Source organism: Struthio camelus, chromosome 26 (genome assembly GCF_040807025.1).
Source record: "Struthio camelus isolate bStrCam1 chromosome 26, bStrCam1.hap1, whole genome shotgun sequence".
Classification (NCBI taxonomy): domain Eukaryota; kingdom Metazoa; phylum Chordata; class Aves; order Struthioniformes; family Struthionidae; genus Struthio; species Struthio camelus.
The window spans coordinates 914,242-979,498 of record NC_090967.1 but is presented as its reverse complement, the minus strand read 5'-3'; the positions used below and the strand labels follow the sequence as shown (position 1 = coordinate 979,498).

The following is a 65,257-nucleotide window of genomic DNA, read 5'->3' as shown; positions in this document are numbered from 1 at the left end:
CCTCCACCTTATGTCACACAGTTCCCTGAGAACAAAAAACCAAGGTTCCTGCATATACTTGAGATTCTCTTCTTCTGGGGATGTGGGCACTGACTTCTACCTCAACAGGGAAGTGCCCAGGCCCCTTTCTGCTCTGCCCCATGAGCGTAAACATCTCTACCAAACCCTGGTCCCAGCAAGAATCCCTGTCACAAAAAGCCAAATCCTTAGTGCAACAGCTATGGCACTAAAACACTTGCCTGGAAAGCAAGAGTGCTGTGATCTAGGCTCTTTACAATACGAAGTAGATTGAATTCTGAGCAGTGCTGGCTGGGGCCAGTGTCCTTCCACACTCATTGAGGGCTGCAAGTGTCAGGAGCAACACAGAGGAGCTGCTCTAGGAAGGGGACTCCCTCTCCCTCACACACCTTCCAGTGTCCTCAATTCCCTGTCTCCATCTTCTTCCCTTCCACAAGTCCTTGGCACTAAAGGAGCCAGGCTATCACTCCTGGCCACCCATCACCTTAGCATTTCCTTGTCTGTACCATGATGGTCAGGACTGTGGTCAACCAAAGAGTCACGGGAACAGGCTCTGAGACACCTAGTACACCCCAAAGAGAGACTGTTGCAGGTAGATTTGACCTGATGGAGCTTCACTTATTGTCTGAGGTCCCTGATCAGAAAGGGCACGGGTGCAAGGGGCTGCAGAGTTGGACACCTTTCTCACCCCACAGCCAGCCTGCCAGCACTACCTCCCTAATCCCAAAACAAGCACAGCGTGACCCAGGGCAAGCCAGTAACTGATTTCAGTGTGCGTTCCCAGCCCCAACACCTTTTTCATACTGATATCTATTAAATAACATCCCACTTGGTTGGTAGGATCCTACAGGATCCACCAATCAGGGCTGAGCTATCTGAACTATTTTTGCTTTGCCATACCTGCACTGTCAGCAGCTTTGGACACCCCTTTTTTTTAAATTGAACTTTGTGAGCAATCTCCAACAGAAATAGAGAAAGAGAGCTAAGAGAGAAACAGAGCTGGAACAAGTCTTACTGAACTAACACTGGTGCTGGCCTTGCTGGGGTAGCCAGCAAGGTGACCCCGGGCACCAAAATCCCCCTGTCATCCAACTGTTCCTCTGATTCCCCTGGCCAGAGAACAGCTGTCTTTGGGGCTTTTCTGACAGACCAGATATTCCAAAGCTACTTTGTCTTTACAGGGCTCAGGGACTTTTTTGGAACCTGAAGAAACTTTCTGTGGAAAAGAGACTCCAGAGACCCCCCCCAGACTCACAGCCCCAAGAATCACTGGGCCCAGTACTGTTGTTGGCTGTGGAATTGCAGTTGTGCAGCGTCCCAGGAGCAAGAGATTATAAGCCTGCAGAAAAGGGTCTGTGGGTTGCAGAGCGTAACAGACCTTTATGTGCACACACCATGCACAAATGCTCTAATATCTGGCTGAGAGAGAAAAGTAAATATCCCTCTGTAGTTGAAATGGGGCTCTGGTGAGATGCGTGTGTACCATGGAAGAGCTGGAGACAGGCCAGCTGGCAAGGAGGTTAACCTTAGGATGGGGATGGGCTCAGCCTACCCTGTCAGCCATGCCCCAGAATCAAGGCTTATCCAGCCCAGCCAGCATCCCAAGAGAGCACAGCAAACAGAGGCAGCAAACAGACGCAGCAGTTTGCACAGCCATGTCTGGGCTCTGCTTGGGCCTTTTGTGGGCCTTGCTGGAAAGTTGTGGAGGCTTTCTGGGGACCCCGTGAGGAACTAGACAGTGCTTGCTGCTAACAGGAAGGGAGAGCTAGGCAAGGACAACTGCAGGAGGCCTTGACTTAACTTCTCCTGAGAAGTTCTAGCTAGGTGGGGCTGCTGCTAACGAGCTCTCTAACGAGCTCTCTGGGTTGCCCTGGTCAGAGGGAGTTGGAGCTTTTGATTCAGGTGGCTCCTGATTGGGTGGGTCAAGCACCCTTGTGAGTCACTGCTAGGCAGAGGCCTATATAAGAGCCAGGCCTAGAGCACAGCTCCCAGAGCACAGCAAACAGAGGCAGTGCCAGGCAAAGAAGGCACCTTCATTTTCCATAGTGGTGTGTCCTTCCCTGGGGCATGGTCATGACATGCTGCAGAGCATGCTCCCTAGTGGCTGTTGGAGCTGCTGCATCAGCTGTGTCTGAGGCTTCAACCCAGACAGACCCTCTGACAGCAGATGCAGCCCTGCAGGTGTCAGGCTGCAGGGAGTGCCTAGGGCCTCTCTCTGAGGCCTGGGCTGACAAGTCAGCTCTCCTGCAGAAGGTGTGCTGTGGATGATGAGTTGCTTTGTCAGGCAAAGGAGTTACGGGAGGAAGTCAATAGGCTACGTACCATCCGAGAAGATGAGCAAGAGATAGACAGGGTCTTCTCGGACACCATACAGCTCCAGGAGTCCCCACCCCCCACTGCAGCGGAGTTGCTGGAGGACTCTGTGCTGTGTGTAACAGTATGTCATAACACTATTGAAGAAGACTGGAAACTGGTGACCTGTTGTAGGAGGAGAAAGGCTCTTGCTCCTCCTCAAGATTTGCCTCTGAAGAACAAGTTTATCACCCTCCAGGCTGAGGAGGAGCTGGGCATGGCTCCAACGGAAGCAATGTGCCTGACAGACCCTGTGCAATGGAGGAACACCCGGAAGAAGCAGCGAGTGATTGTTGTGGGTGACTGCCTGCTGCAGGGGACAGAGGCACCTCTCTGCCGACCTGACCTCTTGTCCAGAGAGGTTTGCTGCCTGCCAGGGGCTCGAAGAAGAGATGTCATGGAAAGACTGCCAAGGCTTGTCCATGCATCGGACTATTACCCTCTGCTGCTCTTCCCTGTGGGCTCTAATGATACCAAGGGCAAACTGGATACCATCAAAACAGGATTTCAGAGCTCTGGGGATGGTGGGCAAGGGTCTGGGAGCCCAGGTCGTTTCCTCCTCAATCCTGCCTGTGAGGGGGAAGGATGGGAGGAGGAGTGGACGCATTTTCCAAGTTAACAGCTGGCTGCGCCGCTGGTGTTGGCAGCAAGGCTTTGGTTTCTATGACCATGGGACCCTCTCTGAAGATCCCCAACTGATGGGGAGAGATGGGATCCACCTCACTAAGTGGGACACACGTGTCTTTGCCAACAGGTTGGCCAGCCTGGTAAGGAGGGCTTTAAACTAGGCAAGATGGGGGAAGGGGAGAGTTATAGAGACAGGGTAGTCAGCAAAACGCCGCTCAAGTCAGGATGCCTCCAGCAGGTGCACGCAGCTGGGGAAGTGCGCATGGCACATGGCTATGGAGGATCCTCTTGCACCTCTCCTGGGAAGCCTGCGTGCCCCATTTGGCTCTCTGAAATGCCTGTGCACCAATGCACGCAGCATGGGGAATAAGCAGGAAGAATTAAAGATCTGTGTGAGGTCGCAGGGCCGTGATCTCGTCGCAGTTACAGAGACATGGTGGGATAGCTCACGTGACTGGAATGCTGTCAGGGATGGCTACGTGCTTTTTAGGAAAGACAGGCCAGGAAGGTGAGGTGGTGGAGCTGCCCTTTACGTGAGGGAGCAACTAGAATGTGTGGAGCTCTGCCTCGGGGTGGATGAAGAGCGGGTTGAGAGTCTATGAGTAAGGATCAAAGGGCAGGCTAACGTGGGTGACGCGGTGGTGGGGGTTTACTACGGGCCACCTGATCAGGAAGAGGAAGTCGATGAGGCCTTCTACAGACACCTGGAAGTAGCCTCACGATCACAGGCCCTGGTTCTCCTGGGAGACTTCAACCACCCTGACATCTGTTGGGAAGACAGCACAGCTAGGCACAAACAGTTGAGGAGGTTCCTGCAGAACACTGAGGATAACTTTTTGGCCCAGGTGGTGGAGACGCCAACAAGGAGAGGTGCGCTGCTAGACCCTGTACTAACAAACAAAGAAAGTCTGGTTGGAGATGTGAAGGTTGGGGGCAGCCTTGGCTGCAGTGACCATGAGATGGTGGAGGTCAGGATCCCACGAGGAGGAAGCAGGGCAATAAGTAAGAGCGCAACCCTGGACTTCCGGAGAGCTAACTGTGGCCTCTTCGGGGACCTGCTTGGAGGAATCCCATGGGGGAGGGCCCTGGAAGGAAGGGTGATCCAGGAGAGCTGGTTAATATTCAAGCGTCACTTCCTCCAGGCTCAGGATCAGTGCATCCCTCTGAGGAAGAAGTCCAGCAAAGGGGGCAGGAGACCTGCCTGGATGAGCAAGGAACTCCTGACAAAACTCCAGCAGAAGAAGGAAGTGTACAGAATGTGGCAAAGAGGACAGGCCACTTGGGAGGAATATAAGGACGTTGTCAGAGTGTGCAGGGATGCGAGGAGGAAGGCTAAGGCCCAGTTGGAATTCATCTGGCAAGGGATGTCAAGGACAACACGAAGGGCTTCCTCAAATACATCAGTAGCAAAAGGAAGACTAGGGAAAATGTGGGCCCGCTGCTGAATGGGGCAGGTGCCCTGCTAACGAAGCATACAGAGAAGGCAGAGTTGCTGAATGCCTTCTTTACCTCAGTCTTTACTGCTAAGGCCAGCCCTCAGGCATTCCAGACCCTGGGGGCAAGAGAGGAAGGCTGGAGAAAGGAAGACTCTCCCTTGGTGGAGGACGATCGGGTTAGAGATCGTTTGGCCAAACTTGACATCCACAAATCCATGGGCCCCGATGGGGTGCACCCACGAGTGCTGAGGGAGCTGGCAGATGTTATCGCTAGGCCACTCTCCATCACCTTGGAAAGGTCCTGGAGATCAGGAGAGGTGCCTGAGGCCTGGAAGAAAGCCAGCGTCACCCCAGCCTTCCAAAAGGGCAAGAAGGAGGGAACGACAGGCCTGTCAGCCTCCCCTCCTTCCCTGGAAAGCTGATGGAACAGCTCATCCTGGAGGTCATGTCTACGCATGTGGAGGTCAAGAAGGTGATCAGGAGTAGTCAGTGTGGAATCACCAAAGGGAAATCATGCTGGACCTGGAGAGACAAAGTCAGCACTTTGGAGACAATGAAACCACTAATGAGAATAGCTGCTCTGGGCACCCTGAAACATCCAGACAATGGCAAGAAGAATCACAAAGTCAGGTAACAAATTTAAACAGTGGGAGCCGGAACCACTGGGCTCTTATGGTGGTCACACAGGCTTCTCTGGAGCATTCTGTGAAGATGAATAAAGGAAAAACATCCAAGAGAACAGCAGACTGGGCTTCCCCAGAGGAGATCACACCACTGACTAAGTCCTCAGTAAAAATCTTGGAGCTTCATTGACTTTCATGAGTCAGAAACTTGGCGTAATGTCTCAGTTAGTGGAAACATCTAGAAGGAAACCTTGCCATGACCCAGCAAGAGGAAGCTGCAGCCACTGCTTTCAATTGATTTGGTCATGGAAAATCTGTAATTTACAGGGCAAACTGATTGTTCATCTCCAGTGTGATTTTGACCTTAATATATAGCATGAAGGCTGGAAACCCATCAAAGGTGCAAATGGACATCAGAGAATTGCTTAAAACAAAGAACCAAGGAAAATATGAACGGTATAAATCTACCTCAAGCACTGATGCGTTGCAAAGGCCAGGAATTTATTATCTGCAGATATCCAGAAGAAAAAAGGAAATCTCTGGGCAACAGAATGAAGTTGGAGAAGCTGCCAGGGCAGCCTTTACAGTGGAGCCAAAGGGCATCACATAAAGAGAAGTGCACATGAGCTATCCTCTAGCAGGCACTGCTTGGAGAGAGAAACCTCTGGTATGTAGGGTGTGAAGAGCAGCCCAGAGTAGACATAGAAAGCAGAGCCCTACTCAAGCCTCAAGTGATCTTTGACAGCATAGACATGACTCTCATTTGTGGACTGTCTTCAGGAATGGATCCTCCTCCTCCATCTTCCTCTTTAGAGTGACAAAAGAGAAGCCTGGGGGCTTGGGTTTGATTTGGGTGAAGAGAGGTTAAAGAGAGGCTCCATTGCTTGGCCTCTTCTTCTTGGAGAGCATAAGCGATTCTTGTCTTCTGAGGAAGCTGTGAAAGGTTCAAGGGGAGTATGACCATAGAAAGAGGGCTTGGAATTGGTGGTGATTCTTACAGAAATGCCAAGCAGGGAGAGCAGGTGTCCAAAAGAAATGATTTGAGCAATGGAGTGCAGCACAGCCAGACTGGTTGCCTGGTCCCATCTCTACTTCACTGCAGCAATATCACCTCCCGGTCCAGGGGAGGCTGAGGAGTAGGTGGAAGAGGAGCTCTCATCCTATGGGCAGGCTCATGGACCACCACTGCCCCAGGGTAGTGCAGTCCTTGCTATTACAGGGTGTGTAACCGGAGATCAACAAGGAACAGGATCACCCTGGAACAGGTAGGGGAAGCTGGTAGGAGTCAGGGCAAACCACCTTGCCCATGGCAGCCAGCCCATCACCACCTCTGACTCAGCGATAGGATATGCTCTGACACATCAGGGTTGTGGAGGCCTGCAAGGCCCAAGACCCAAAGCATGGCAGGGTCTGTAACAAGGCGGTGCAGGAACAGCACAAGAGAGGCTGTTTATTACAGCCGTGGCCACTTAACCGGCTTAAATGAGTATTTAGGAGATATTACTGTGAATCATGTGTCTTGTCTGAACACACAGGAGCCTTTGGAGGCAGGATAAGAACTAGCTGACAGAGATAAATGGGGAAAGATTAGAATCTGGAGTTGATCAATAATAATATTTTTCAGTTGTTAGAGGTGATATGAACAGAAAGACAGGAGTTATTCAAAGTGCTCATGGCTGATTGTCCCACCAACCAGCATGAGGCTGAGAGCTCTCCAGTTCTCAAAGCCCCTGCAAACATTGGGTATTCACCTTCAAGATAGATCAGACTAAACAGTGGATATCAGTCAGTATTGAAAGATTTGTGTTGCAGAGGGGGTCCAGGGATCCAGGTAAGTCACTGAACTGACAAACAGTGCCCTGCTAATCACTTCCTTTTGTTTCAGGATTTCTGAGTTTCTCGTGAGCAAGATTTGAGCTGAGATGGTTACACCCATGCCACAGAGAAGGAGCATTCCAGATCTGATCTAGCAGTGATCTGAACTAGCATCCAATCAGCACAGCATCTCCAGAGCCATCCTGAGAAGTACTGGATCCTGAACAAGCCATTGCTTTCAGCAGATGAGATGTATTGACATCAACAGTAATCACAAAGTTACAACACCGGGAAGAATGGGATGATCAGAGAATGAATATTCATAGTGGAATCACATAGCCCAGGACCACAGAGCAAAGTCTTGTGGGAATGACTTGTTTTCCTTTCATAATAAAACTTTAACTCATTTCTTGAGAAAGTTTTGTTCTTGGAATCTCATGCTTTTCTCCAAGAGAAAGTAGCCATGAATGGAAAGCTGTTGTTATACTGATGCTGACAGTTGATACCAAGGACATCTGGAGGCAAGTGGAATTGCTCAGCACCTGAAAGCCCAATCACGTCCATCAAATCTCACACCTAAATTTTGGGGCCAGCCTCAAGTCCCAGAATGGGATTGCGGTTCTAGAACAATGGCCTCACTTCTGGTGACTGGGTGCTGGGGAGAAAGAGCATCCCATGACCAATGTGGCAGCATTGCTTTGTTCACTGTGTCTGTACAACTTCTTCAGCCCTCTCACTCATGCAGAGCCCCAAAGGAGGAATCATATCTCCAGGCTCACACCTCTTGAGCTCTGAACTGAAAGCAATTTCTGAATGTGGCTATCACAAAGTCCAACTTGGCCATTCATCAGCACCAGTAATTCCAAACCGACGCAGCTTCCTGATTAACTAGGCATCCTCTTGTCTATCATGCTGGCTGCTCATTGCGGGCTGGATTTCTCAGAGGCCACAAAGAGACATTTATCATTCTGACACCAGGGAGATGATCTAAAATGCTTCCATTCATCGCAGAGGAGTCAGACACTGACATCCCCACTGTGCAGGGGACTCAGAGGATGAGACCAGCCTTCACTCCCAGCTTTGTCCCCTCTGCACTTGCCAAACATGATGCTGCCATGCGGTGCAGAGAGCAGCCTGTCATGCTGGAAGCAATGCAGAGCTACACGGTGGAATGAGCCTGCCACAGCCAGTCAAGCACCAAGCAGCTAAGGTGCTCTGGCTAACTGTCGCTTCTTTCTCACCTCATTGCTACCAAGGGAGCTCTCAGTTACCATGCTGGCATGAGAACAAACAGGCATATACGCAGTTGAACCTCCCAGAGCCAGATTATGAACTGATAGTGTGACATCAAGCTCTCTGGCTGCACATCAGCCTGTCACCTAAGAAGGGCTACAAGGCTCATGCTCTACTTGAAGACAAGAGTTCATACCTGTGAAACAGTAGTGAAACATAGTGAAACAGTAACAGGAAGAAAAGTGGAAGAGCATCCAGGGCTCCGTGCTCTGGTCAAGCAGCCTGGGAAAGGCACCAAGTCCAGTCCTCCAGACACAGTTTCCCTGTCGCTCTGCCCGGAGTCTCTCTAACCAGCTCTAAACTTTCTACTGGATCCCTGGCTCTGCTGGGGTGCTGCTTTGAGAGACAGCAGCTAGCTGTGCCCACATACAGAGGAGGTGTCGTGGATTCACTGCAGGGAAAATGCTCTGTCTCAGCTTTCAGACTGTGAGCTTTCCCATTTTTCCCTTCTCCTCTATGGGCAAGATGGCTCCAACTGTTCTAGTCCACTTATAGCAAAAAATCTCAGGAGATCTCCACAAGAAGCATCGCTGCCTGGCACTGTGGCAGTGGGGCTCTGTCCTCATGACAGTAAATGCAGCTGATCCAATCTTCAAAGCGTTTTTCTTGGTTCCTCCACCCAAGAAGGCAGAGGATGTGTAAGAGCCACATCAGGAATAGAGATGGTACTGGGCTGCTTACATACTCCCAAACAAATTTGCTGCTTCAGCCTTAGCTTTTAGCTAAACCCATACGATGCTGGGCTCCAAGTCTCCTCTTGCTTCCCTGAACACATATAACAGGAGGAAATGTCAGCATAGGTAGCCTTTTCTTAAGAACACATTTCGCCTATCTGCCTCTCACCAGTGCCAGACACCCATCTCTGCATGTGGCCATGAGCACAGGAGAGTAGGAGGCTGTGGCTCAAGGCTAAGGAGGAGGGGGAGTGACCACCTCCTCAGGACTCCAACAGCAGGACCAGGACTCCTCCATGTCCACTGTAAGGGGGCTGTGTCCCTGCTCCTTGCCTTGGCTTCATGTGTCTCCAAAGCATCCACCTTCCAGTGCTGAAAAGGGCACTGCCAAAAATGTCCAAGGCCTGTCACAGTGTGGCTTTGGGCATGGTTATAACATGCATGTCAGCTGCTGCCCAGCAGAGAGACAAGCAGTGCTTAGACCCCAGGTATGCCTCTGACTTTTCAGAAGACCTGCTATCTGTGTTCAGGACAAGAAGGGAGTAGTGAACAGTCCTGGGTACTGCAAAAGCCACTGTCAGTGCAAGACCTGATCTGAGCAGGAGGCTGGCACCCACGTGAGCACTATGAGTGCTACAAGCAGATGCTGGGAGCCTGCTTGGCAACCAGGAGATGCTGCAAGTTTGCCTGGCCTTCAGCACGCCACCAAGACTATCACAGCTCGCATGCTCCATTCCCTCTATATGCATTTTTCATCCTTATTTGTATCATGCATGCTGGTCTGCTACAATCTATCTTCATTTGCCCTTGACACATTTCACTGCGGAACATGGCTTGTTCCTCAGTGATCAGAGAAAAGCCTGCACCAGACACATTTCAGCCTGTTGTCACTGCAGGCACTAGCACATCATGTGGAAGTGCCAAGTAGAGGAGCAAGGAGCCCATGAGCTCCGCCTTCCCACCATGGTCAGCTGCCAGGACTGCATGTTCACAAGAGAGCATTTCTGTGCCTGAGCACAGGATGATGGCACAGACCTAGAAAACCACTCACACAAGTCTGCTCAAGAAACAGGTGAAGTCCATCCCTGTCCCCTTGCCGCTTATATTTCAGGAAAGTGTATTCAGGTACCCTGTTTTGAGCATCTGTGGTCTGAACAAATCTCCTGTTGTTTCCGCCTGTATCTATGTCTCTGGATATGTCCTATGAGGACAGCACTGGCTTTCATACTGCTCACTCAAAACCTTAATCATCAGCAGGAAAATTGGCATAATCATCGTTACACAGAAAATCATTTGTATAAAAAAAGTGTCATTTCTTCTTCAAAAAAAGCTCATCCACAGAACGAGACGAAGCTGACGAGAAGAAGCTGAGGAAAATTAATTTGTTCTGCTGAGAGGACAAGGTAAAAGGGAGACTATTGCTGTTTTCACTTACCTAATGGGAGGATGTAGAGAAGACAGAGCTAGACTATTCGCTAAGAAGAGGGTCCTCTCTCCTGCACAGGGAAAGGACAAGGGGCAATGGTACAAGCTGGAACAAGGGAAATTCTGCTTAGAACTGAAGGAAAATATTTTCCACTATGAGGGTGGTCAAACACTGGCATAGGGACAAGAAAGGCTGTCAAATCTCCAACCTTGTAGATATATAAGCCTCAACTGGATACTGCCCTGAACAACCCAGGACCTGCTTTGAGCAAGAGGTTGGACCAGAGATGCCCAGATGTCCCTTCTAACCTGTTAGATTCTGAACATCTGTGACCAACTACCTGCCAGGACATTTAAAGTTAGGTTGCTGACCAGTGTTGGCAGTTCCCACCTAGAAACCCAACTGTAGGATATTATCCCTTATATTCATTGCCAAGTAGACCCTTTTGACTGTTGCCCCTACTAACACAAACCAGACATAAGAAAGCAGTAAACCTTACTCTCCTGTTTCCCTGCCACCTGCACCAGCTATGCCAGCAGGGGATGTTTTCCATCTGCTCTTTGGCTGGATGGGACACAAGGGCACAGCTCAGGAAGTGGTACCAAAGTGTTCAGCTGTAAAATATGTTGTGACTATACAAATGTTTCCTTAGGATGGAGCTACCACTGGCTCAGATAAGATGCACAAGCCCATTTATTTATGCTCTCACCTCATTCTTTCACTGAATATCCACATAGCAGGCTCGTGCAACCAGGTTCCTGCAATCCCAACTGTCCCTTCATCCCACTCCTGGAGCAGCTACCCAGATGTACTCATTTGACAACTGGTAGGAGAATTCCCCTGGCCTCTCACAGTTAATCCAACCATTCCCTCCAAGGGAGTAGGAGTTAACCTTGCAACCAAAGCCTTTGCAGCATCCCTGCGTTGCAGGAGGGTCTGTGGAATTGGGGCCATCACAGCAAAGTCACCACTGAGTTCCCATCTAGCCCTGGAAAGAAAGCTTGGGCTGTCCTGGACTGATTTTTATGCAGGCTAGATGTTGCTCATTTCTCCCATGCCCACTGGGACTCCCCAAGTTTCTGAACAGTCTTGGCTGAAAGAGGTGGGCAGAGGCCAGATCGCCTTCACTTTTTCTGCAGGGAATTTTACCTCTGCATCTCACAGCACTGAAGGACATACTGTTGGAGGAGAGAAAAATGAACCTGTGTGGTGTAGTCTTCTCCCCTCAAATTCAGCCACCTGAGGCATTTCCTGTTGCAAACTTGGTTAAAGACTGCAGCCCTCCCCACCCCCAGCCAGCACATACCAACAGCATGAACAATGTAGGATACCATGGCTGAGCATGGCTTCTCTGTCAGCCTGCCCTGGGGGCCCTCCATCACACTAGCCAAGCTGAAACACATGCTTTGAGAGTAGTGGCATGGGCTGTCCATGATACACAAAACTCTGCATTTCTGATAAACCACCATTTGCACAGCTGAGACCCAGATGTCTTCTGAGGGCTTTCCAAGCCTCACATTCCCCTCTGCATGTGCAAAGCCTGACAGTGCTCTCCTACTCAAACACCCTGCACCCATGTCTGCAGAGGTAGTTGGATGTGGGACCTGCCCCCCCCCCCATACTTGTCCCCAGCACCTGTGACTGCAGAGAAGGGTTCAGTGTAACCAGCAGGGCTGAGTGGGTAGTGAGGCTGCGGCTCTGTTCAAGGAACGGACATCACAAGCCTCAATATTGCCTTCTAAAACCTGTGTTCTGCATTTCCTACCACTAAATCCAAGCCTTGTTACGGGATCCACAAGCCAAGAGAAGCACAAGGCAGAAGATGGGCAGCAGAGGAGAAGGAGAGGCTGCCAATTCCCCCTACCCAGAATTCCAACTATGGCACTGTTTCTCTCAGACACAGCCTGCAAGAGGAAAAGCCATTTGTCAGCCTTTCCCCCTCATGGCATGGCCCAGGGAGTGATGTGGTTGCAGCAAGGTAGCTCTCTTGCCAAGAGAATGCTGGATTTGGAGCTCATCAAACTCCTCAGTGAGGTCGCACAGTCCCAGTGTCAGCTCCAGCCCTGGGCAGTGGCCCCAGCAGTGGTATTCAGTGCTCATTCCCTGTCTGGTCTCAGGCACAGCCACACACAGAAAAGTACCTGCAGTCACCAAGAGGGAAAGCTGCCCTGAGAGTTCCCTTCTGGGAGAGGAGCTGGAGAGAGGTTACCACAAGGAGCATTTTGCACAAATGGCTGTCAGACTGTCTCACAAAGAGCAAATCAACTTTTACTAGTCCCACAAATCAATCTGTCCAAGCTATCTATTTAGACAGGTGACTGGCTACTTCCACACATCAGAGGCCACCAACAGGGTCTTGCTAGGTAGCGACAAGTCTTATTGTATAGAGGCTGGCTGTGCATCCAAGCAGGAGAGGTGGTACTGTAGGATGTGGCTTCACTCCATTCCCTACTCACATTGGCACCTCTCCTACCACTTTCAAAGAAGAGACAATCAGTTTGGATTTGGACCAAGCATGCAGGAGACCCTGGGCGTGCCTGCACACCAGCAGACCTCTGTAATGACCCCAACCTTCTTGATCATATGAGCATTAAAAACATCTCAAAGCAATTCTGTGCTCCATTGGAGGGTAAATCATGCGTGTCCCAGCCAGGGGATTGGACCATCAGCCACCCCATATTCATTATCTGCCCTAGCCTGTCTTCTTCCCCTGCACACAACCCATGGGAGAGAAGGTATCTCGTGTTCCTTTGGGGGTTTAACACTAGCAGCACCTGCTCGCTGGGGACTACGAGTGATAGACAGCACATCCCACCCTTGCTGAAGGGCTGCTCTCCTTGCATCCATTCCAGCATTCCAATAGACAGAGAGATCTAGGGAGAGAACATTTTAGGAAGGGACAGAAAAATAGAGGTCTAAGTAAATTAATATCATCTCCTGAAATTCCTATTCAGCTTGAAATCCTTCAAATTTTTTCTTTGGAAAATCAAAATGAGAATGTTTCTTAGGAAAATATAATCGTATTTCCCACATTTGGACAAATATATTTACGCAGGAAAGTAGGGTTTCTTTTCCACAAAAGATTGAGATTTTCCACTGCAAATATCCATAACAAATGTTACTACTTCCAGCAAAGATGTACATGAAAAGCTAATTCTGACCAGCTGCACTGTATTTGTTTCTTTACAATATCTAAGTAGAGCCTCTGCCTATAAAATTATTTAATTTCTTCAGAATAATGAGCCTTCTTTTGAGAACTTTTGCAAATCCTGGAAATAAATCAGGCAAAGCCTCTGGCTGGTGCAGAGACAGAATGTGTAGTCCAATATCTCTCAGTTGCGGGATGCCATCGCCCATGGCTGATGAAGCAAGCAGACCAGCATCAAGTCACCCATCTGCTTGCTTGGGAGGGAGAAAGCATTTACCTGCCCTCATGCACTGCTTCATTGCCAGCAGCTTGGCACTGCCATGTCCTTAGCCATCAACCTCTCCCTTTAATGATATTAGCAGGAATTTGCAGAGACATGTTTAATATGCCTGAAAGGCTGCTTAATCTTCCCTCATAAATCACTGTTACAAATGTGTAGCTGTAAACACAGCAATGTGAGGCTTATTTTCACATGCTGCTCAGAGTAATGAGACTTGAAAACAGTGCACTGGGGGCCTGTGGCACCCTCCCCAGTGCATGGCCAAATAGATCCAGTCTGCTCACCTGTCGCATCAGCATTAGGTCCCCTATAGTTGCATTGCCCTTGGCTCTCCAGGGAGGTAAGTCATTCCTCTTACACCTAGCTGCATCTGCAGCTCAGAGGCTGCTGGGGAAAGCCCAAGGTGATTGAAGCACAAGATGTCAGTGACTGATGGCAATGGAAGCCTAGTACAACAGAGATTGATGGCAATGGAGGCCAAGGCCTTGTCACAGAAGGAAGCTGAGCTGTCATCCTCCTGGCTTCCTGAAGGATGCCATCTCCATCTCCTAGTGTGATGATCTAGCCACTTACCATGCCTCAGGCCTTGGAGTTGACTGCACCTTGTCAGCCTGGCTTGGGCACTGTTCACTAGTTAGGAATAGGGAGCACTCGTGAACTCCCTTGAGCCTTCAAGGATACTCTGGACTTGCTCCAGGGAGCCCAGGGACCCTAGGGCTGGGGTATCACCCAACAGGTACCCATGCATGCTCAGAGCTGAGGGGATCTAGTCTCTTCAACAGGAAAACAGCCTAGGTATGAGTCTTCTACAGCCAAGAAACAACTGACAGTAAGTGTCCCCATCTCATCCTGCGACCATGTTGATGGGGAAGGATCTGCCTAAGCCTCCTGTTCTTAAACAGAGGTCACCATTGCAAGGCCTGAAGGACAGGGAGATCTAGCCAGAGCCAAGTAAGGACCCAGCTGTCTTCAGGGCTGCAGATTCCTCTTGGTGCATGGAAACAAGCCTTGGACAGATACATGTTGTTATGGCCAGGTATGTACAGGGTGTTCATGCACTGGTCTCCACCTGCTCCTGGTCCATTACTGCATGAGCATCACTGCTCTACACTGCCTGCACATCACTCTGCAGTCACTAGGCTTCAGCCACCATAGTCAGGACACTGAACTTAGCAGCACAGCCACACTGGGAAGGATGGATCCAACAGTGCAGGCGTGGGTAGGCGTTGGGCAGCTTAGAGCAGAGATCTTTCTTCCTCTTACCAGCTCTGAGATCGTGCAGGATCCTTGCAAGAATAGGTACAGTGATTGGGGGTGCCAGCTTTATGAGGAGCACCCAAAGCCTGGGAGGTCTGCAGGAATCAGTGGAGCAGGGAAAATGGGTGGGAAGAGGGGGTGCAGAGGTATGGGGTGCACCAAGACATTGAGGCTTGCAAGAAATGGGGGATGGAGGAACATGGGGGAGCACCAAGAGCCTAGTGGCTGCAGGGATTGAGGAATACCAAGGTTGGAGGGTGCTGTGGTTGGGAGGTGGTGGGCTGAGGGGCACACTAACAGACTAGGGCTGTGGGGACTGGCTGAAGGGAAGCTGAGGGCCAGAGGTGTGAGGAATATAGGAAGGTAGGATAAGGGGACACACTGAATGAGGTGACCTGGCAGGCTGCTGGGGCAGGACAGTAGGAGTCAGCTGGGAGACGGCAGGTGTGTGCCCTGCCACACGGATGATGAGTGGACTGGATGAATCACTCCTGGTGATTTTGAGGGTTGACTGGGCACAAGAGAGAGTGTGCTGAGCAGAATGGGACATGTCAGCGCCGGGCCTTCCTCAGGAAGGGAGGGCATATGCTTCCTGCCCCAGCAAGGAAAGGTGCCTCCAACAGCAGATCTGAAGGGAATGGAGAAGGGCATGGAGATGGTACCTGTTGGGGAACTACATCTCCTCCACTACTTCTGGGCTAAATCCCTGCTTTGCGACCAGGGCTCTCCCACTGGGGGATGGGGGCCTTTGCTGGGGGAGTTCAGCTAGAGTGTCAAACAGCCCGATGGGGCCCTTGCACACTGAGTGTCCTGTGTTGCAGACCCTTTTCCCCTTCCTCGCACTCAGGCCCCACTAAAAGTCACTCAGGATAAATGCAAAAGCCTATTTATACTGCATGAGTAATTGGGTAACGCTTCATCACCCAGGGTAATTGCCGCTCCCCTTACCATGACCTCGGCACGGCCTCACGTCCTTCAGCACACAGCTTCTCTAAGCTTGTTAAGCACCACAATACAGTGCCTCAAGCGATGGCCACTAATTGGCTATGCCCCAAAGTCCTCCACTTTAGTGGGATTCAGGCCTTAATTATAGCAAATTTTCCATCATTAAGTATTAATTAAATTAATGAAATGCAAATCTACCTGAGCAAATGGTCCCCCAAAACTGGACACAGGGGTTGTAGTGGTTGAAGCCTGCTTTCAGATATCTGTTCATGCCAGCTCTGGAGGGAACAGTGGCTGGTGTCCCAAGTTGCTGGTGTAACTCAGCCATGATACCAGGCTGTCGGGATCTGCAGTGCCTCAGGAGCATGACCAAGGATGGAAGGATGCCAGGACAGTTTGTGCCCTTGGATATTGGTCCACCTGGGACTGGGAATGACAAGGGAGAGGCAGGGCTTGCAGTCTCCCATGCTCCAGGCTGTGCTTATCATATTCTGGGCCCTATTCATAGTATTTTCTGTCATTATTCCTCCCATCCTCGGGAATTAGACATGGCTGGTGTTTGCTGAGGGTCCCTAAGCTGCACTGGTTGGGTTCAGCTGGCCCCTCTGCTGCAGGCAAGGGCAGCCACAGCAGTTGGAGCACTGCAGAGAGCAGTGTGGGACCCCCCCCCAGCTGTCCCATCGTCTTGCAGCTATGCCTCACCTTCCCCTGTGCATCCTGGGATTGGAGTGCCCAGGGATGGCAGTGGAGGCTGGGAGGAATGAGGGAGGTTCAGGGAGTTGCAAAGGGGTAGAGGCTTTCACTGCCCCAACTGCCCCAACAGATCTTGACAGCCAGATGGAGCTATGCCAGGCCTGGGAAGCTGGGCTGCCTCCCCAGTGCTGCCAAGGTAAATGTAGAAAGTACCCTGCTCCATGAACAGAGCAGTCCACCCCATCCTCTAAGGATGCCACCTACAGGCCCTTCTGCTCACAGCTTTGGCCTCTCAAGTCTCTCTTCTGCTTCCTAGTTTGGGCTTTTTCCTCTTAAAGTCAGCCCATTGTTCTTTCTGACCACGTCATCTTCGACATTGTCCTTGCCTGGGATGTGGGCCAAGGTTTGGGAACCGTGGGCTGCACAACTCTATAAGACAACTCCAACTGTGAAAGCAAATAGGCTTTTTATTTATGGGTGCATTGGCTGCAACAGGAATGGGTGTCCCAAGGCTATATACTGCCTACAGGTGGGTTCCCCGTTTCATGGCACTGTCTTCCTAGAGGGCAAACCCATCCCCTGGGAAACAGGCTATCTCAGGCTGGCAGAAGCGCTTAGCCATGGTATGCTGACAGCTGGTAGCACCATGAGCTCTGACAACCCTCTGCCTTCCTCTTCTCAAGAAGGGTCTTACTGGCCCCCAAAATGCACCGCTCTCTCTCTCTCACCACCCCTGTTGAGCCCTGGCCCACAGCTCTTTCAGCTGGCCCGGCTCAGAGACCCCTGCAACATTGCAGTGCCTCCACAAAATCCCATTCCCCCAGTTCTCATAAGAAGAACATGAGCAAGGTGCTCAACAGATGAATGGGGATTTTGCAGGGTCATCACTCTTTTTGCTGGGGCCAGAGAAGATGCCTGGCCTCCTTGGATCCTCCCAACACTGGCTGTGGGGCTGGATGCCAGTTAAACAGGCACCACACCACCATCCTCAGCACCAGCAGCAACCCAAGCCCCAGGGAAATGATGGGAATGAGTCTGCTGGACATCCTACTCCAGGGCACTCACCCCTTCCAAAATGCACCCACCTCCCTTTCCTCACTCACCCTGGGAGATGCCCATCTCCATTAGCACTCAACTTACCACTATCTGGGGTGGCACAGAGCCATTGAGGGTGTTTTCTCTGTCCTCAAAGCAGAGCCAGGGAGTGGGGGGGTGGAGGTGGGGGAAGCTGAACAGAGGCCACTGGGAACTGTTTGACCAAAGCCAGAGACTGCAGTTACAGCAGCAGGGAACTGCCCTCATGTGCCCATAGTTCTGCCCCTCTGGGATAAACTGCCTCTGGATTTCCATGAACAGCACTGACAGCAGCAGTTGCATTGCAGTCCCATTCTGCATGTGTGGCACAGGGGACAGGGTTAGGCACAAGGCAGGATAGCTAGCCCCAGGGCCCGGGAGGTTTATGGAGGACAGTGATGGGAGAAGTTGGGGTCTGGAACACTGAGGACTGCATGAGGCTCCCAAGATGGGCAGTGCCAGGCCTTCAGTGCCAGGGTCAGGTGCTCAGGGTTGGCACCTGCCCCAGTTTCACCATTTGGCTGTTGAGAATGCCCAATTCAGGGTAGCTGTACTGTCCTCCTCACCATGAGTGCCCCAAGCCCTGCACTTCTGGGACCATGTTCCAGTGCATTTGCCTTTAATAATGGATCATAAATGTGTGTCATTAAAGCAACATGAATCCACATCTCCCTGATCCTAATTTCTGCTCCCACTGTGTGAGGAGGAAATGACTCCCAGCTCTCTTTGCCATGAGGTAAGGAAATGCCCAGGCCTCGTATAGGTCCCCAGACCAAGGTTGACAGCTCTTGCCCAGGGCAGAGTCTGCTCCCTGCCCCACAGCTCACTCAAAGCATCCAAGCATCCTCAGCCACTCCTGAGCCTCCTCTCTGCCCCCATGCCACAGAATGGGAATGAGCTGACATGCAGTACATCTGCAAAGGCCAGTGGGGAATAGGGCAAGGATGTGTTCTGGCAGAGTCTTACAGAGCAGTTCACATCCAGGTAATTAGGAGTGGGCTCAGTGGAGCTGAACTGAGCCCCTGGGTGCAGTTGTAATTCCTATTGTGCTGATCTGACACCCTACTAATAGAGACACAAGCATTAAGCAACCCTCTGCTCTAAATCGCACTGCAGCTGCTCAGAAGGGCCCCATACTGGCAGCACAGCCCATAGCACTGCAAAGCAGAACAGGTTCAGGCAGGCATGTGACAAGAATGGGGATATCTCCAAGCACAAGAGAGCCATGGTAATTCATCCTCATGTACTCAAATGTCCCTGAGGGCTGGACAATGCTAGGTCCCAGTGCTTCTGAAGACACATTGACCTGGTGCTGGAGGTCATGTCCCTCTTGCCGAGGTTCTCCTTCCAGCTTCCCCTCCTTGGCAAGGAAAGGGAGAAAAAGGTGCCCTCTGTGAGGCCAAGAGCGTCAAGCAAATGGCAGCCTTGTCTCACTGAGTTGCAGGGATGAGCTTGCTTCTCACCACAGAGTGCCCAGTGGGCGAGCACTGAGGCAGGCGAGAACCCATCCCTGCTAGAGGATGGGTGAACCCACACCAAATAGTCTCTGCATCCACCTTGGTCCTGTTTGATCAGGACCTCACAAGTTCCCCCTCTGCTATTGATTGGCTTCATGCAGTGCGCAAAAACTGCTTACCAATTAGCATGGCTGAGCCACTTAGTGGGGGGGCATGATCAAAGCATACTCAAACACTTTATAGTGACCGAACCTTTCTGCATCCAGGCCATGGTGCAAAAACTGGCTCCAGCATCCTAATGACATGAACTATGAGCAGCATTAGAAAGTTCAACAAGCCCAGGGAGCCAAGGGCCCATCCAAGCCCCATCCCACACGTGGCAACCTTGTGATGGGGCAGCCAGGCTCAGGGAGCATAGCAGACATGGGCATAACCTCGGGAGGCTCCAGCCGTGGCCACATGGGGATGTGGTACACGTCCTCCTTTGTGTTGAGGACCTGCTCTCCCAAGCCTTTATGGCCAGACTGCCAGGACGATCCCTGCTCTGGTTGCTGTCCCCATGCAACAGAGTGAACCACCTTCATTGGCAACAGGACCCAGCAACAGGGCAGTCTCATGTGCTGGCACAGAGGGTTTTGCGGTTAAATACCTACTCCCAGGACTTCATTGTTGTCACTTCTCTACCAACACACACTGCTGAACACATTTACAGAAATAGCAGTTGGGGACATGCAGTTTCAGCCAATTATTGATATATCTCCAACCTGACAAGCCTTTGTCAAGTGAGCTGCACATTTTCATATCGATAGAGTACAGAAAGTAACCAGCTACAGAATAAATGGTATTTATTACCTAAAGCAGAGTCAAACCAGGTTTAATTGCCAGTACTTGGCAAGGGATACTAGTAACTGTGATTGATTAAATATTTTTTGCAGAGCATAGGCAAGTAAAACAGCAATAACCTAAACTTTAGTGCAAGTCATAGTGCAACAGGATCTGTGAAATGGGCTCTTGTGGAAGGATAAGAAAATTTGGGGCTGAGGGGGAATCCTGTTGTGAGATACAGCAGTAACGGCAGCTTCTCTGAGGTAGGTTATCCGGGAAAAGAAATAAATCTCTTTTTTCAATATATGGAATCAATATGATGGTAAAATTATTAAAAAGTTGGTGATGAGGTATTGGCTCAGAGATTTATAATGCTGTCACAATGATCCCAGATCTCTTTATTAAGCAGAAAAATCTGTAAAATGTCTTCATGCAAAAAAATAAGGGAAATACTGGAAGGCGCCAAACATCAAACATCATTAGGAAGAGTGTTGCCAGCAGGTGGAGGGAGATCTCCTCCCCCTCTGCTCAGCCCTGCTGAGGCCACACCTGGAGTACTCGGCCCACTTCTGGGCTCCCCAGTCCAAGAGAGACATGGCACTACTGGAGAGAGTCCAGCAGAGGGCGACTAAGATGATGAGGGGACTGGAGCGTCTCTCCTCTGAGGAAAGGCTGAGAGAGCTGGGCCTCTTCAGCCTGCAGAAGAGAAGATGGAGAGGCGATCTCATCAATGTCTACAAGTATCTGAAGGGGGGGGGGTGTCAAGAGGATGAGGCCAGTCTCTTCTCCGTGGTGCCAAGTGACAGAACAAGAGGCAATGGGCATAAACTGAACCACAGGAAGTTCCATCTGAACCTGAGAAAAAAACTTCTTGACTGTGAGGGTGACAGAGCACTGGAACAGGTTGCCCAGAGAGGTAGTGGAGTCTCCTTCCTTGGCGATATTCAAAACCCGCCTGGATGTGATCCTGGGCAATATGCTCTCGGTGACCCTGCTTGAGCAGGGAGGTTGGACTAGATGATCTCCAGAGGTCCCTTCCAACCTCAACCATTTGTGATTCTGTGACATTTCTCTATCTAAAGCTGGGATTCATGGGAACCCACCAAGTTTCACTGCGAGCACTTGTGCCTTGCAAGGCACTCCTGGCCAAGCATCCCTCATCCCAGCTCTGTCCCTTGCTATATTTAATGTCCAGTGGAACAGTCTGGAGAAGCTCTGGAATGGGGCATGTGGATGCAAATCTTCCTGTCCTGGCTGGGATGCTAGTGAGCCCCAGCACCGCTCCAGATCAGAGTGCTGTGGTTTAGGACAATGACTGGCATCAGGCTTTGTGTTCATCCCAGAGTAGGGATTGCAGAGGATTTGTGGGGTGGAAGAGCTGACCCCTTCTGCCCTCCTTGTGCTCCCTTGCTTAGTCCTGCAGCACCACAGACTGCACCCACAGGCTTGCCAGTGGAGACAGAAGAGGATGAAATGCCTGAGAAACCCAACACTCTCCTTGTATCAATTTCACCCATTATTTTTCATAGAGATTTATGAGCACTGCCAAGATCTCTCCATGCAACAATGTCTTTACAGCAGTGCCATTGTGATGGCTGCCAGCAAGCCCAGGCCTGTGCAGTGCTACTATAACTCAGTGCCATGAAATATTTACAGCCCACTGTAAATCCGCACACTCATGAGAAATATTTAAAAATAATTTAAAATCCTCCTCCTGTCTCTGCGCAGGCTGAGGACTGCCTTTCAGGCCAAACCATCTGCATCTTTTATATTGCTACTTGTAACTACTACTAAAAAAAAAAAGACAATTAATTGTTCTAGGAGCTAAAAAAATAATTATTTTAACTACACTTCCTTCTGAGATGCAGCAAGTGAAATCTCTCTACTGTCCCCTTAGTGCAGAGCAGTTGGCCCTGGAGAGAAGAGACACTGTAAGGCAGAGCGGAGATGGATAACATGCTATCAGGACTGAGGCAGCCCCAAATATCTCAGGACTATAGCATCAGCTCATGTCCTCTGGAGTTGCCAGGACCCTTTGCCCCACAGGGCCACGTTCCCCTCCTCTTCTCCCTTATCCCCTTGCCCACGAGCCCCAAATCACAGAATCACAGAATCACAGAATCGTTTAGGTTGGATGGGACCTCTGGAGATCATCTAGTCCAACCTCCCTGCTCAAGCAGGGTCACCTAGAGCATATTGCCCAGGATCACATCCAGACGGGTTTTGAATATCTCCAGCGAAGGAGACTCCACTACCTCTCTGGACAACCTGTGCCAATGCTCTGTCACCCTCACAGTCAAGAAGTTTTTTCTCAGGTTCAGATGGAACTTCCTGTGCTTCAGTTTGTGCCCATTGCCTCTTGTCCTGTTGCTGGGCACCACAGAGAAGAGTCTGGCCCCATCCTCTCGACACCCTCCCTTCAGATACTTGGACACATTGATGAGATCGCCTCCTCAGTCTTCTCTTCTGCAGGCTGAAGAGGCCCAGCTCTCTCAGCCTTTCTTCAGAGGAGAGATGCTCCAGTCCCCTCATCATCTTAGTCGCCCTCTGCTGGACTCTCTCCAGTAGTGCCATGTCTCTCTTGGACTGGGGAGCCCAGAAGTGGGCAGAGTACTCCAGGTGTGGCCTCAGCAGGGCTGAGTGGAGGGGGAGGATCACCTCCCTCGACCTGCTGGCAACACTCTTCCAAATGCACCCCAGGAGACCATTGGCCTTCTTGGCCACCAGGGCACACTGCTGCCTCATGCTTAACTTGTTGTCCACCAGGACTCCCAGGTCCTTCTCTGCAGAGCTGCTTTCCAGCAGGTCAACCCACAGCCTGTCCTGGTGCAGGGAGTTATTCCTCCCTAGGTGCAGGGCCCTACACTTGCCCTTTGTTGAAGTTGAGGAGGCTCCCCTCTGCCCATCTCTCCAGGCTGTGGAGGGCCCTCTGAATGGCAGCACAGCCTTCTGGCGTGTTAGCCTCTCCCCCCAGTTTAGTATCATCAGCAAACTTGCTGAGGGTGCACTCTGTCCCTTCCTCCAGGTCATTGAGGAATATATTGAACAAGACTGGACCCAGGACTGACCCCTGGGGGACACCACTAGCCACAGGCCTCCAACTTGACTGCACCATTCACCACAACCCTCTGAGCTCAGCCATCCAGCCAGTTCTCAATCCACCTCACTGTCCACTCATCTAGCCCACACTTCCTGAGCTTGCCTAGGAGGATGTGATGGGAGACAGTGTCCAAAGACTTCCTGAAGGCCAGGGAGACCACATCCACTGCTCTGCCCTCATCTACCCAGCCAGTCGTTCCCTCCCAGAAGGCTATCCGATTGGTCCAGCATGATTTCCCTTTGGTGATTCCACACTGACTACTCCTGATCACCTTCTTGTCCTCCACCTGCTTAGAGAGGACCTCCAGGAGGAGCTGTTCCATCAGCTTTCCAGGGAAGGAGGGGAGGCTGACAGGCCTGTCGTTCCCTCCTTCTTGCCCTTTTGGAAGGCTGGAGTGACACTGGCTTTCTTCCAGGCCTCAGGCACCTCTCCTGATCTCCAGGACCTTTCCAAGGTGATGGAGAGTGGCCTAGCGATAACATCTGCCAGCTCCCTCAGCACTCGTGGGTGCACCCCATCGGGGCCCATGGATTTGTGGATGTCAAGTTTGGCCAAACGATCTCTAACCCGATCGTCCTCCACCAAGGGAGAGTCTTCCTTTCTCCAGCCTTCCTCTCTTGCCCCCAGGGTCTGGAATGCCTGAGGGCTGGCCTTAGCAGTAAAGACTGAGGTAAAGAAGGCATTCAGCAACTCTGTCTTCTCTGTATGCTTCGTTAGCAGGGCACCTGCCCCATTCAGCAGCGGGCCCACATTTTCCCTAGTCTTCCTTTTGCTACTGATGTATTTGAGGAAGCCCTTCGTGTTGTCCTTGACATCCCTTGCCAGATGAATTCCAACTGGGCCTTAGCCTTCCTCCTCGCATCCCTGCACACTCTGACAACGTCCTTATATTCCTCCCAAGTGGCCTGTCCCCTTTGCCACATTCTGTACACTTCCTTCTTCTGCTGGAGTTTTGTCAGGAGTTCCTTGCTCATCCAGGCAGGTCTCCTGCCCGCTTTGCTGGACTTCTTCCTCAGAGGGATGCACTGATCCTGAGCCTGGAGGAAGTGACGCTTGAATATTAACCAGCTCTCCTGGATCGCCCTTCCTTCCAGGGCCCTCCCCCATGGGATTCCTCCAAGCAGGTCCCCGAAGAGGCCACAGTTAGCTCTCCGGAAGTCCAGGGTTGCGCTCTTACTTATTGCCCTGCTCCCTCCTCGTAGGGTCCTGAACTCCACCATCTCATGGTCACTGCAGCCAAGGCTGCCCCCAACCTTCACCTCTCCAACTAGACCTTCTTTGTTCGTTAGTACAAGGTCTAGCAATGCACCTTTCCTCGTCGGCGTCTCCACCACCTGAGTCAAGAAATTATCATCAATGCTTTGCAGGAACCTCTTTGACTGTTTGTGCCTAGCTGTGCTGTCTTCCCAACAGATGTCAGGGTGGTTGAAGTCTCCCAGGAGAACCAGGGCCTGTGATTGTGAGGCTACTTCCAGCTGTCTGTAGAAGGCCTCATCGATGACTTCCTCCTGGTCAGGTGGCCTGTAGTAAACCCCCACCACCGCGTCACCCATGTTACCCTGCCCTTTAATCCTTACCCATAGGCTCTCAACTTGCTCTTCATCCACCCCGAGGCAGAGCTCCATACATTCTACTTGCTCCCTCACATAAAGAGCAACTCCACCACCTTGCCTTCCTGGCCGCAACTAAGTAACTAACTAACAAATGTCCCCAACTAAGTTGACATTGCTGAAAGCCACTTGTTCCCCTTCCCATTGCCCCCCCACTCCAGAGTGAGGTGCAGCGTGACACAGCCTCCGCTCAGCCTCCTCTGCTCCTTGGCAGGATTTTTCTCACAGACCCACCTTTCCATGTCCTGTGGAGGATGCCTGTAATGATCCACAAGATGTTGGGGAAGGAGGTTTTAAAAGCTTGGAGAGCAGCCAGATTCCCACCCCCATCCTATCCTGTGGGACTCTTCAAGGCAAGGCAGGGGCAGCAGGTCCAAGGCATCCTGAGGCCTGCATGACCTCCAGAAAGCTGGCCCCAGAAGAAGGAATGTGTGTTGGGGAGTCCCTAGCTCCCACCTGAGTCCGGGCTCAGTATTGACACAGGCTAGCTGGCTTCAGATTGCCACAAAGGGATGCAACTCAGCTTGCCCAGGGGGACACATCTCTCTGAGCACCACCCCTGGATGAAGAGAGCCCAGAGCCAACTCTCCTCCAAAGCCCATGCTCAGGACTTGGCTGAGGTTGTCCTGACGCACTATGCAGGCTCTAAGGGCCACTCTCTGGGGCAAACAAATGCTCTGTCAAATGGGAATAAAATCTACAGCTGCAAAACATGCCCAGGGCTGACAGTGACGCTGGCTCTGGCAGGGAACGAGCAACCCGTGGACTCTTTGGAAGCAGGAGGAGGTCAGTAGGAGAGGGCAAGCAAATTGCCATGCTCTGCTCCTGGGCCACTCCAAGCTAAAGTCTGGTCAAGCCTCATGAAGCCATGGCGAAGAGGTGGAGGACCATACTCTGCACTCTAGCTCTGGTTAGACAGATCAACTCAGCTAGCAAGAAATAAAACCTCAGTCCCTCCTCACTCCAAGGAGCCCAAGGGCACTGGCCCCAGGAGTCCTGGAGAGCCTTCAGCCCCCTAATTCTCCAGATCTGCGCTAGTATTTCACTGCCTGGAGCTGGCATCTGGCACCCTTTGGCTGAGAGTACTTTCCTCTGCAGCCCTCCTAGCAAGGCAGGGACCTGGACAGGAGAAATCCTTCCCCACTTGTGACAGCATCCCAGAGGAGCAGAACAGAGGTACAACAGCACTGCCTACCCCACTCCCTTGCTGACAGAGTAGGGGGAATATCCTGACAGCCCACAGCCAGACCACCTGCTGGCTGGATGCCTTAGGCTTATACTCCTGGAGCACCTCAGAGGAGGCAGTTTGGCTCCCACTCCTAGTGGCTGTGACTCACTGTGGAGGGCACCCACAAGGACTTTTGTGCCGAGTCCCTCCCAGGCCCTGACTGCATTGCCAGTGCTGCCAGATATCCATGACATTGTCCCTGCAGCCCAGCTGGGGAGAGTTGCATCACTAAGGAGATACATGTGCTCTGGGCACTGCGATCTGCTCATCTGGCCCAGAACAGAGGTACATGCTGAGCCACGTCCACACATGGCTGCGCAGAGGAGCAGCTAGGTTTGTTGGGGATGAGGGAGAGACACAGATTGGCTGGAGCAGGAGCAAGTTAGAGAGTAAGGGGGAAATGTAGGCGCACAGTGGCAAGGGGGAAGGACAAAGAGCCGTTTGCTCTTACGGGTCATCTACCAGAGGATAGGAAGGGGATGGGGTGGGGTGGGGGGCATTAGGGGAAGGGGCGCAGGGTTAAAGCAAGGGAAGAGAAGATCCCAGGCCCCAGCCAGAGAAACATCCCTCAGGGAGAGGACAGCTCTGGTCCAAACCTAGCATGGCCATAGATGCACTGGGGTGGCAACAAGCATCAGCAATGCTGTCAGGGTGCAAAGGGGAGTCCCTGGACTCAGCCACCAGCTGGAGGGCAAGGGTTGCCCAGAGAGGCAGCACTATTCTTGCTAAGCTGGGGCAGCTGCTGAGGCTGGAGGAAGTTACAAGCACCTCTTCCTTCCACAAGCCTATAGAAAGGGCAAAGACTTGAGGGAGATGGAGCCAGGCAGTGACAACCCCACCACTATGAATCTCTGAGTCAAGCAGAGCTTAGAGCCAGTTCATTTTGACGATTCAGTGATTTCTGCTGCTTCTTGAAGCTCCTTCCTGATTCCTGGGGCTGTCTGGCCCAGACAGGACACCAGCTCATGCTAGTTCACCTGCTTGCTCAGGGGGAGGAACAACCCCAGCCTTCCAGGCCTCTTATCATGCACTAACCCTACTGATAAACTGAGATGAGTTTAGCATCTAGAGTCCTAGGACATCAACCAAACCTGCGCTGCAGCTGTGACAGGCTACAGCCAAAAGCCTGGCAAAGACAGCAGTTACTAGTACAGAACTCGCATTTACTGTGGTTATTGCCACCTCCTCCCCCATGGTTTGCATCTCTTTGTTTTTTTAATTGCCTTCATGCCACTAAATCCTTGGGAAAAAAACTGCTAATGAGCAGCAAGCAAGACAACGGCTGAGGGAAACACCCCAGGTAAATGCAGGAAAGCCCAGTAGGGAGCAGCCAGCACCACCACTTGCTGAGCAAAGAATGCTTTTCCATATAAGGCAGAAATATTACCTGGCCACCAAGACAGCTCTGGCACTCCCACTTGCAGTTCTACGCCCTCTGCATGCCGGAGTCAGAACAGGCTGGGTGCCTGTGCAAGCTACTACCCAGTGTTCATTGGCTAAGCCAAGCAATAGGGCATTATCAGTTCTGGAAGGGAGTTTGACTTTTCCAGAGAACGTATCTTGAAGCCAGCTGCTCTCCATACATCCTGCCTGTTAGCCATTCAAGTCAAGAGCAGACAGCTGAATTTGTCAGAGTGGCTGCAAACTGTCCTGCACACTCAGAGTTTGGCATCTAAAGCGTAAGTTGCTTCTGGCCATCTAAAGCCCCAATTCTTCCACCATGAAACCACATGTCCAGAGGGCTGTCTGACATAACACACACAGGTGGGGGGACCCCACTTTGCTTCTACCTAGCCAGCAGCATAGTTCAGGCATGGAGTGTTCATAAAATGAGAGGTATGAAACCATTGTGGGAGCAAAAAGATGTTGCTACTCAACAAAGTTAGGTTACTGCAACTATCCTAAGCAGACAAATTATTTTTAAACTTTTAGCTTGGTGCCTTTTTTTTTTAAACACTGGTTACAAAAAACTAAAGCATATTGAATAAAAAAATTTTGAACTTGTTATATAGAAGCATCTATAAAGACTCAGATTGCAGGCTGCAGATTGCGCATACATCCATAGACTCCTGTAGTCTTCACTTTGATCAGTGACTACCCACACCCAGTTAATGAGGAAGCATGGCAGAAGATATCAGTCTTGATTTTTTGAGGCCGCTCACTCAATTTCTGCAGATTCTTGGTGATATGACCTTACTCAGCCCTGATGAAGTCCTCAAGTATCTCAAAAAACAATTAATACCAACAACACAATTTGAACTCAGTGGTCCAGATGTTCAAATAAAGAATTAGTCTTTGCACATGGGATACAGACAGGTTGCAAAATATGTTAGAGGAGATCTGTCCCAGAAACAGCCATGAGCCCCACAAACATTCATCCTCCACATCTGAAGGCAGTCAGATAAAGGGATTCCCCATTTCACAGTTGCTTTCTGCACTGTGGAATTTATTTTGTTCAGTTCTTTATGTACTAGTGCTTGAGATACTTGAATAAAAAAAAAAAAACTTGAAATGATTTCATTGGCAAAAGTATTAGCAACAGAACTGTGGGATGAGGCAGCATGGATTTCACCCCACCCACAGCCTGCCTTGAGAGAAGATCCCAGCATGGTAGCCAGACAGCAGGTTCTCTTTAATCACAGAATCACAGAATGGTGGAGGTTGGAAGGGATCTCTGGAGACCATCTTGTCCAACCTCCCTACTCAAGCAGGGTTAGCTAGAGCACAGTGCATGGGACTGCGTCCAGGCGGGTTGTGAATATCTCCAGCGAAGGAGACTCCACTCTCTGGGCAACCTGTTCCAGTGCTCAGTCACCTTCACAGTCAAGTTTTTCCTTAGATTCAGATCACAATGTCAAGGAAATGTTATCCTGCACCACTTCATTTTATGTACAGGCAGAAAAACAGCAGCAGATCCGTCCTTTGATTTCCCATTCCACAATAGTTTTCTTTTCCCCCAACCTCATTCTCCATTAAGAAGAGGCAGCTGAAGAATTAACCCACATGGTAACTCCTAACTGAGACTCCAGCAGAAGCCCAGAACCAAGAGTCTGTGCAAGTGTGCCAGCAGTGCGCTCTCTGACATCTTCCAGTTGCTACCTGGGACCCCCAGGCCAGGTGTGCCATCCCCCTGAAGCACAAGACCACCTAGTGCAGAAAGCTGTGCTCATAATACACTTTAAAGAGTAGGTAAGTGAACTACACCCTCTTTACTCACCTCACATGATAAGTATCTGAGCAACAGTAGGTGATGTTCTGCCTGTTTTTGCATCTTATTTGCTCATTTGTTGCTGTTCTGTCCAACCCTATTCCTGGTCACTGTTCCAGTGCTCTGCCTGCCTCCCTGCAGCTGGTTAGAGCCTGTCCCCTCCATACTGTCAGATTAACCTGGCAGGGAGATGCAGTCATGTGCTCTTTAGTGGCATCAACTGATGCAATGAACAGAAACACTGGAAACACAATTTCCCCTGCAAAACTGTGGATACATGAACATCATCACTGGGAGCGAGCTTCACCTCTGCAGTTGGGCTTGAGAACTTGCCTGATGATACCAACACCTCCATTATGGCTGTGCCCCCCACAACTAAAGGCCTAATTTTGGTATTTGGTTTGGTAAAGTGCAAGACACTGCAGGAACAGAAGGCTTATTGGTGCAACCTCATTTGAGAGATGTATGCTAGCTGAGACTCACGTGCCTTAAGAGCACCTTTAAGTGCTTTTCAGGGATGCTGTGAGGCCATCAGAAGATGACAGCAGACAAAAACTAGACCAGACACTGTGGCTGTGCTCTCAGATACCCACCTCTGTCCAACCCTGGAAGCACTGAGGAACACAGAGGAAGAAAACAAGCCTCCTTCAGCCACAATTAAAAAAGGAGCCAACAGCAGCTGCTAGTGTCTCAGATCATTCACATTTACATCTACCATACATCCTTACAGTGCAATTGCTACACAGCAAAACATAAGGCAGATACGTCAGACTCATCCAGTTCATAATAGAGATTGTTATAATGATGGCACACCTAATAGCCTCTTCTTCAGAAAAGGAACCAATCTAGCCTCTTCCCTCTCCACTCCCACCCCCACATTTCATCATGCAGTAGGTTGGTGGAAGTTCAGAGATGGCATCACTTTGAGAGAGAGGTACTGGAAGCTCTAGGATGTAATTCTTCTCAGAGAACCTGCTCAGTGCTTGATGAGGAAATGTCCAATAACCTCCAAGCAGCGTAAGGGTTGAGTTCGTCCTGGTCTCTGCAAAGTGCCCACACATACAGCATCCGCAGAACCTTGTCCTGGAAGGAAAATGCAGTTGTCAGAATTTGTATGATGGTCACAGACCTCCCACCTCAGTGCTGACTGGGAAAAAGCTCCACACTTCCTACAGCAATCTCATTGAAATTTTGCTCTCTGGAAACTAAGCCCAAAGATCCCAAATACAAATAGGTCCAGCAATGTTTACTAGGTTGTGTAGGTTGTGTCTACTGTTGACTACAGTCAGGAACACAGACACTTTTGATTTCTGAACACAAAATTAGGATTTCTAAGCATCTCTGGAGGGCATACATTAACAGATACCACTGTCAAGCTTGATAATAATTTACTTATTTTCTATATAAATTTCTTGTTTCAAACCTGTTTTGACTGCTACGGTGTACTGCTGTCCATAACATAAAGCTTAGGCTCTTCCCCACACCTATAACTTTGCCTCTCCCACATCAGCCTGTATAACTGCTGATCAACTGCATCCATAGCTATTGCTAGCTCTCACACTTCAATTGGAGTAGCAGAAATTATCCAGGAATTATAATCATTGAGTCTGAGGAGAGACAGAAGATAAAAATCATCATTTATTGATGAAAATCAGGTCTTACCAAGCCTAACCACAGTTTTATCTACAACAAACACTAATTCTTCAGTCAAATCTCTGCTGCACAAACACAATGCCTTTACCACAGGAGTTTACAGACTGTGAAAAATAACTGTAAGGTTTCCCACCCTTGATGTATGTAATGAGAACATTTGCAGTTTTGTCCTTAGTAAGTGAATAAGGATAAAAACCATACATCAGCACGTCTTGAGTCAATCACTCATTGTCTTAAGAAATCAAATCCCTGAAGAGTCTCTGCAGCTACTGGTGACGAAGTCTCTGCCTCTCCCAGGAAAGGGGTGACACTACCTATCAGACAGAACAGGCTACCAGGACCCCAAATCTGACCAGTCCTATGATCAGTTTAACTGCAGCTCTACTCTTTCAGTGACTACTATCTATTCGTTCTGAAAAATCAGTTTACTGTTTTCATCATTTCTGAATTGCCAAAGCTGCACATCTGGGAACTGAATGTTTACTCAAGCTTTCTGCCTAAATTCCTCACTTCTATCAAGACACTGCCATCAGCAAGAAGTGATGACCACACTAATGGACAAGGCCCAACAGGATCCTCCTTTCTCCCTTGCAGCTCAATTTCCAAGGCTCTCCCTTGCTAAACCAGTCTAACAGAATCTGAGACACCACAGCTAGGCCACAACTTGTCTTAGAGGCAACACCAGCTGGAAGTTCAAAAGTTGCCTTCAAAACATAGCTGGAAGAAAAACAGACAAACAGACCACCACACTATCAGAGATTCTCCCTATCCAAACTCCTAGGGTTGAAAGGCAACACTGAGACGAGGCCTGTTCCCTTTAGCTGTGAGTATCTGACCAGCAGACATCTAGTTTAGAAAGGTCACTGACAGCCCCCATAAGTCAGAGCATTCCCCAATATACTATTAAAAACTTCAACTGCTCTGAAAAAAACTCTAACGTTGTTTGATACAAGCCTCAGAACAACCAGAACAAAGAGTGATGCTTGGTGAAAACATGAAAAGTGATAAGGAATGCATAAAATTTATGACTCCAGAAATAAATTCCTACACTTGCAAAACGACTGACAGTAACAAAAATCTCATCACCTTTCTAATCAGAGAGAATCCAACACGCTCCTGCTTATGGGCAGCCAGAATCAAGCTACAGAAGCTAGCTAAGTAATAAGCAGTTACATAATTTCCCCTTGAATAGCCAAGGTCCCATCTAAATATGAAAAAGATGCTCTCTTCCTGGGTAACTGTTAGGTCTGCTAATTGATTCTGAGTTAAGTTACAAGTGATTTGTAACTGCCCAATAACGATTCTCACTGGAAAGGCTGTAAGAGCACTGCTACAACCACACAATTATGAGGAGTGCTAGTTTGCGCAAGCCCAGACTGAACTGAGTTGTTTGTATCTGAGACCACAAACACGGAAGTACATTTACAAGCATAGCAGGTATCATTGATGGGCAAAGGCAGGGTTGTTTTTAGTAACTCTAGCACATATTTTGATATTAGTAGGTCTTAGATTTCAGTGAAATACAAGCACAAATCCAATATTCTCTAATATATCTTAATTATAACACTAAATCAGTTATATTCTCTAAAAATTCAGAAGTTAACTAGAAGAATTAGAAGATAAATAATTTACCCGGAAAAAGATTTTGTTGTTACTGTATCTGACTAGGAATGAGTACTTGATTTTATAAACTCATTTCCAGACAAACCAAAACAAAAAAAAATGTGACTTATTTCAAGGGAGTTATATTTGAACAGATTCAAGAACATTTGGGATAGAAGAGATGTATAATGAGAACAGCATTAACCACAGAGGGACAAGTATTTCCCCCAGATAAGGAAATGTCACTGAGGGATCAGGTTGAGTACTGGCTCGATTCCCAGACCTGTATTTAGCTACCCTATTTTGATCTAATGTGTTAATCTTTATAGGTTACAATTTAGGTATAGAAATATGAGGGGGAGACTTTCTGAACCAGTGCAGTCATCAGAAACTAATGCTTTAGAAATACTGTGCATCATAAAGCCATTTTTTTTCTTAATGTTTCAAAAGCTTAACTTGCTTCAGTTCTGCTTGTAAGTATTAAAATGAAAACTTGAGTCATGCAGATGTTTGGATTTTGTTTGGACTTTGGATTGTGAAAGGCCAAGGCATATCCCAAGCTCACAAAGAATGTTTTTAAATTTAAATGTTTCCTTTCATTTTTTGGCTTGTTTTTTAAGTCTTCACCGTCATTTCACTTTTCTTGTAAAAAATAAAAAATCCTGCTAATACTTCAAAACTATTACCTCTGACTTTGGCCAGTATGAAATACAGTAGGGAAAAAGTAAAAGAAACAGGAGTTGTAGCGAGCAGGTCCTTTTGTAACTGACTGCAGGGAAGTGTCAGGGATTTCCTGGGACTCAGCTCCATTTGGACTTGCTTGTTTGCAAAAGCCATCAACAGATCTATCCTTTACGAATTTGTACAACCCCGGCTGAGCTGATTTATACCTTTAATTTTCACAGCCCTCCATCACAGTAATCATGTTCTGTATGAGTGAAAATACTGTCCTCTGTTTCAAGTTTTCTGCCTTCATTCAACAGACCTTACTTGTTCTTGTGTTACAAAAGTAAAGGGTTCCCTTGTTTGGCACCTTCATGGCAACCTACTTTTTATTCCTAATTAATTAATTTTTTTTTTAATGGATGCTCTTCCATGCCTCTCATTTCCCTGATGACTCTGTAATTCTTTTAATCACACTATACTTTTTGGCAGCCAGCACTACACCTGGAATCCAGTATACCACACACAAATCTACACAGCATCACAATAACCTTTTCCTAATATTTCCTAATAGTTTATTTACTATTTGCCACTGAGTAGATTTTTTTAAAGCACTATTCTCAACAATGCAAAAAGATCTTTCCTGAGTATAAAACACTAAGTATATGAACAAGGCAAAACAGGAAACATAACTGACTTAACATTGCCAGTGGAACCTTAATTTGTACAATTTTGTGATTTGTCATTTTCAAAGTCCATTTCATAGGATTTTGTAATAAAGACAATCTAATTGTACTCTTCAGCATCAAAGCTCTGCTATATGTAGAAGAGTTTATGTTCTTGAATGCAGGGTTTCTGAAGGAAGAACAGCAGACCATCTTAGAGTTGCTTGTGACCTCAGAGCATACACTGCTAAACAAACAGCACAGCTTTCTTCCTGAAAATGAGACATGACAAAGCACAGAAATGTTGTGTTCCTGAAACTGAGAGATTTAGGGTTTCCTGATTTGGTGCTTTTATTAATAGGGTACATCTTAATCCTGAATGTACAGTGCATGCTGCTGCATACAGAATGCTGCATACAGAAACTGAGACGGCAAACATCTGTGAACTTCCAGAGTTAGGTTTCAATCATGGCTATGCATATAAGGTAAAATTTGTCCTTTAATCCCACAATCTACTACGACAAACAGCATCCTGTCTCAGAATCCCTCAGGATTCAATTTTAAAAAGATTCCTTTGATCTCCCAGCACTGCTCAGTGGGCTGTGTAAGGCTTAGCTTCCCCAGATTGATTGCGTGGTGCTCCACAGGGATCTCCTGCATTTACTGCCAGAACACCTGGCCCAATTTCTTCACAGATAGCCCAGTCTCCCCACATCTCACTGGGGGGGGGGGTGGGGGGGGGCATGCAGCACAGCAGTGGGAGAGTGAACAACTCCAAACTAGGTAATAGCGCAACAATTACAAGCACATGATTTCTATTTAGAGAGTTTACAATTTGAGGCTCTTTTTCCCTAGAAGGTCATTGTTCAAGACTCTGCAGAAGCAGTTCAGCAGTAACACCAAATCATAGTTACCAGCCAGCCTGTATCTGACACTTGATTAAAACTAAAGTTTCATTTCCTACAAAGAATTTTAATGCATCTCCCTGCTTTATTGCTGCTCCAGAGAAATCAGACAGCAAATGGACTTTGATATCCTGTTTAATAATTATCACATCAATACCTATCTTCTAGGAATGGAGTAATTTAATGCAAAAGATCACTATATCAGCTGCTCCTCCCCCTGCAATCAATGTGGCAGGTTGTAAATCAGTCCAGATGGGCCCCATCTTTAAAATTAGTCCATTTTTTGTAAACTTATAGTCTGGACTAAAGCAGATGGTTGCAAAAAGCCAATATTTATTAAATGCTTGTATTAATTTTATTGCAAGTCTGCTAGAAACTCCCAGCTCCTGGCTTCTCACAATGTCACCCATTATACATCATTAATCTACTTAAACATTGCACAGACACAGTGCAAGCCAGAGCTGTCTGGATAGCCAGCCACTAAGGAACAAAGGTATTCCAGAAAAATGCACAGGCTCATCCAGCATGCTGTGTCATTAACTCTGGTAAAAAGCACATTCTGTGGTTAAATCTGAAAAGCTCAGTTTAGCATTAGTCACAACAGAACCTGCAGTCTAGGACTCACACATTTAAAAGCTCAACCACAGTGAAGTACAATCCACAGAGATGTCAGAGATTTGCTGCACAGAAGTCACTCTACAAAACGCCTCCTGTCAGAGGTTCCCATTAGAAGTCTGAAACGTGTATAACATTTAACACAAGTGGATATGGGAGAATTTCAGGAAGTAAAGGCTTGTGGCAAGGTAAGACATTTTGTACCAGTGTTGCGAGGAAGTAGTAAAAAACCTGAACTCCCACTTCCCGTTGGTTCCAGTGATTTTTCCCCATCTCCAACAAACAACTTAGTTAAGTAACTCCAGCTTCTGCCCTGTTTGCCAAAGGCACTGCATCTTTGTGCTCAACTCTTATGGTGCCCTTCATGAAAGGAAGAGGGAGAAAAAAAAGAGGAGGATTAAGTGGAAGCTGTGTGATGTTTAATATCTAGCTTTCCAATCCTGTCCCAGAGGGTGCTGAAGGAGCAGAACCCACAGCTGACCAACATGCAGGCAGGGAGCTGTTGACCAGGCACAGCAGCAGCTAGGGGAGAAAGTGCTGCTGGCAGTCACGGCTCTGGCTCCTTCTCCTCATTGTGATCTAAAATGTTTCTTCTAGATGATTGCAGACTCTTCTCGCTTAAGATAATTCTCAATTAATGGGTTGTGACACTTGTTTCAAGAGTCTGACAGGAATAAATGGCTCACGCAGAGTCCCACTAAACACCCCACCCAAAAGATATACTATTATTCATACTTATACTCTCCTCTGGGTTTCATAGCCAGCCAGTCTAAGTTGATTTGCTTTCAGGCTTGCATAAGATTCTCAAAGGTTTCTCTAGAGTCTAGCTATTCGCACTTCTGATCCAGGATAACCTAGCAACCCATAAAGCTACAACAACAAGAACAACCTGGTCACATGGGATTAATCTATCTAAACTTCCCTCCTTAGGAACCTAACAATCACTAAAGAAAACATGGAGCACAAGCGAGAGGTTTCATGGGGTTTATATCTACCAGCTTCAATCTTTTTTCTAGCCACCTATTTGAATACACAGAATATATTGTCAGTGAAGACAGACGCTGTATTTGAGGAAAGAAGAAACAATTCTGCTATAGCCTTATCAAGACAACAATCTCAAGCAGCAGAGTCTGTTCAAGCACCAGCCCTGCTCCTCTCCACATGGACAGGAACAGAAATGCTCTTTTCTAGCTTGGCTTCAGCAATTACTGGCATTTTCCATACCTTTATCTAGCAACTCTGTGATGAGACTGATGAGAAATACAGCAAGGACAGCCTGCAAGAATGAGTTCAACTGCCACAGTTTTCTAACTCTCTCCAGATTTTCACTCACCTTCTGACCTTTCCACCACTGCCAAGAATATTTTATTTTAGTCCAGTATTTCCAGTGGTCTGGCAGGACAGTGAAACTCAGGACCTCACGTAACTGCATGACAATACCTTGACCGTGGGTGATGATACCAACCAGTCAATGCAGTACGTACAGGCAGACACCCACTGTTCTAGATGCATTGCTCTTTCCCTGGTTTTCCTCAGTTTTACCTGGGGATAGAGTTGATTTCTTGGGTCAATCATTTTCATCTGCAAACAGCCAGATGATTTTCCTCGCTTGACTTAATTATTTGGCAAATGGTTATTTGAAAAGATACAAACAAGCCCATGCTTTCTCCATAGCGCTCTGAGGTGAAGGGATGTGAGCCAACTCTGGCAGTGAGTTGAGCCACAACTGTAAAGCACAGAACTAAGCTGATTACTCAGATGTATGTATTAACTTTAGTACAGAGTCATGTGGACAGTTGCACTGCTTCCAAAACAGAGCTTGTCCATTCTTCCCAGGTCTGGAGAACAGGCAGAACAAAGTCTTTAACCTGTTCATCTAAAAAGGTTGCTCTAGCCCTACCTCTTTTCTCTTTCACTTGTGTTCAAGTCACCTGCTTCATCCTCTAGCACTGTCTCGTTACGTCCTCTAGGAGAGGCACAAGCAGACTAGACATTCTCATAAGGCACAGCTTTCTTGTCTGCCGTGGGGGGGACCTCAGGATTTTATAGTACAAGTCATGAAACAGCAGAGTACTTAGTTTTATTAACAAGTGCATGAAACATTCTAAATAGCAACAACACTTAACCATTTGACGGCCTTCATTTTGATCACTGACAGTTCATAATGTTCTAGTGGAGACTGTGAGGCACCAACAGTCAGCAACACCAGACTCTTGCAAAAGCTCTAACAGTTTCGCTGAGAACTAGAGAGAGCACATTCTTGTGAGTGAATTATATAGAATGTTGATAAACAAAATGCAAAAGCATCCAGGACCGCCTTCAGGGACTGCCAGAGAGACTGGATCCATCATAACTGAGGTGGCTAGCAGGGAAACCCAGGGAAACTGTACAGAGCAGTTGAGCATCACTTACCGGATCACCTTCCACCACTTCCCCTTTCTGGTTCTTAACTACCATCACAATCTGAGCCTGAAAAGTGATAATTAATACTGGTCCCTGCTCCATCATCTTCCCCATAGCCAGCTGCAACAAAAGAAAATTCTATTAGAAAAGAAAGAATTTCTGAAGATTAATGTAAAATCATTTAACATAACTGCTATAGCTTGACACAGCTAACAGTGTTATTGCCTCTCAAAGCTGAATCTAGTCATTTTAACCAGGCTATACCTATTCTGTTGATACTGCTGCTGTAGACATTATTGTAAAGCATCTTCTCAAAACCTTTCCCTATGCTTAAATACTTTCCAACATTCTCAAAGTTTTCATAATTTTCCCCACATTTAAAAATTTGCAAAACATGAACAAGCTCTGTTTAGGTATTTCCAAAGTACAGGCTAATAATAAAAGAACTCATGCTCTGAAGAAACATTTCCCAAAGAAAGTATACCAACTGAAGCTTCTTCACTTGTTTGCAAATGGATCTTCAACATGAAACTGTACTAAACTAGATAAAGAGAACTAAGAAGGACAAAGACTTCAAGGTGACAATTTTTTGTTTGACAGGTTTTTTTCTCTATTGCAAGATCACCCCATTAAATCTTCTAAGAACTTATTAACTGAAACACAATAAAGAATGGAGAATTTTGTTTCCCAAAGTTGTACTCTTCAAAAATACAGCCCTCTTTCTGCCTCTTTTATATGCTACAGAATAGTATTTTTCATCATGATCTTGAGTAATTCTGGAGTTACCAGGTATTTTACCCAAAAAGTTGATCATAGTACCTCAGGCTTAACAATAACTTTTCTGTATATGAGATGTACTGTTTCAGAAACATTGCATTTCATCACATAATAAAGTATGCATAACAAGAGAGTTACAAGAACGTGCCCTAATTCATAAAGGGCACATTTTGGACTTTATGCTTGCACTTTACTGCTTTAAAGCAAACAGACAGAGAACAGTACCTACTTCTCTGACTGACAGAGGGGGTAAACTATTAATTGTAGTCCCACATTCCACACGTAACAACCACATTCATCCAAGCAAGAGCACAGAAGGCTGCTAATAACTCTGTTATTTTTGATAGCACAGGAGGTCTAGGAAAGGAAGATACAGATTTTATTCTCCCCTGAGGAAAGCTCTTCTGTAATGCCCCTTTGCTTTACCTACTGAAGGAATCACTTCTCTAACACTGCAATAACTCCCACCATTCCACTCCAGGCTGGATTTATGGAATGGGCCCCACTCATTCAGCAGTGTGCAATGTCCTTCTACCCAGGTATCTAAAACTAGATCTCACAGCCCTTTGACAGACCAATGTCCATGACAGCCATTTTATATTACACCATATAGCAAGCGATAATTTTCTGATGATATAAATTGCATCTGTGTTATCAGGGAGGAGGGGAATCACATCATTGATCAGACTGTATCCTTCATTGGCACCAAGATTTGCCCACACTGCTGTTCTTTTATTTTTTTAGTACTATGAACCCCCAAAAAACCTTTAATCAAGACAGTATTTATAATAGTTCTCTCAAACCAAGTTCAGAAACCCAGTTGCACAAGTCACATACTTAAAACCACATTTAGGCAGCTAAATAAGTAGCCTTAAAAATTATCAAGGATCCAAAATTAAACTTAAAGGCAGTAAGCATCTAGTGAAGTAGCAAACTACAGTGCTTAAATATGTACCTGGAATGTGAGTTCAGATGCTGATATCTGAAAGTCTCAATTTTAATATCAGTGCTGAAACTTTGCAGCATGTCAAAACTCCCTTAAATCTTCTAAATATTCTTTTTCAAACTCAATTAACTACTTTTTCAGGATGTGATCACTCAGCACATTACCATAAATCTTTTCTAGGGAAATACATTTTTAAAAATTTAAACATGCAACACCCTTTATCCCCCCTTTCTTGCAACACGGACAGTATAGTAAGAATTGTATCCATTACATTCCATATCAATCATTTGCGGCTAACAAGATGTAATTTTCTTACACAATCTCATGTAAAAACACAGGCATCCAAAACAAATTAATAATGAAATGTCTTTATAGCCAACACTCAGAATCAGTGAACAGCACTATACTAAATAGTGCCCACACAGGAAATAACTTATGCAGTGTATAGAAACCATGTCTCTTAGACACTACTTGAATACAAAAAAGGCTTGATTTAAATAAGATACTTAAATTAAAGCATGTCTATTACTTCCATAGATTTAATTTTGTTAGAACATGTTATTTATTGCTGAAAATAATAAAGAGAAACGTAGATGCCACAGAAATTTTCCTACTCACTTGGCACACACTTGCGACTTACTTCCAGAATTACAGAAGAGGTAGGAATGACTTCCTCTGAACCGAGATGAAGGAGAGAAAATAAAAAGTCTATCAGAGAACAAGACAACAAGGTCTTAAGAAGATGACAGGGCATTAGTTTGCACAGCATTGTCTGAGCTCTGCTTCAGCCTTTTGTGCACCCTGTTGGAAGTGGTAGGGGCTTTCTGGGGACCCTGTGAGGAACTAGACAGTGCTTGCTGCTGCAGGAAAGGAGAGCTAGGCAAGGACAACTGCAGGAAGCCTTAACTTCTCTTAAGAGAAGCTTTACCTAGATGCAGCTGCCGCTAACAAGCTCTCTTGGGTACCCCTGATGAGAGGGAGTTGGGGCCTTTGATCCAGGTGGCCCTTGAGTAGGGTGGGTCAGGCGCCCTGTGAGTCACTGCTAGGCAGAGGCCTATATAAGAGCCAGGCCTAGAGCACAGTAAAAAGAGACAGCAGTTTATGCAGCAGGGTGCAAGGAGGCATCTTTGTTTCCAATCCTAGTAGTGTACGCTTCCTCAGATATGGTCACACCATGCTGCAGAGCACGCTCCCTAGTGGCTGTTGGAGCTGCTGCATCAGCTGTGTCTGAGGCTTCAACCCAGACAGACCCTCTGACAGCAGATGCAGCCCTGCAGGTGTCAGGCTGCAGGGAGTGCCTAGGGCCTCTCTCTGAGGCCTGGGCTGACAAGTCAGCTCTCCTGCAGAAGGTGTGCTGTGGATGATGAGTTGCTTTGTCAGGCAAAGGAGTTACGGGAGGAAGTCAATAGGCTACGTACCATCCGAGAAGATGAGCAAGAGATAGACAGGGTCTTCTCGGACACCATACAGCTACAGGAGTCCCCACCCCCCACTGCAGCGGAGTTGCTGGAGGACTCTGTGCTGTGTGTAACAGTATGTCATAACACTATTGAAGAAGACTGGAAACTGGTGACCTGTTGTAGGAGGAGAAAGGCTCTTGCTCCTCCTCAAGATTTGCCTCTGAAGAACAAGTTTATCACCCTCCAGGCTGAGGAGGAGCTGGGCATGGCTCCAACGGAAGCAATGTGCCTGACAGACCCTGTGCAATGGAGGAACACCCGGAAGAAGCAGCGAGTGATTGTTGTGGGTGACTGCCTGCTGCAGGGGACAGAGGCACCTCTCTGCCGACCTGACCTCTTGTCCAGAGAGGTTTGCTGCCTGCCAGGGGCTCGAAGAAGAGATGTCATGGAAAGACTGCCAAGGCTTGTCCATGCATCGGACTATTACCCTCTGCTGCTCTTCCCTGTGGGCTCTAATGATACCAAGGGCAAACTGGATACCATCAAACAGGATTTCAGAGCTCTGGGGATGGTGGGCAAGGGTCTGGGAGCCCAGGTCGTTTTCTCCTCAATCCTGCCTGTGAGGGGGAAGGATGGGAGGAGGAGTGGACGCATTTTCCAAGTTAACAGCTGGCTGCGCCGCTGGTGTTGGCAGCAAGGCTTTGGTTTCTATGACCATGGGACCCTCTTTGAAGATCCCCAACTGATGGGGAGAGATGGGATCCACCTCACTAAGTGGGACACACGTGTCTTTGCCAACAGGTTGGCCAGCCTGGTAAGGAGAGCTTTAAACTAGGCAAGATGGGGGAAGGGGAGAGTTATAGAGACAGGGTAGTCAGCAAAACGCCGCTCAAGTCAGGATGCCTCCAGCAGGTGCACGCAGCTGGGGAAGTGCGCATGGCACATGGCTATGGAGGATCCTCTTGCACCTCTCCTGGGAAGCCTGTGTGCCCCATTTGGCTCTCTGAAATGCCTGTGCACCAATGCACGCAGCATGGGGAATAAGCAGGAAGAATTAAAGATCTGTGTGAGGTCGCAGGGCCGTGATCTCGTCGCAGTTACAGAGACATGGTGGGATAGCTCACGTGACTGGAATGCTGTCAGGGATGGCTACGTGCTTTTTAGGAAAGACAGGCCAGGAAGGTGAGGTGGTGGAGCTGCCCTTTACGTGAGGGAGCAACTAGAATGTGTGGAGCTCTGCCTCGGGGTGGATGAAGAGCGGGTTGAGAGTCTATGGGTAAGGATTAAAGGGCAGGCTAACGAGGGTGACGCAGTGGTGGGGGTTTACTACGGGCCACCTGATCAGGAAGAGGAAGTCGATGAGGCCTTCTACAGACACCTGGAAGTAGCCTCACGATCACAGGCCCTGGTTCTCCTGGGAGACTTCAACCACCCTGACATCTGTTGGGAAGACAGCACAGCTAGGCACAAACAGTTGAGGAGGTTCCTGCAGAACACTGAGGATAACTTTTTGGCCCAGGTGGTGGAGACGCCAACAAGGAGAGGTGCGCTGCTAGACCCTGTACTAACAAACAAAGAAAGTCTGGTTGGAGATGTGAAGGTTGGGGGCAGCCTTGGCTGCAGTGACCATGAGATGGTGGAGGTCAGGATCCCACGAGGAGGAAGCAGGGCAATAAGTAAGAGCGCAACCCTGGACTTCCGGAGAGCTAACTGTGGCCTCTTCGGGGACCTGCTTGGAGGAATCCCATGGGGGAGGGCCCTGGAAGGAAGGGCGATCCAGGAGAGCTGGTTAATATTCAAGCGTCACTTCCTCCAGGCTCAGGATCAGTGCATCCCTCTGAGGAAGAAGTCCAGCAAAGCGGGCAGGAGACCTGCCTGGATGAGCAAGGAACTCCTGACAAAACTCCAGCAGAAGAAGGAAGTGTACAGAATGTGGCAAAGGGGACAGGCCACTTGGGAGGAATATAAGGACGTTGTCAGAGTGTGCAGGGATGCGAGGAGGAAGGCTAAGGCCCAGTTGGAATTCATCTGGCAAGGGATGTCAAGGACAACACGAAGGGCTTCCTCAAATACATCAGTAGCAAAAGGAAGACTAGGGAAAATGTGGGCCCGCTGCTGAATGGGGCAGGTGCCCTGCTAACGAAGCATACAGAGAAGGCAGAGTTGCTGAATGCCTTCTTTACCTCAGTCTTTACTGCTAAGGCCAGCCCTCAGGCATTCCAGACCCTGGGGGCAAGAGAGGAAGGCTGGAGAAAGGAAGACTCTCCCTTGGTGGAGGACGATCGGGTTAGAGATCGTTTGGCCAAACTTGACATCCACAAATCCATGGGCCCCGATGGGGTGCACCCACGAGTGCTGAGGGAGCTGGCAGATGTTATCGCTAGGCCACTCTCCATCACCTTGGAAAGGTCCTGGAGATCAGGAGAGGTGCCTGAGGCCTGGAAGAAAGCCAGTGTCACTCCAGCCTTCCAAAAGGGCAAGAAGGAGGGAACTACAGGCCTGTCAGCCTCCCCTCCTTCCCTGGAAAGCTGATGGAACAGCTCCTCCTGGAGGTCATCACTAAGCATGTGGAGGACAAGAAGGTGATCAGGAGTAGTCAGTGTGGAATCACCAAAGGGAAATCATGCTGGACCAACCTGATAGCCGTCTCTGACGGAATGACTGGCTGGGTAGATGAGGGCAGAGCAGTGGATGTGGTCTCCCTGGCCTTCAGCAAGGCTTCCAACACTGTCTCCCATCACATCCTCCTAGGCAAGCTCAGGAAGTGTGGGTTAGAGAAGCTAGCTAGGGAGGAAGAACCTCCTGCACCAGGACAGGCTGCGGGTTGACCTGCTGGAAAGCAGCTCTGCAGAGAAGGACCTGGGAGTCCTGGTGGACAAGTTAGAGCCAGCAATGTGCCCTTGTGGCCAAGAAGGCCAATGGGATCCTGGAGTGGGTGCATTTGGAAGAGTGTTGCCAGCAGGTCGAGAGAGGTGATCCTCCCCCTCTACTCAGCCCTGCTGAGGCCACACCTGGAGTACTCTGCCCACTTCTGGGCTCCCCAGTCCAAGAGAGACATGGCACTACTGGAGAGAGTCCAGCAGAGGGCGACTAAGATGATGAGGGGACTGGAGCGTCTCTCCTCTGAGGAAAGGCTGAGAGAGCTGGGCCTCTTCCTTGGAGATAGTCAGAAGCCATCTGGCCACGATCCCATGCACTGTGCTCTCGGTGACCCTGCTTGAGCAGGGGGGTTGGACTGGATGATCTCCAGAGATCCCTTCCAACCTCAACCACTCTGTGATTCTGTGAAATTCCAGGAGACTGGAAAGAGGCTTATATAATTCTGTAAGTGATCAACAGAGAGCTTGCTTTGAATGGCCTCGTCATTCATTTCAGCAGGTATTTCGAGATTAAGGTCAATCAGTAGGCAAGAAATTTCTTCTTTAACAACTCTTCAAGGACACTTAAATCAGCAGACCTGTTTATCATTAGCACAGGTCTAATATCGTCTTTGGTTATGAGTGGAATTATACAGTATAAATATACTATCATACTCTGTTCCAACAGAAAGATTTAGTGAATGTTTCTGCCATTGAGTTAGCACCTTTGACAACAAAGGCAAACCGCTGTTCTGACTTCAGACTATTCTCCATGTGTGTTTTAAAGTGCTATTGTATAGCAACCCTGTTCCCCTCCTCCCCTCACACATCTCCTTTGAGATAGAGCTGGTTATGGATATGGAAGGGCTGATCAAAGGTGCTTTGAAGATGCTTTTGCCATTGAAGGAAGAAGATCTGAAGGAAAACTTGTGGGCCAGTGAGAAATGAAACTAAAGATTTAATTAAATGAAAGTACTACTCTAGACTTACTGCTAAGTACAACAGTAACAGTTCTGGATCCTCAATAAAGAGGAATGTGGAGAGCATTAAGACTGTGCAGACATTTGGCAAGAATCCACAACTACCAACACTGCTCCTAACAAGGCCTCGGCTTCACTCACAACTATTATTTTCCTCCTCCTCAAGAGCCACCCAGAACAGCCGATAAGTCTCTCTAATAGCCATTCCTGCATTGCATGACCTTGAGTCACAGAAACATCATACATTATCATCCAAAGTAAGCATCAACAAAGCCCTTCATGAAAACACTGGGTCAGTGCTATTTGCCTTTATTATTAGCCTTTATTATATATAAATCTATACCTAGGTGATTAAGACCAAGGTGCCCTGGCACAGAGGGGACAAATCATAGTCCTGTAATTTAGGCTTGATCACACAGTAGGGAATTACTCCCTCAAATCTGCCCCATGTGCTCTCCCCTGCAGCAATAGTGATCTGTTCCTGTTAGCAGAAACAGCAAATGCAAGAATAACATGAGGCAGGAAACAGCACTCAGAGCAGAAAACAAAGCAGAAAAGTCCTGGGGGCTGAATTAGAAATTCGTGACTTCAAGATGAAATACAGAAAAGGACACTCACATCAATGTTGTCAATGTCCAGAATCCTGGAGTGGAACTGGAGACCCATGGCTTTGGCTTGCTGGATTGGATGAGCAAGTTGACTGTAAGTCTAAATGAAGCAACAAACTTGTGTTACACATTTGAATTTGTTCTGTCATAAAGAAAAAAGGATTTTTTGCTTAGTAAGAACCATCAAAAAAGATAAAAAATAAAAGTAATTTTTTTGCAAACATGCTAAACGCTTATTTATTGTAAGCTATCAAATAGTGATATCAAACGTGCTGGGCTCCACATTAACTAAATTCTCAGTAAAGCTCTCACCTCCATAAGAGATCTCCTCCATAAGAGGAGATCCATTATTCACCACAGAATATGCACCCAGAGTGCCCCTGATAGCCAAAGCACTTGTGGTTCTGATTTGACAGCAAGCAGGGAGAAACAATCTGGGAATCAAGATCCTTTCCTAGCACCCAGCCAGACCCTGGAGGCAGTCCAGCATTTCCTGCCTCCTTTGTAGGCACATGCACATATGCTTCATTATTTATACATTGAGAACTGTTGTTGGAAATACTGAATTTCCATTTGCTTCCAGCATTATCACAGCATTCTTGGCACCTGTCAAACAAACATGAGGCAGTCCCTACCAAGCCTCATGACCACAGATCATCTAACTTTTGTCACAAGCATTTAGGTGCAAATAACCTACAGAAATATACTGGTCAAGTTGGAGTTACAGAACAGGGATTCTAGGGAGAGTAGGCAGCAACAGTTTTATGAACCACAAACTATACCTGAGTTTGTGGGCAGATAGTATCCTGCAGCCTGGTTGGAGTACTTGCCACTGTTTTAAGTTTTTGTCTTACTGGTTTGCAGTCTAACGTTATAGCCACCAGTACCACAAACTTAACACTTCTGTGGTGATTCTATGCAAGAGCCTTTTTCTCCTGGACGCTCATTAATGAGACTCTCATTCTCTCCCTTGGTTTATTTTACACGAGTCTTGATTTATGAGCTTAACTTATGATTACAACCAAGACCCTGTGTCTTATGCATTGCAGTAAACTTGCTACCTCCCGCTACAGATTTGAGAGGAATTCTATGGTGTCATTTCAAAGGCTGCTTGAACCAGTAAAGAACTTCCTTTACTTTCAGATTGCTTTAAATATCTTACCCTTACATATTGCAGATTTGTTAGGAAGACCTAACAGAACAAACAGCCACGAACATTTTAAACAGAAAAGGCTTCCTTCTCCAGCATGTGAATTTCCAGCCCTCTGGTGGTGGTGATCAGAAAAGAGAGCATTCACTTTAAGCAGTTAGATTCTTTACAAACAAAAAAAAAATACGGCTCTGTGTTGCCAACAGCACAATTGTTTTAGAGCAGATTGAAGACTGAGCAGAATAAACATCCTCTTACGTTTAAATGCTAACTTCAGATAAGGATCTAGTTCCATGAAGTTAAGTGTACAGTAATACAATCACTGAATCACAACTAATTCATATACACTGTGTTTTAAGAAGTGGATGCAATACTGAAAATCTATCCCAGCAGGAAACCAAAATCACCATCTTAACAGTAAATTAAATTTTCTGCAGTCAGATTATCCAGGCTGCAGATTATCTGTGCTGCAAATTCAGACAAATTTGAGTCTGTCAAGATTATTTGCTGGGATACTACAGTAGAGCTGTGTTTATGTAGTAGCTACATGGACAGATCAACTGTGCAAGCAGAAAACCACCACCATTTTGGGTCAGCTCAGATGTCTCTGCACCTTCTTCCCCCACATCAGGAATGCAGAGAAATACAGGGCAGACACAGCCAAGAAATTCATAGTCACTGCAGTGTAGACAGCTTTTTTGTATCCAGCTATGCTGGAACCCAGTTAACCATACATGGAGCCACTGTCTCTCCAGCCATTCCCCAAAGCTTTAGGCTCTAGTTGCAGTAACTATCAAGCCAAGAGGGATGGATGTCTGTGTTCATGTGGTTTTCCATCTCTCTTAACTAACTGTCACAAGACAGTCCAGTGCCAGAACACTCAAATGGTTCCAGAAAAGTCAGACATAACGTGGCAGCGCTAAACCTATGCTAAGCAAGAGCGGATAGGTGTGAACTCGTGCAGCTGAGGCACTAAGGTGAGACTGTGAGTCATGAAAGCCCAAGCTTCAGGTTGCAGGAAGGCTCATTAGCTTTTGGGGACTTCCATAACAGAGCTAAATCCAGAGCTAATCAGGTCTCTGGAACTGAGAGCACACAGTGCAGCAATCCTCAAAGACTCTGCAAAAGCCCATCAAAACCCAGAAGGGCAGTGAAAAACTGGAGCTAGTTAAACTAGTTTAGCTCTTAAAACAGTCACTATGTGTCTCTAAACAGCTTTCTTCCATTATCCAGACTATTCCAGAAATCCAGAGCGTGCATTTGGCTGCATTAAAGTTTTGTAGTATGAACACGTTACACAAGGGAGCAGCTGGGCAAAGCAGGTAAGCAATGTCATAGATACATAGCTGGATGGCTTGCAAAGAGCGCACAATACGCCTAGTTACAGAGGAGAATCCTAACCTTTTCAGACATTTCTAGTAGCTCTACTTACCGCTTCATAGCACCAATCTTTGAGGATATCAAGTTCTCCAGACATCATAGCCTAAGAGAGAAAATCAAATAAAATATGAACAGTTAAAAACACCTCCCATATCAGAGAGCTGAAACATCAGCACTTTCAGAAGCAAACTACTTTAAATCCTACATTATCTTGTGAGTCTGAAATAGGAAAGGAGCAGAATGAATTACCAAATAAAGAAGAACAGCAACAAGAACTTCTATAAATAAAAAGATATCAAGTAAGATAGACATAAATCTTTAGATACTTAAGATACACGCATTGTCCAACAGGCCACCAGAATGCATACTACCCAGAAATCCTGGGAGGTGGGATTTAACAGAAGCAGGAGTACAGGACAGATGAAGATCCTTAGTTTTCAAGATGGCAAAAAGTCAGGGAACATCATGAACAGAAGTATTGCACTGTAACTCATGAAAAGATTTCTCCTTAAACACTGTGCAATAAACATCTGAAACTCATAAGATAGACAGTGTGAATTTATCAGATTTCAACATGAAGTTATTTGTGTGTGGCAGGATGTTTTTCAATACAATGGCTATAAATCTTCATACTTGAGAGCATCAGTAAGCTGGCTGCCTACAGCTGGAAAGAAACTCTCCTATGAGAAGTACATTCTCCAAGAGCTGAGAACACATTTTTTGCAGCTTGCTTTCGTGACATGGCACTGCTAGGAATAGGAGTTGGACTAGACTGATCACTAGGCTGATTTACTATGACAGGTCCACCTTATTTCCCTCTAGACATTATAGTTCAAGTCACACATCTGATACATACACGAGTCAGTCACTAGAAAGGTAGCAGTGACAAAACGTAACTGTACCTCACTTTGGGTGTCTATATCTGCAGGCATCAAATTCCTTTTGCCTCATCTTATGCTCATTACCTCATGACTAGGAGCATCAAATATTTCTACATGCTTATTAACATTATCAGTTTGAGATATGATCTGCTAACATCATTACAATCTATTGTATTGTACAGTAGGATGAATAAATAACACTGTTAACATCTGTTTTTCTTCAAAAGTCTCAGTTTTTCCAATCTTGTACAAACCCCTCATGATTTTTGCTATCTTTTAATCCCTTACCTTCACTATGTCTTTTCAGACATACTGCAACAGTGAGATGAACTACATGTTTACAGTTGAAGTCACATCCTTAATCAGTGCTACCTTCTGACTGTTTTTGTACCCTAGTCTTCAGAAACCTGGAAGTTTCACATAATTTCTCAACTAGTGCCAGAAACATTTTCAATGAACCATTTGGCATGACCTGGTCTTCTTCCCAAGAAGTTACAGATCATTTAGAATTCAATACTGCATTTGCACCAAATTCTTTCCTTCATCAATATTTGATATCATCACTAGCCCTGTACTGCTTATTCACCTAGTTCAGTTTGATTCCTCTAACGCACACATGATTTCTCATAGGAGAAGAAGGTCAGTCGTTTCTCAGGCCAGAAAATTTTTTGCTACACTATTAAATTGTGTAACATGATTTGCAACTAAATTGTGATACAAGATCAAGCTTCCCGTTCCCAAGGTTATCTCATGTAGGATGTTATGTTAAGCTGGATGCGTGAGAAGCAAATGCTGCCCCAGCCTTTAATTTTAGCATTAGAAAATTAAAACCAAAATCTGCTATGCTGAGATAAAGGAAAAAACAAAACAAATGCATCATACTCTGCCCCCACCTTACCTCCAGGACATTGGGGATTATATCGTTCTCGCATTGCTTTAAAAAACAATCTTTGTCAAAGGATGGATCCACTTTGAGTATCTCTGTCAAAACCTCAGACATTTCTGTCTTCGAGAACAGCCCACCTGATAAAACAATTCAGTGAGACTGGTGATATGACAACCTTTGCCAAAAAAAAAAAAAAAAAAGGAGGAGAAAGACAGACTTTTGGTTATATAATAGAAGGAAGGAAAAGTCGCCTGGGAACAGCTATAAACTGCACATTAGGTTTGACATTTATCCCATATAAGCACTTGTCACTGCATTGCCTTGCATTTCTGATCCAGTAGCAGGTTGCTACGCTGTATGATACTAGATAATGATCCATGCAAAGTACTATAAAGCTACAGAATTTTTCCCAAAGGCTAGTACTATACTGAGGACAACAGCACTAACAGCCATAGGAACAGACCTAAAAGGCTAGAGATGTACTTTCACAGCAAGGATGAAACATTACCTATTAAGTCAGTGACTTTGTCCGTGACAGCTCTGGAAGCTCGAATGAAAGCATTATCACTTTCATCATACTTCATTTTCATTTCAAAGAACCCTGAAAGGAGAGAAGACATGAGCAGCAGTGCCTTTCTGCTACATTCCTGAACTGGGAACGGCATGCAGCAGACTACAGATTTAACCCATTAGTTCATTTCTAAATCTTTTAATTGTTTACAAGTTTCAATTCCAAAAGCTATTTTTCTCCTCATGTTCCTACAACACTCTTAAATATCAATAACTGTCACTATCTATGAGATTGGTTCCTTTACATGTAAGTATCAGGGTTCCCTTTTGGGGAACAGGATCCCGCCAGAATCTTTCCGGCCTATGAGAATGATGGTTTCTCTCACTTTAACTGCCAGAGACTGTGGACTTGTTTACAGCAGTAACAACTCCCCTTGGCTCAGTCTGCTACAAGGAGCAGCAGGATGTAGTAATGAGAAGCCAACACCAGTAAGTGTACCTGGAAAATCAAAAGTAGGCCTTAAAGCTTGCCAATTTTTGATAGAATAGCAAGACATCAGTAAGGATGCAGTTTTTAAGCACCTCTTGTACTCCTCAACCTCGAGGAGAAAGAAAGCCAAGCTATCACAAAAACACTGTTACTGAAAAGTTACTGAAGGGGAAGCAGGACTCCTCCTCCTCCTAACATAGCAAAGTCTCAAAGGCAAAAAGAAGAGCAAGGGCAGGGGGGAAGCAAAGCCATTTAAACAAGTAGACGTTGTTACAACAAAATCACTATTTGTCTCTGAACACCATCAGATGGACCAAAGAAACTGAAATAGGTAGTTATGGGATAATGGACCCACAGGGAAGCTTCCTCCTGCCATGTCAACTAACAAGTGGAATGCTGCCCTGAAGTTCATGCTCCTTCCAAAAAGCACACTGTGTTCCTGGTAGAGGTGGCACATAAAGGGAGAGCATGCACTCTAGAGCCTGGTGCAGTCACATCTGCAAAGCTGCCCAAATTGTGAAACTACAGTCTGGGAAATATGCACAAAAAGAAGAGAATGCACAAAGAGCTCATGCAAACAGCACAGGATTGGAGGATGCAACCTGTGGAGAAACTCAGGAGCTATGAGCACCTCCTTGGAAAGACTAACACAAGGGACATAAAAACCCACTCCCGGACACATCTCCAGGAGCTCTGCTTTTAAGGAAGGTGGGAAGAAACACGGTCCAAATGTAAGGATATGATCCAGTTTTATCCAATAACTTTTTCCTTAACAAGTCATACCCTGCAGCATACAGGTAACAATTATTTTGATTTGCTGAAGTATTCTGCTTTCAGGCTTCTTTATGTCTTTCAGAAACATTAAGCATCTCGATAATCATCAAAAATTATTGCCAACTGCAATACAGATATCTACTATTTTTATGCTTTGAAATAAAAATAGAAAGGAAGAGAAGTTCCACATATCCCAGAGCTGTAAGCAAGTAATAGCAGAAACCAGCTCACTGAAGACAAGACTTTTCCTCACCACAAGCTTGAGGTCAAGAAGAAGGGATCTGCCCACCTTCTCCCTGATAACATGCATGCATGCCCTGGCCTCTTCACAGTGTCAGTGCATCTCACTATAAAAAGCAGAGTTCAGTTCTCTTTGAGCAATAATGAAGGCAAGTTTTGATACCTAGAAGGAGCTGTGATATTTTATTGACCAAAGGCAGTACAAGTTTGGGGGGGTCCCAACAGAGATGGAGCAGCTTGGAAAAGCTACAATGTTGTCAACTACGCCTACCTACCATTTTACATTACCTCACAGCAACAGCTACCAAAAAAAAAAAAAAAAGCCATGATCTGCATTACGTTGAGACTAGTTGCACAGATGGCATCAGATCCAACAGAGCAACAATCAAATCACTGAAAATAATGTGCTACTCCTTCATCTTTGGAACACATACTATTGAAGACCACGTTGTTGTCCTTGAACTCTTTCCATTGTTGATACCATTTTGAATCCTTATGCAGCACCACACCCATAGCCTCCCTAGAAAAAGCAGAAGACATGGGTACTCATGAACATGTACATCCGAGTGAGAGTAAAAAACAGGATATACTGATGAACATCACTGCAGCATGCAGTATCACTGAAGCCCATAAGTCACATATAAGATACATGATTTAGCGGAGCAAGGCCAAGAGGAAAGGAGCTCAGACTTGGTCCTGCTAAACTTAAATCGATAGCAAGATGTTAGAATTGAGAAAATATAACGCATGTGCACGTAAAAATGTCATGTCAGAACATTTTTTTCTTAATGCCCAACCTTACTACCATCAACATATGGTGGAATTTTGCTCCTGTATCTACCTGCTCTGCTAAGTCGTGCCTCACCCTACAGTCTCACTTCAGCTCTGAGATTCTACCCATCCCTGACCTGCAGTTGAATTTTAAAACTTTTACCAAATTGTATACAGAAATATTCACCCTGAATTACATCCAATACTTACTCATTAGCTTCAAATATTCGCTCCTCTTTCATCCTCTCGCCTGAGAATTCTTTTCTTTTTCGTAGTCGTTCTGGACGTTTGTAAGGACCCGTCTGCCCTAAAACACTTTCATCTATTTCCTTCTTAACAGTTTCTACTCCCTGAAAGGAAAATATTCCTATTAGGGTGACTCACCTTTCCTCCTCCTTTCACAAAACTGTAAATCACTTCTGTTGGAAAAACAGATGTAACACCACAAGTTATTCTCCTCTCTCTCTACTCAGCAAATGGCTCTTTGCTAACGCATATGGAGAAATATACCAATATTAAGGCCTTCTGCTTAAGAAGTTAATAATTTGGGACAGCAAACAGACAGTTCTATCTGGATCAACCTGAAAATAAAACAATAAATTAGAAGGCAGGGACACAGCCAAACCTGATGGCTGATGAGATGCAACCTCACAGGTTCTCACTACAGGTTAAATTTGAGTAAATTACGTTAGAGGAAGGAAGTAGTATCAGCTCCCAGCAGCTGCTGATAGAACCACAAGCTACATGTAAAGAATGATTCCTAGCATCCACAAATAGTGGAGAAGAAAGTCAGTCTTCAGAAATCAGCACTAGCAGCAAAACCACCTGAAAGGTCAACAAAATCCAGGTCCAAGACCCAAACTCAAGCAAAGAGATGTTCTGCTTTTCCCAAAACACCTATTTTACAAACAAAAAGCAGGCTCGCTTTTCACAGCAAGTCTTCACTTCTCCCAGCTGAGAAAGTAGCTGCGAAGCAAATGGTTTTTGCCAGAGAAAGGGTGCAGAAAAATCACCGTAGTGCAGCTTATACTAAAGGAGAGGTGTGAGATATTCTCTCTCTTCGTTGAGGTTACGTCAAGAAAAATGACTTCATAAATCTGGACTGATACACGCCACAGCACAGCTACTTCCTTAATCTAGACTTTGCTGAGAGGAAGCCACATCCCATTGTAATCATTGGAGGGAATTCTGTCATACACTTCAATAGGGATTGGGACTAAAAAGGCATTTTTCTTGGCTGCAATACTTTTATTAATTTACTGAACTTCTGAGCAGTAGTTTCTCTAGTGACAGTACCTACAGAAGACTTGTTTCACAAGAAGTACAGTTTCCTATTACAACCAGATACACTCAGGCAGAAAGGCAGTTTATATGCTCTCTTTCTGTATAGCTTTTGCCCAAGCTGCATGTTTATTTAGGACATGTAGTTCATCTAGCCCAAAGCACCATGTAGCTTTATGAAGACTGTTAATTTTAAACTTTATTTTATGCAGTAATTCCCTGGAGAATGCTCAAAAGTATCCACCACAGCTTTACCAGAATAAGACATTTTCTCCTGTTAAAGTCAACGTGATTTCTTCCTGAAAAAAGTTACAACAGTGCTCAGGAACTAGACAGAACAGAATATACGATATGAAGCAGAAATTGGACTTCAAGTGATTTTAAACATTACAGATAAGCAAATAAAAAGCTCTGAAGTTCAGTCCATTCCTACAGACTATAAAATACCATCCGAGAGATCTGGCAAAGAACTGAACAACGCACGAGCCCCCATGGATCCTACTCTGCCCAAGATTATCCAAAAAAATGAAGTATCTCCTGAAGCAATGGAGAGCTCAAAATGGGATTGGATGAAGTACTACTACTATTTCTAAGAATGCATACTGGCTTTTCTGAAACAGTAGACCGAGTAGTCTGAATTCTAAATACATACCAGAAAGTATAGCAAAGCTAGAAGAACTGTTCAGCCTTTAAAAAGTTCTTTGAATCAGTTAACTTAAATCTAACAGTGAATCAAAATACTCAAACAGCATATAAAGAAAAAATCTTCAAGCCTCAAAAAATTTACTTTAAAGTTCTATAAAATCATTACCTGCCTACAAAGAATGGCCTAGCAGCCTGCTTCACTGACGAAAAAACAGCTCTTAGATTAGAATGCTGCTAGAGTAACATAACAGGCTTCAGTGCAGGCAAACCAGTGTATAACGTGATCTGCTGCTATGGCTAGAAGGGGCCTTTAGCAGATGACATCCTATTAGAAACAAAGAAAGTAGGGAACTGGCATAACTGATTAGGCTGATAGTCCATCTCGCCGGGTATTCTGTCTTACGAAGGCTAAAACCAGATACTTCAGAGGAAGCATGAGAAACCAGTGAGGAGTACTTCTTTTTATACTAATTGTCAGTTGATTGGGTGATGTCAACATATACAAGGGTTTACGTATTTTCTAAAAAATGAGAGCTTTAGGCATGCCAGCTTGTCAACCAGTAGTTCCCAAGAATTCCTTAAGTACCTGTCTACAGAAGAGGAACACATGCTACTCTGCTCCATGACCACAGCAAACAATTTTTACAAAATCACATTTTAGCAGAAGCTCAGCTACTTCAGACTTACATTTTTCTAGGGCAACTGAATGAATGCCAGACCTGCAAAATACAGCTCTTGAATTTATCAGTTCATTCCACTGGCTCACAAGCAGTATCTCTTTATGTGAAAAGTCTTGCTCTAAGAGTTTTGCATTTAATTTTACACTCAGCACAACACAGCTTCCATGATAACGACTTGTATCCACAGGACTGGGCCTCAGAGAAACAGGGGACCCATGTATGTACCTGAGAAATAGCTTTGAAGGCTGCTGTCTTGCCTAGTTTCTCCCCTCCTTTTGTCACCGACTCTGCAGACTGCTTTGCTGTTTTTGCTGCTTCTTCCACACCTTCCTTTATCTTACGGCCAATATCACTCTTACTTACTTCATCCAAACTCTGCAACAAAACAGGAAAGAAAAGGTCATAAAAACACTGGTCAAAACTCATTTTGAGTAAGTCATCTTTCTGAGCACTATGGACATCCCAGTGCATACCCAGTAAGACCAACCAAGCCTAATGTGAATACACAGTTTCATGCCACAGGGGAGACTTACTGGGACACAATGGCCAACACCTCTGTGCAAAGCAACAATTTTGGCTAGTCATGAAACCATATGCATTTGCAATAACTGCTATTCATGCATTTTAAAATTACTGACACCAAAGAGAAGGACCAACAATGCCAGAGTTAAAATACTCTAGCCCTTTCTGTTGAAACATTCAGGTACTTCTTGTTTCTCAACAGAAGGCCTAGCAGTGGTTGAGATAGTTCCTTGCTATGCAACTTTTCCTGCAGAATTAGCAAGCGCTCTTCTCAATTCAACAGCTTCACATACATCACTTTTGCTACGTTTACAGAGCCAGAATCTATCACACAAGAGGTTAAAAGGACTCTGCCAGCACAGCAGCAGCTGCTCATCCTTTCCTGTCCTGCACAGGACAACCAGGTCATCGGATCCTCTTTTGAAGAGGATTTCTGAAATCTTGCTGACAGTAGGCACCCAATCTTGGATAGGTCAGAAGCTACAATCTCACAGGAAGAGAAATGATATGATGACAGTACCAAATGACTTCCCTTGTTCTTCAGTGGGATTTGGCTAACAAATATGCTTTACAGCTCACTCAACACACTGCTGAAAAGATACTGGCTATGACCACTTTAGCAACAACCATTGTGTCCAGCTCACAACCATACATACAGTTAAGCCACACCAAAATGTTCAGACTGAAGTTAATGGGTGCGGAGCCGCACAGCAGAGAGTGGAGACCGGGGTCCACACAAACTTCATATCACACATATTTTAAGCCTAGTGTTCGGCTGCTTCGTTCCCAGCTGAGATCCTGCACCTGACTGCAAATGTTCAAGGCAGCGTTGGGCATAGCCAAAAAGGCTTTGGGTTTAAGTCACTGCTGAAAAAGACTAAGTTTACTTTGCCCTGGGACAGCCTAGATAAAAGCAGGAAGTCAACACACATCAATTGACAGATAATGAACAGCCTCCTAAAGTACCTCTCAGCTGTGACTTACCGCAGGAAAACTTATGCTCCTTTTAGTAGTAAAGGCAGCAAGCTTTAAATCACTACTTATGGTAATTCAGGGGGATGTTCTAATCAGCAGGAGGAAAGAACAGGACTGGGGTGCCTGGGAATAACTGTCAGGGTGGCAGACTCTGCAACAACAGCCATTCTCTAACTCTCTTAGTTCCGTGCCATCTCCCAGGTGCTGACAGATCTACCTGGGAAAGGTGGCTAAAGATAAACTCAGCAGTAGGTCTTAGAGCTGGCTGACTGGCAGATGCTTCCTGCCACAAAGAAATGAGCTTGCAGTGTTCTCTCTCCAGATCCCTTCAATCCTCCCCCATGGTGGCAGCCCCAGAAACTCATAGTAGTTGGTGCTATCTGACGAAAAAGGAATCACTTGGTTACCAGGGCAGCAGGCCCAGCCCTAAGAGTCATTCCTTGTCTCCTCTGGAAGGGAAAGGGGAAGATGCTGATTGGGTATGGACTCATTTGCCTTCATGGTCATCCCCATGCTGGGGTGGGGGGAGAGATGAGGGAATATTAAATAGAAGGACCTGCACCCCACTGAGGATTGCTCAAACAGCACAGTTTTGCACCAGCTGAATTAACAGATACAGTAACACTGCAGATCAGATTCTACAGTCCTATTATTTTAAAATGCCATATGCATCTGATTTCTACCACATTTAAAACAGTATCAGTAAGATTCCTCAAAAATTTACTAAAGACATACAAGTCAAAGCATATTGACTTGTATATACATTATATACATTTAAATGTATCTGCTGCCTGGATCAGCTCAGCATGTGATAAATGTAGTAAACAAACAGAGTGCAGCAGAGGCAGCAGTGTCTGGGCTCTGCTTGGGCCTTTTGTGGGCCTTGCTGGAAAGTTGTGGAGGCTTTCTGGGGACCCCGTGAGGAACTAGACAGTGCTTGCTGCTAACAGGAAGGGAGAGCTAGGCAAGGACAACTGCAGGAGGCCTTGACTTCTCCTGAGAAGTTCTAGCTAGGTGGGGCTGCTGCTAACGAGCTCTCTAACGAGCTCTCTGGGTTGCCCTGGTCAGAGGGAGTTGGAGCTTTTGATTCAGGTGGCTCCTGATTGGGTGGGTCAAGCACCCTTGTGAGTCACTGCTAGGCAGAGGCCTATATAAGAGCCAGGCCTAGAGCACAGCTCCCAGAGCACAGCAAACAGAGGCAGTGCCAGGCAAAGAAGGCACCTTCATTTTCCATAGTGGTGTGTCCTTCCCTGGGGCATGGTCATGACATGCTGCAGAGCACGCTCCCTAGTGGCTGTTGGAGCTGCTGCATCAGCTGTGTCTGAGGCTTCAACCCAGACAGACCCTCTGACAGCAGATGCAGCCCTGCAGGTGTCAGGCTGCAGGGAGTGCCTAGGGCCTCTCTCTGAGGCCTGGGCTGACAAGTCAGCTCTCCTGCAGAAGGTGTGCTGTGGATGATGAGTTGCTTTGTCAGGCAAAGGAGTTACGGGAGGAAGTCAATAGGCTACGTACCATCCGAGAAGATGAGCAAGAGATAGACAGGGTCTTCTCGGACACCATACAGCTCCAGGAGTCCCCACCCCCCACTGCAGCGGAGTTGCTGGAGGACTCTGTGCTGTGTGTAACAGTATGTCATAACACTATTGAAGAAGACTGGAAACTGGTGACCTGTTGTAGGAGGAGAAAGACTCTTGCTCCTCCTCAAGATTTGCCTTGGAGGAACAAGTCTAGTTGGAGGCCTGTAGCTAGCGATATACCCCACGAGTCAGTCCTGGGTCCAGTCTTGTTCAACGTATCCATCGATGACCTGGAGGAAGGGACAGAGTGCACCCTCAGCAAGTTTGCTGACGATACTAAACTGGAAGGAGTGGCTGACATACCAGAGGGCTGTGCTGCCATTCAGAGGGCCCTCCACAGCCTGGAGAGATGGGCAGAGGGGAGCCTCCTCAACTTCAACAAAGGGCAAGTGTAGGGCCCTGCACCTAGGGAGGAATAACTCCCTGCACCAGGACAGGCTGTGGGTTGACCTGCTGGAAAGCAGCTCTGCAGAGAAGGACCTGGGAGTCCTGGTGGACAACAAGTTAAGCATGAGGCAGCAGTGTGCCCTGGTGGCCAAGAAGGCCAATGGTCTCCTGGGGTGCATGAGGCAGAGTGTTGCCAGCAGGTGGAGGGAGGTGATCCTCCCCCTCTCCTCAGCCCTGCTGAGGCCACACCTGGAGTACTCTGCCCACTTCTGGGCTCCCCAGTCCAAGAGAGACATGGCACTACTGGAGAGAGTCCAGCAGAGGGCGACTAAGATGATGAGGGGACTGGAGCATCTCTCCTCTGAAGAAAGGCTGAGAGAGCTGGGCCTCTTCAGCCTGCAGAAGAGAAGACTGAGGAGGCGATCTCATCAATGTGTCCAAGTATCTGAAGGGAGGGTGTCGAGAGGATGGGGCCAGACTCTTCTCTGTGGTGCCCAGCTATAGGACGAAAGGCAATGGGCACAAACTGAAGCACAGGAAGTTCCGTTGGAACATGCGGAAAAACTTCTTGACTGTGAGGGTGAGTGAGCACTGGAACAGGTTGCCCAGGGAGGTAGTGGAGTCTCCTTCCTTGGAGATAGTCAGAAGCCATCTGGCCACGATCCCATGCACTGTGCTCTCGGTGACCCTGCTTGAGCAGGGGGGTTGGACTGGATGATCTCCAGAGATCCCTTCCAACCTCAACCATTCTGTGATTCTGTGAATACAAGTCCTACCACATCATTAGTGAAGAATGACTGTGTGAAAAGCATCACATCTCCTAAACAGCTTCCCTTGGTGATCTTCCAGCATTGCTCTGACTGTCCTGTAATGGAAGAATCACCCTGAGGCTTCTTCTCTTTCCTAAGGGCTAGCAATGGGAGAACCATATGCACCATCTCCAAGCTGCAAAACCAAGAGAAAGTGCTGGGTACTCTCGCAGTGCCTGACCTCTGACCATACACTAACTGACTGACAAAGCTGTCATACATTATTGCTGCAACTCTGTTAATGACTCCAACCTTAAAGATTTGGAGCAGTGACCACCTCTCACCAAGAGGAAAAGAAAGGGCAATATTTCAAATACACACAAAACACAGATTCTTAGGACCAAATTGCCTCAGGGGAAGGTTTTTCCAAAGTTATGTTTTACCTCTTTAACTGTACCAGTTATTTCTTCAAGTTTCTTTTTAATCACTTCTGATGTCTTCACTGTTTCAGATTCAATGGTTTTCTGTGGAAAAAACGTTTGTGATGTAACTATGAGGAGAGAAAACACTCACTCAACAACAGTTTAGCCCCGTTAACCTTGTAATTTAGGACAAAAAGCCCTACTCAGGCCTGATTAGGATTAATAGATTCATTTGTCTTCCTAGCATTTTTTAAAGGTAAATGAACGCTTTCTCACTACAAAAAAAAAAATTGGAATATAATAAGTTCTTCGCTTGGTAAAATACATCCCCTCATCAATGCAATATAAGCTAGCAGCTATCCTTAAACATAGGAAGAAGGAATTAATGAACAAATTAATTGAGCAGGACAATAGCTCAAAATGAGTGAGTCAGGGATTCAGAGCCCAGCAGTTAATTCTGTCACAATTGACCTAGAGAGCAGGAGCAGGTTAGTAAAAATCTTGCAGTTCAACTGAAGAGCAACTAGATAATCAAGTTTTTTTAAGGGCAGAGAAATCTTATTTTTAAGTGGTCTGTGGTCTGACGAGCAGTCTTTTTCTTTTAGACTACATCCAACAAAGTGCAATATAAGCAGTAGTATAAATACAAAGTAATTTACTGCCAACCTTTGGTTCCCTTCCTGCCCTGAACTCTCCTATGTTCTTATCGGGCACACAATACTCAAATAAACAACATCAGTACTTCATTACTGCAAATAATGCTCTTTTTAATCCTTTAAGATTGTACAGACAGCAGCTAAACACTGACAAATTACATTCAACGTCTCATTATTTTATCTGCTCGTTATTTGGGAAATGTAATGAAGGATCTGCTGGAAGGACTTTCCACCAAAAAAAACAAAAACACCACAGCACTCTAAGGCATTGATTGTACTTGTATTTCCAGCCAAGCAGAATTTCTCATAAAAAGAGGCATGCTGAACTAATCAATTCATTTGCAAAGCCTCAAGTTTAACATTCAGAACAGTAATAGCTTAATGACTAGGCAATGAAAATACTGAAGGAATTCATGAGACTTACATATTTCCTCCTTGCTTCTCGAAGTGCATCAGATTCTTCTAGCTTTTTAGCTTCATCTCGGAACTTTTTAATACTTTCTTTCATCTCTTTATTTTTTGCTAACTCCTGTTTGATGTTGTCCACAAAACCTGATATAAAACCCTTTCTTCCTCCAGAAGAGTAACATCTAGACTAAAAAAAATCATTACATGTTTTAGAAACCAAAGAGATATTCAATTAAAGAAGCATTAAAGTCAGAAGGTGGATTTACTTAAGCCAAGCAATGCGTCACTTCTAGTGTATTTAATGTTGCGGAAAACCTATAGCCACCTTGAAAAAGAAGCACCTTACCCTCATAATAGCCAAATGTCTAACACATTTCTACTGTCTTGTGATATACATCTATATAGCCATGAAAAAAGCTGTTTCTCCTGAGGCAGTTAGACACTAGCTAGGCTTGAAACAGTTGTTGACAATTAACCAATTTCTATGGAAGATTTACGTGGTAGATGAAGGAGTTATTCGAGCACCACTCCTAAACTGTCACTTGCACTCAACTACTAAGAAAATGCTTGGATTCATCAGATGTATCTTAAAAAATTGAAACTTTCACAGAGAACTGCTATTCTCAGAAACATATCCATATCTGGTAGATTCAGTACTTTGATTGTTGGGAAAACGCTTTCAGTGTGAAGTAAAAAATTCAACCATTAACCAACCTGATAAAGCTCTAGAACAGGCCTGCTCATTCTATAAACTGTGCCACTGTAGACTGCAGGAACCGGGTATCTTCCAGATATAAGCCATATGCCACTGACAAGACATTTCTGCAATCAAAACATAAGATTAAGTTAGCATACAATACAAGATGATAGCTAGCTTAAAGAGTCAAGAGAGAAAGGAAAGAATATTGCAAAAGGACAATATTCACTGGTCTTTGGGGAGCAGATTGTAAGTGCTGCCAAGAAACATTTGCAGGCTGGTCTGATAGGACAATCCCTAATTAATTCTGTTATATGTTTAAGCAGCACTGCATCCTCCTAAAGTTCATTTTGATAAAACCAAAGTTACAGTCCAAAATGGGCAACATACTTTTCACCACTACTTGGAAAAATATATGCCTGGTACAGAAAGCTGATTTTACGAAAATGGTAACGCACAGGTAAAGCTGTCCTTTATACATAATCAGTAACTGGTTGAAACATCTGTACATGATGAGAAATATACTGTTTTTCTAGGAAATTTGGCTCCAAAACTAACTACCCCCCCAATTATAGAGGACAACCAGGGCCACTCTATGCATAAACTTTGTGCTGCCTAAAGTCAGAGAAACATCTTTTGCTGCAAAGCATGGAACAGAAAAGATGCACTTGAAGTCCACACACACACTGTTCCTGAGAAATTCTGCTACATCTTGCTGAAACCACAAGCTGCAAACTCTCATTCTTCAGTTTAGCAACCAATATTGACAGCAGACTGTGCACAGCTCACAGATTCTTGTCTTAATTCCCTCAAAATGATCTTTCATCACCCGACTAGCACCTCTCTCCCACATTGTGGGAAAATCTATTCAGCTTATCCTTGGCCTCCAGTCAGGCAAAACCTGCATTATCCAAATCATGCAACCCAAGCTGCTTCTCTATAAGACCATCTCTCAACCATTCACCTAAAAAGAAAAAAAAAATAGGGCAGATTAAGTCCTATAGGCCTTGCCATTGGAAACTTTGAAAAAACTTTGTAAGCTGAGAATATTTAATTCTGTATCCAAGGCCAGCAATAAGGTGTTCTTTCTTTATCAGGCTCAAAGCTGTTGAAAAGGAGTAAATGGTGTGACACTGTCCTGTCCTGTAGCTTCAATGACAGCACTAGCCAAATCCAGAGCTTACTTCTGAGAAGAAGCAATGGCATAATTGCCCCACATATCCTAGTGGCCCAAAGATATGATTTGCATTAATTCATTGGTTTCCACATTTCCAATAAGTCCCATCTTCTAAATTCAGCTCCCTCTTATTTATCTTCTTTGCAGCTGTGTCTAAGCTTTGTTAATCGGACTGCTGAACTTAGAAGTACCAAGTTTAAATCACAGAAGTAAACGTTCTCCACAATCTATCATCAGACCTTGCTGCTCAAGTTACCACCAAGTCCAGGCTTTGTAGCACACAAGAACAAGCTAGACATTATATTAAAAACTTAATTCTTTTAACTGTGAGACTCCATTAAAACCTGGGACATACTGCCTACTGGGTTTAACAGATCAGTGCTCTTAATGAAAACAAACATTTCTTCATTTACTCAGGATTTAGAGGGGAAAAAAACTCAACCCTAAGTTTTGCTTTGAGGACAAAAAGAGAACATCAACAACCTCCAAAGGATGTCAGACTCTGAAGTGACTTTAAAAGCCAGAATCTGGGCATTCAATTCATGCATCCATTCCTCCTCTCATCACAGAGAAAAACTCATGTTTAATTTGAAACTTTGTAGCAAAGGGCATCAATAGAGCAGCCTAATATTGCAGACAGCTCTGTTAAAACCTTCTGGAAGCTCAGAAGACAGATCGCAGCTAAACCAACCATTTTCTCTAGGTTAGCTTTCCAGCAGCTCAGATCTGCAGTGTGGGCCATTGTGCAGCATACGCGAGCTAAAGGAAGGGAGGGCACAGGGATGGGCGCGGGATTGGGAAGCAGCCAGCGCCCCTTCCCCCGCCCCGGAGTGCCCTCACGACGCCCCGGACTGCCTTCAGGGAAGGACCTGAGCCGGACCTAAGCGGAGAAAGTCGGCGGTGCCGGCACCGCAGCAAGCCCCGGTGCCGCCGGGGCGAGCAAGGCGGCGGGGGGGAGGGATTCGGCCGCCGGGCCGTCTCCCCCAGCAGCAGGCCCTGGCCTGGTCCCAGACGCGCAGCGGCACCGGGAGCTCCCCATGCCGGCCCGGGGGCCGCCGCAGCACGGCAGGCCTCGGCTCCGCCACGGCGGCCCCAGCCCCGCGCCACGCCGGAGCAGGCCGCGCCTTCCGGGGCGGCAGGCGCGGCCCGGCGGAGGCTCCCGCCGCAGCCCCGCGGCGCGAAGGCGTCTCGCGGAGCCGGCTCGGCCCGGCCCGGCCCTCATTGAGGGCAGCGGCTGCCCCGCCCGCCGCCGCTCCGCGCTCACCCGGCAACTCCCGGATCCTGCCGCCGCCGCCATCTTGAGCGTGTGACCTTCGCGCGGCGCCGCGGGGAAACGTCACTGTCGCGCGCCGCCGGGGCCCGGCGCACGCGGGGGGCGGGGAAGGGGGCCGGTGGCCCGGCCGCGGCGGGCTCAGCTCCGGGACCCCCCTCTTCTCTCTTTGCACCAGAAACCGGACAGCAGCTCTCCTTTATTTGCTGGCTGCTGAGCTGTGATGGAAACCACCCTGTGAACAAAACGAGAGTGAAATGAAAGCGCATACCTACCTCCAAACTCAGCTACACCTATGCAAGAGGCAACCGGAGAGTAAGCCCATCTGCCATGAAAGGCACTGATACCTCCTGTCAGCAACAGAGCACCTAAAAGCAAAGCAAAACAGGCCTAGCACCTCACGTATCTGCTCAAGGTCCACGCTGAAGCTTCTTGACAACGCAAGAGATGTAGCAGGCTCCCATTTACCCCAGGCTGCCTTAAAGCTTCTGAGTAAGGACCAGAGACACTGAGCCTCCACAAGCGTTGGGGCAGGGGGAACAAGCAAAAGGCTAAACATAAAATGAACCAGTACTTGCCAAGTTATATTCTGAATTACAACTAGCCCCAAAAGTACAGCCTACAAGAAACTGTCTCTGAACCACACAGCTGGATTCCTGCACGAGCATTCACACACCAGGCAGCACACTCCCATCTCAACAGAAAAGCTAGCTAGAATGACAGTCAAACAAAGTTTTAACTAATATTTTTTATTATGAAGTAAAATGCAATGTTTTTTCCTCTAAAGTACAAAGTATCAAGTGAAGTGTCTGCACATGTTCTTTCCAGCATACCGCTCCGGAATGTCAGCAGCATCCTGAATTTCTCCTCAAAAGCCTTTCCAGCAAATACTCCTTCTGCTCTTCTTGTAGCAGCTGCCCATGCAGTGATCACTACCTACTCAACCAAACTTACAGTTCATCATTTATATTTTCTGCAGTAGCAAAGCTGGTTTGTGGTTCCTACACTTCCCTGCTACATCTACCTTTCAGCAGTACAGCTGTGGGAAAGGAAACCGTTTATCAATGATCTGTAATATAAGTCCTTAGTGAACTACAACCAAGTTTCTTAATTGAGCAGTTTCACCTCAGAAGTACTTCTATCAGTATAACCAAGGGGAAATAGGCAGGAGTGAGAACAGACTGTTGGAAAGGGCAAGAAACTCTAATATTAACCTTTGAGTGAGAAAGGCAAGGTGAAGCTGTAATTCAGTAATCTAAAGTGTACAGAAGGCATTCTGGAACAGTAAGTTGTCACGAAACTTATTGCAGGGGCAAGGGCGGGAAAGGGTCTCTTAAGAGCCCAAGAGCTATCAGTCATCAGGTTTTTTTTTTTTTCCCCCCCTTACACTGTAACTGTAAAAATTGTTACAGTATCTAATTCAACGCATTTGCCACATTTAAGACTTCCCACACCACTCTGGTCTTTGCAGCACAATTCAGTCATTAAGCATAATATAGCACTCAAATTTAGAAACAGTCAGGTGACCTGTCACCAGAAAAGTTTGTTAAACTAGCCTATTGCAT

At 46.7% G+C, this 65,257-nt stretch overlaps 1 protein-coding gene across 2 annotated transcripts; it reads right to left on the bottom strand.

The window, feature by feature from the left end:
- Positions 1–29,772: 29,772 nt before the first annotated feature.
- Positions 29,773–63,881, bottom strand: TIMM44 (translocase of inner mitochondrial membrane 44). Of its 2 annotated transcripts, XR_011136428.1 has the most exons (14): positions 63,687–63,807; positions 61,263–61,370; positions 60,565–60,735; positions 59,506–59,586; positions 55,078–55,227; positions 52,457–52,596; positions 51,910–51,995; positions 49,970–50,062; positions 49,474–49,598; positions 47,747–47,797; positions 45,175–45,264; positions 37,605–37,715; positions 36,526–36,734; positions 29,773–30,172 (listed from the first exon to the last, which is right to left on the bottom strand). XR_011136428.1 is itself a non-coding variant. In XM_068920275.1 (13 exons), the coding sequence occupies exons 1-13, from the start codon at positions 63,717–63,719 to the stop codon at positions 30,053–30,055; spliced, it is 1,359 nt and encodes a 452-aa protein (XP_068776376.1). In that variant the 5' UTR covers positions 63,720–63,881; the 3' UTR covers positions 29,773–30,052. The 2 variants fall into 2 exon arrangements, 1 of the variants encoding a protein (XP_068776376.1); XM_068920275.1 differs by lacking the exon at positions 36,526–36,734 and having other exon boundaries at positions 63,687–63,881.
- Between the last annotated feature and the right edge of the window lie 1,376 nt (positions 63,882–65,257).

What these genes read in the sequence shown, in the direction of transcription:
- TIMM44 (XM_068920275.1), bottom strand. Translation starts at nt 63,719, where the DNA reads ATGGCGGCGGCGGCAGGATCCGGGAGTTGCCGG. An exon ending in CTGTTCTAGAGCTTTATCAG is followed by an intron (nt 60,736 to 61,262) that starts GTTGGTTAATGG and finishes GATTTTTTTTAG; the next exon opens with TCTAGATGTTACTCTTCTGG. An exon ending in AAGTGGTGGAAGGTGATCCG is followed by an intron (nt 30,173 to 37,604) that starts GTAAGTGATGCT and finishes TTTTCCTTCCAG; the next exon opens with GACAAGGTTCTGCGGATGCT.